The sequence below is a fragment of the Chionomys nivalis genome, chromosome 7, assembly GCF_950005125.1.
Source record: "Chionomys nivalis chromosome 7, mChiNiv1.1, whole genome shotgun sequence".
Classification (NCBI taxonomy): domain Eukaryota; kingdom Metazoa; phylum Chordata; class Mammalia; order Rodentia; family Cricetidae; genus Chionomys; species Chionomys nivalis.
Window position 1 is genome coordinate 60,808,597 of NC_080092.1, and position 60,948 is coordinate 60,869,544.

At 39.6% G+C, this 60,948-nt stretch overlaps 1 protein-coding gene across 2 annotated transcripts; it reads left to right on the plus strand.

The window, feature by feature from the left end:
* Positions 1-12,957: 12,957 nt before the first annotated feature.
* On the plus strand, positions 12,958-55,845 carry Suz12 (SUZ12 polycomb repressive complex 2 subunit). Of its 2 annotated transcripts, XM_057775927.1 has the most exons (16): positions 12,958-13,453; positions 15,415-15,461; positions 15,543-15,607; positions 21,078-21,146; positions 29,166-29,215; positions 32,217-32,302; positions 35,500-35,731; positions 37,639-37,732; positions 42,318-42,423; positions 43,191-43,368; positions 45,323-45,414; positions 45,567-45,710; positions 46,667-46,824; positions 50,261-50,459; positions 50,892-50,971; positions 53,291-55,845. In XM_057775927.1, exons 1-16 carry the CDS (start codon positions 13,180-13,182, stop codon positions 53,634-53,636), a joined length of 2,220 nt encoding a protein of 739 aa, XP_057631910.1. In that variant the 5' UTR covers positions 12,958-13,179; the 3' UTR covers positions 53,637-55,845. The 2 variants fall into 2 exon arrangements, with proteins under 2 accessions (XP_057631910.1, XP_057631911.1); XM_057775928.1 differs by lacking the exon at positions 21,078-21,146.
* The last annotated feature ends 5,103 nt before the right edge of the window (positions 55,846-60,948 follow it).

Genomic DNA, 60,948 nt, shown 5'->3' on the forward strand with positions numbered 1-60,948 from the left:
AGCGAGTTCCAGGACAGGCTCCAAAAAGCTACAGAGAAACCCTGTCTTGAAAAAAACAAAAAACAAAACAAAAAGAAAAAAAAAAAGAAAAATGGCTCCTCATGCTTGGTGATGGTGGTGCACAGCTTTAATCCCAGCAAGCAGGAGGCAGAGGCAAGCAGATCTTCCAAAGATCATGAGTTCAATTCCCGGCAACCACATGGTGACTCACAACCATCTGTAACGAGGTCTGCTGCCCTCTTCTGGTCAGCAAACACACACAGATAGAATATTGTATACATACATACATACATACATACATACATAAATAAATAAATATTTAAAAAAAAGAAAAATGAGGAAGAAGAGGAGGAGGAAGAGGAGCAACAGCAGGGCTAGCTAGGGTAGGGGAGTTGCTCAGTAAAGCACTTCCTGTGCAAGCAGGAGACCTGCTCTTGATCTCCAGCACCCACTTAAAAACCAGACACAGAGGCACGCGCGCACACGCACACACACACACACACACACACACACACGTAATGCCAGCTCTGGGGAGGTGAAGCTAGGAGGATACCTGGGACTTGTTAACCAGTCAGTCTAGCCAAATCAGTGAACTCTATGTCATAAGCGTATTTTTTTCAAATAACGAGTAAGCATTTTATCAAAGAATTGCAAAGGGCCAACAAGATGGCTCTAGCTGTCAAGCCTGATGACTTGAGTTCCACCCTCAGGACCCACAGGGTAGAGGGAGAGAATTGATTCCCAAAAATTATCCTCTAACTTCCACACATGCAAACCTCCAACCCTCCACACTAAATAAATGCACAATAAAAATATGGTCTAGTGAAATGGCTCAGTGGGTAAAGACACTTCCTGCCAGGCCTGATGGCCTGAGTTCAATCACTAGAACCCACATGGCAGAAAGAAGGGGAAAACCAACTCCTGAGTATTTGTCCTTTGACCTTCACATGAATGCTGTGTCAGGTACGTACACACACACACACACACACACACCCCACAATTTACTAAAAGAATGAAGTGGAGAACTATTGGGAAAGATACCTGAGGTTACTCTGGCCTCCATATACCTACACACACACCACACACACACAAATGGATAAGGGGCTGGAGAGATGGCTCTGCAGTTAAGAGCTCTGGCTGCTCTTCCAGAGGACTTAGGTTTGATTTTTATCACTCACACGGCAGCTCACAACTGTCTTTAACTCCAGTTCCAAGGAATCTAAAAACCATTTCTGGACTCTGTGGGCACCAGGCAAAATACTCATACACCATAAAATAATAAATTTTAAAAAATTAATCTGGCAGTAGTGGCACATGCTTTTAATCCCAGTGCTCAGAAGGCAGAGGCAGAAGGAGCTCTGTGAGTTTGAGACTAGCCTAGTCTACAAAGTGAGTTCCAAGAAAGCTAAGGCTACACAGACAAAAAATAAACAAACAAAAAATTCAAGCAATACAATTTGCAGTTTTTTTTTAAAAAGATGGCTATTGATAACAATAATACACTGTCCCTGATTTGAACACTACACAATGCACAGAAATATGGAAACGTAAGACACCTCAGAGCCCTGAAAAAGCTAGCTATCTATGTTGGTGTATGCTCTTGGGAGATGTAATTAGTTGGGAGGTGGAGGCAGGAAAATCAGAAGTTCCCAGTCATCTTTAGCTACATAGCAAGTTCAAAATCAGCCTAGCCATTGTGAGAACTTGTCTCAAAAACAAAACAAACAAGCAAACATGAGGCTGGAGAAACGTCTCCATGGTTAAAACCACATGCTGTTTTTTTCAGAAAACCTGAGCTCCATTCCCAGCATCCAAATCAGGCAGCTTACAGCACCTGTACCTCCATGCTAGAGGAGACGCAACACAGCTGATTTCTGCAGTAACCAGGATTAATGTGCATATAACCCTCAGACACATACACACATTTACACATGCATACATTTTAAAACAAATAAAACCTTGAGATATAGAGAAGTTATATTCCTTAAAATCATATTGAATTGAGGAGAAATTAAAGTCTTGATACACAGTAAAATTAATTCAAAGTTTTTTTTTTTTTTTTTTTGCAAAGTAGAATTTGAGAAAAAGCAATTTTTAAAACAGAAATAGAAAGCTCTTCTGGTAGTATATGCCTGCCATCTCAGCTTTCAAGAACTACGTGAAGCCGGGCGGTGGTGGCGCACGCCTTTAATCCCAGCACTCGGGAGGCAGAGGCAGGCGGATCTCTGTGAGTTCGAGACCAGCCTGGTCTACAGAGCTAGTTCCAGGACAGGCTCCAAAGCCACAGAGAAACCCTGTCTCAAAAAACCAAAAAAAAAAAAAAAAAAAAAAAAAAAAAAGAACTACGTGAGGCAAGGGGCTAACCCAGACTTGTAGACAGCTTGGGTATTTTCATAGAATAAAAGAGCTCTTTTCAATCAGATAAAAATGTCAGGGGGCTGGAGAGATGGCTCAGAGGGTAAGAGCACTGGTTGCTCTTCCAGAGGTCCCGAGTTCAATTCCCAGCAACCACATGGTGGCTCACAACCATCTGTAATGAGATCTGGTGCCTTCCTTGCCAGCAGTACATTGTATGCTTAATAAATAAATCTTTAAAAAAAAAATGTCCTGTGTCGGGTTGGAGAGATGGCTCAGTGGTTAAGAGCACTGTTTGTTCTTCCAGAGGTCCTGAGTTCAATTCCCAGCAACCACATGGTGGCTCCAAATCATCTGTAATGAGATCTGGCGCCCTCCTCAGGGGTGTGGATATACATGGAGGCAGAAAGTTGTATACATAATAAATATATTTAAAAAAAAAAAAGTCCTGTGTCTCTGTTACTTTGATTCTGAACTTCTAGAAGTACAGAAATTTATCCTGACATCAAAACACTACCCAGCAATCATTTATTCTCTTTACAGTGCCTCCCTGACTAAAAATGGCTACAGAATTCTGAATGCTATTGCTGAATGCTTTATAATCTCAAGAACTTTTTGCTGGGCATACAGCATATAAAATAATACAGTAGCAGCACGCAAACCCTATGTTGTTCTTGCAAAAGCAGATGCTAAATCTTTGGTGTTTTCTTTGGGATGCCTCCTTACTCAGTTCAGCTGTGAAGGCAGCTGCTTGCTTGCAGCTGCCGCTGCCCCTCCTCCTCTCCCTCCTCTTATTATTTTTTCAGACAGGGTCTCTCTACATAGCCCTGGCTGTCCTGTATGTAGACCAGGACAGCCTTGAATTCACAGAGATTCATATGTCTCTGCCTCCCAAATGCTGAAATTATGTAATTAAAGGTGTGTACCACAACTTCCAGCCTGGTAGCACTTTTTTCTTTTTCTTTTTTTTTCCCTTTTTGTTTTTTTTTTTGAGACAGGATTGCTCTGTGTAACCGTCCTAGATGTCCTGGAACTCACTTTGTAGACCAGGCTGGCCTCCATCTCACAGAGATCCTCTTGCCTTTACCTCTCTAGTGCTGGGATTAAAGATGTGCACCACCACTGCCTGGCTGACAGCAGTTTTCTTTTTTTTTTTTTTTTTTTTGGTTTTTCGAGTCAGGGTTTCTCTGTAGCTTTGGTGCCTGTCCCGGAACTAGCTCTTGTAGACCAGGCTGGCCTCGAACTCACAGAGATCCGCCTGCCTCTGCCTCCCGAGTGCTGGGATTAAAGGCGTGCGCCACCATCGCCTGGCTTCTTTCTTTCTTTCTTTTTCTTGGTTTTTGGTTTTTCAAGACATGGTTTCTCTGTAGTTTTGGAGCTTGTCTTGGAACTAGCTTTTGTAGACCAGGTTGGCCTCAAACTCACAGAGATCCGCCTGCTGGGATTAAAGGCTTGCACCACCACCACCTGGCTAACAATTTTCTTAAACTGGCCCTGTTAATAAGTTATTACTATTTTCCATAAAGAAAGTTAACTTAGGATGGCAATAGCTGCAGGGAACAAGGAGAGGCAATGCTTTTAAAAGGCTTGTAAAAAGTCCGATGGTAATGGCACACACCTTTAATCCCAGTACTCCAGCACAGAGAAAGGCAGATCTCTGTGAGTTCGAGACCAGCCTGGTCTACAGAGTGAGTTCCAGGACAGCCAGGGCTACAAAGAGAAACCCTATCTCTAAAAACAAAAAGGCTTCCAGACAAGTTTCCAATCACTAGAGGGTTGGGGGGATTCTTTCTACAGTTTAAAGGACAGGAGGTCATGAGTATGAATTCATTCTCTTTCTTCCTCTCTGGGGTGTGTGGGGTATATGGGGTGTGTGTGTTGCTATGTTCTCCAGGTTGGCTTTAGACTCTTGAATTCAAGTGGTCCTCTTGCCTTGGTGTACCAAGTACTAAGTTAAGACTACAAGTATGTGACACCAAGCCAAAAAAAATTCAACTATAAATAATTGTAATACTTTTCAAAGAAGTCATTTTACTGGCGAGTGTGCAAGCAGAAATAAAAAGCCCAAATAGAATAAGGTGAATGAAGATGTTTTATTTATTTGTTTTTTGTCTTGTTGTTTTCAGAGACAGGGTTTCTCTGTGTAGCTTTGGAACCTGTCCTGGAACTCATTTTATTTTGTTATTTATTTTTTTTATGAAAAATTTCCACCTCCTCCCATTTACCTCTCACTCTCCCCACTCCCCCTCTCCTTCCCTCTCCAGTCCTAAGAGCAGTCAGGGTTCCCTGCCCTGTGGGAAGTCCAAGGTCCTCCCCCCCCCAACCATCCAGGTCTAGGAAGGTGAGCATGCAAACAGACTAGGCTCCCACAAAGCCAGTATATGCAGTAGAATCAAAACCCAGTGCCAGTGTCCTTGGCTTCTCAGTCAGCCCTCATTGTCAGCCACATTCAGAGAGTCTGGTTTGATCACATGTTCGTTCAGTCCCAGTCCAGCTGGCCTTGGTGAGCTCCCATTAGGTGGAACTCATTTTGTAGACCAAGCTAGCCTCTAACTCACAGAGATCCACCTGTCTCTGCCTCCCGTGTGCTGGGATTAAACATGTGCACCACCACTGCCCGGCTAGACATGATTTATGAGGGACAATGATTTAGTGTTGTTTAATATATTCCCCAATGTCCATGTTTTACTGGGAGCCTCAGCGATGAGGTGACTAAACCGTGACTGTAGAAGGCACAAAGGTCTTTTGATCACAGATAAGCACTAAGGCACCTGGAATGTTAAGCAAACTGGGCTGTCCTTCCGGAGAAGGAATGTATTATCTGTTATCTGCCCAGAAGGCTGGAGAGGATGTGTCCTACCCTGCTGACCCTTGAACTATATGTGTGGTCAGAGACTCTGAGGCACTGAGCCCTCCCCCAGACCCTTACTTTGCTCCTCATGGAGTCTATGTTTGCTGTGCTCATGGGATTGAGCTAATTATCACCAGAATAGTTTTGTACCACATTGTGCTGTGTCTAAAATGAACCATGCAGAGTCAGAACAAAGTTGAACAAATGCGCTGAGTTGTGTTGTGCCTTCCTGCCTCTTGTCTCCCATGGCTCATCACCCTGCTAGCCCTGGAGGTCTCAAAGACCTCAAACATGAGAACAGGATCCTCATGGCTGGGCCAATGACACTGTTGCAGAAGTGGGTTTATGTTTGACAGTGGGTTTGTTAGAAAACCAAGTTCAATGCTTTCTTGTCCTAACAGGCTTTTTAGTTTGGGTTTGGTTTTTGTGGGATTTTTATTTTGTTTTAAACATGTGAGGCACTTCTTGTGTAACAGTTTCCTCCAAGATAGAAATAGTCCATCTTGTCAGGAAGTTCCTAAAGCAGGAAAGTAAAGAACTCAAATAACTTCCAGAATTTCTTGAAACTGGTCAGATTCACTCCATCCTCTCCCTATCAAAGCAAGCAAGAAAAGCTGAGAATCCCTCTCAGAGGGAGTGAAACAGCTGCAGAGAAGATTCTCAGACAAGAGCTGCCTGGAAAAGATTTAGACCAATGAGGCACCTGAGAAGGACACTCTCCAAACTGCATAGCAGCATGGAGACCCTCACTAGATGTATCCTGGATCTTGAGATTCTTTTTTTCTCTTTTTTTAAAGATTTATTTAATTATGTATACAGCATTCTGCTTGCATGTGTCCCTGCAGACCAGAAGAGGACACCAGATCTCATTACAGATGGCTGTGAGCCACCATGTGGTTGCTGGGAATTGAACTCAGGACCTCTGGAAGAACAGTCAGTGCTCTTAACCTCTGAGCCATCTCTCCAGCCCATCTTGAGATTCTTGAACAACTTCATAAACTGTCAGCCAAATGACCTTCTACAATTTACAAATTGTTCAGTCTGTAGTATTCTTTGTTACAGCAATCAAAATGGGCTAATAAAGTGTTCCTCCCCCATAAAAACTGAAGCAAACATTTATTTTAAAATAAAAGCAAGGCATGGTGGTGCAGTCCTTTAACCCGAGCACTCAGAAGACAGAGGGAAGCAGATCTCTGTGAGTTCCAGGCCAGCCAGAGCAACAGAGTAATAACAGCAAAACGTCGAGGTAATTCTAGCAAGACTAAATTTTTTTCTAGACAGGTATACACAGATACTCTTTTGCTTATAGTATGATTATATCCCCATGAGTCCATTGTAAGTTGAAAATAAAAATGTGTTCACCTGCAACCCTGCTTCAGAGAGCAGGGAGTTGTTACTACTTTTCAATAAAACCTGGCTTGCTTGCCTTTAATATTGCTATATTAGTTCAGCAACACAGTGCATAGAAAAATGTCATTTGTTTCCCATTGTGATCATGTAACATGTCACAGAATGGGATGCTGCAGCTGCCAGTGCCACGACAAAATGTCACATTTCCCATCACTAGCTTATGAATAAAATAACATTGAGGTCTAGGGATACAACATGATTGGTGGAGTGTTTGCTTGGTATGCACAAAGCCCTGGGTTCCGTCCTCAGCTCCATATAAGCCAGGTATATCAGATCAATCCCATAATCCCAGTACTGGGTGGGGGGTAGTGTACGGGAAGGGAGGAGGAAAGACAAGAGAATCAAAAGTTCAGTTTTGATTTCAGCTATAGTTTGAGTTCAAGATTAGTCTGGGGTACACAAGATCCTGTCTCACAAACAAAATCAACCAAAGAACAACAACAAAAACCAACAAATAATAATAAAAACAAAAACAAAAACCCAACAGACTAGAGAGATGAGTCAGTGAGTGAAACAAAATAATCACTGTTGGGTTTGTTTCTAGAGCTCTTGAATTTTGAGGTATATTCCAGAACACACAATTCAGGCTGTTAGTGATTCTCACTAGCAGATTCTAGAAGACAAGTGTAATGTAGTGGTGAAAGAGAGGAACTTAGCAAGGAGAAGCAGTTCCTTCAATGATGCATAAAGAGATAAAAAACTGAGCAGTTTACGGGACTGAAATCTCAAGGTCCAAATCACGAGCAGGAGAGAGAGCACGAGCAAGGAACTCAGGACCGCGAGGGGTGCACCCACACACTGAGACAATGGGGATGTTCTATTGGGAACCCACCAAGGCCAGCTGGACTGGGTCTGAAAAAGCATGGGATAAAACCGGACTCGTTGAACATAAGGGACAATGAGGACTACTGAGAACTCAAGAACAATGGCAATGGGTTTTTGATCCTACTGCACGTACTGGCTTTGTGGGAGCCTAGGCAGTTTGGATGCTCACCTTACTAGACCTGGATGGAGGTGGGTGGTCCTTGGACTTTCCACAGGGCAGGAACCCTGATTGCTCTTAGGGATGAGGAGGGAGGGGGACTTGGTGGGGGAGGGGGAGGGAAATGGGAGGCGGTGGCAGGGAGAAGGCAGAAATCTTTAATAAATAAAGAAAAAAAACTGAGCAGTTTTTACTGAAGATCAGCTGAGCTACAGACCTCACCACAGTGTAGTTTACCTTTCTCCCTGAGAACCTTCCTGAAACTGTGGGGCTTCCCAGACCATAGCCTGGCCTGGATCTGTGCGATTCAGGAAAACATGTGGGCTGTTAAACTCCCTTGGAACTGGGTTATTTGCTTTTATCTTTACTTTTTTCTTTGTTTCTTTTTAGAGAGAGCCTTAAGTAGGCAAGGTTGGCCTTCAGCCTCCTGAATGCAGGCATAGAGACACACTGTTCCCTGTTCCTGGCTCTGTAATTAGACCAGTTCTTCCCTTTATAAACTGCTAGGTGGATTACTTAATATGAAGTTTACGTGTGTGTGTATGTTTGTATGGTGTTTCAAATATAATTTTTTTCTTTCTTTTTTTTTTTTTTTTTGTTTTTCGAGACAGGGTTTCTCTGTGGTTTTGGAGCCTATCCTGGAACTAGCTCTTGTATTCCAGGCTGGTCTTGAACTCACAGAGATCCGCCTGCCTCTGCCTCCCGAGTGTTTTTTTTTTTTCTTTTTTTAAAGATAGGGTTTCTGTGTAGCCCTAGCTGCCCTAGAACTTGTTCTGTAGACCAGGCTGTCTTCAAACCCAGAGATTCACCTGCCTCTGCCTCTGGAGTGCTGGGATTAAAGGCATGCGCCTCCACCACCATCATTACTGTTAATGATTGTTATATGTTTAGGATGTTCAACAAATATCAATCTACCTTACTTTCAAAATTAAACATAAAACAACTTGTGCTAATTCTAAAAAATGAGCATAATAGTGGTTTCCAGGCACAGGGTTCTCAAAATCCAAGGGTAGATAGTTCCAATTTGGCTCAGGTGGTTTATTTTCCCTCTGGTTATTAGTGTCAAGTTCCTTCTTGTCCCTGGGGTTCTCACTATGGCTTGCTACCATCCTTATTATTTCCAGTGTACTCTAGATACACAGAAACACACATCAGTGGGTTATTATGAAAACCTAATAATGCACAGCAAATATCCCATGGTTCTTATGTTTTTCTTTTCCAGACAAAGGAAAGAAAAACGATTTAACATTTGGTCTTAAGCTTCAAATAAGATCAGTGAAACTACTCCTTCACACCACCACCACCACAGGTTGCTGCTATTTTTATCTTGGGGCATTTTTGTTTCTGTTATTTTAAAGTTGGATTATATTTCTCTCAGAATTAACATAAAACATAGCTAGTTTACTCAAAGCATGACAAAACCAACCAGCCAACCAAACAAAACCAGGTTTGAGATCTTGGCTAACTTTAGAAAATGCACAGATACTTATGACTGACTTGGTATCAGGGGTAATGTTTACTACCTTTCTGTGCTTAATAACGACAGACACAGTATCTTCTCTCTGTAAGACTCTGAAATTTTGTCATATGATGCTCACAAGTGAGACTGCTGGGGATAGATTGTCTGGATTAGCATCTCAGCCCCAGGGATGCTGAGATGGCTCAGCAGGTACAGGTGCCTATTGACAAGCCTGAACACCTGAGTTGGATTCTCAGGAGCCACATACTAGAAGACAGAACAAAGCCCTAACCCTGCAAGTTGTCTCTGACACTGCCCACAAATCCATATAAATATATAAGTGTAATTAAAAAAAAATCTCTGCTCCAATACTGACTATGTACAAGTTTCACTATTTTTTCCTTATCAGTGAAGTGGAGATAATAATATCTTAGGTGGCTAATCAGAATATTGAGTGAGAAAGAATATTAAAAACTTACTATATCGCCTGGTACATAGTAAGCAAATATTATAATTTACATTGTGTACCAGTGACTGTCCTTAGTGACTTTCACTGAGTTGACCTTCTGTGATAGACACCAGCCCTATCCAAAGGTTTATTTCAGAACAGAATAAAAAAGATTTGCTAGTTGAATATGGTGGCTCTGTAACTCCAAAACATAGGATGTTGAGACAAGACTGCCATGCATTGCAGGCCAGCCTGAACTACAGAGTAAGAGCCTGTCTCAAAGCAATGAAAGGCTTACTCCTGTGCCTCAGAGGTGTTTGCTTTGTTTCAATGCTGGAGCTTCAACTCAGGGGCCTGTGCTTGTGAAGAACATGCTCTAGCGTGGACCTAGCTAGCTTCCATCCAGTTTGTCATTAAGTTGAATATGATTCAGTTTGTGACTATGAATGGGGAGAAAGGTCTCTATTTACCATATATTTAAGTGAAATTTAGTATTTCCTTCAATTATTAATATGGGGGGATAAATCATAGTAGTGTTAGCCATTTCTGTGGCTTTGTTAACAAGAAAAATAACAGCTCGCTCTTTCTGTTCTCTCCTCCCCCTGAGACAGGATTTCTCTGTTTAGCCTTGGCAGTCCTGGTACTCGCTCTGCGGATCCACCTGCCTCTGCTTTTTAAGTGCTGGGAATAAAGGCGTGCATCACCACTGTCTGGCTAATAACAGCTATTTCTGTACTGCTTTATATAGTTCTCTCAGTATTTCAAAATGCAACTTAATCTTATCACTATTTTGTTTTGATAGTTAGACTGTCCTACAACTAAATCTTCTATCAATCATAGGACTGTATTCATAAAGAAACATTTAAATCATTACAATTGAATCATTTTGCTGTTTTGGTATTAATATTTATAATTTGTTTTCTACATATGTACTTTTATGTGCCTTTATGTCTTCACTAGACTACTAAAGATCCATGGCATAAAAATGTTAAAAGGTCTTATTAATCCCAACACTGGGGAGGAAGAGATAGGAGGATCTCTGTAAGTTCGAGGCCAGCCTGGTCTACAAGCTCGAGTTCCAGGACAGGCTCCAAACTACAGAGAAATCGGGTCTCAAAAAACCAAAAGGAAAAGAAAGAAAAGTACATAGAGAAATGGTACCGAAGTTATAAATTAGAGAGCCACTAAGCAAACAAGTCACTTCACCTCCCTGCGCCTGCTTTGTCTGCTGGAAAATGAAATAATCCCAGGGTCATAGGACCATTATAAAAATGTGAGTTAGTATCCATAAAAGCGTATTGACCACTGCAAGTGTGAAAACACTTGCTATCCTCGCCTTATAGACGTACCTGGTCATGTGCTGGGAAACGTGAAGGAAATGGAGCATGACCTTTGACTTTTAGTAGTTTACATTCAATCACAGATATGGCAGGAAGGAAAAACCAAACATAACATTTAGAAAGCAACCCAAATTCATTGTTTGGAAGGGGAATCAGACATCCGCATCATTGACCGTGAGTTGGTAATCACAAATATCAAAAGCACTTACATCCCAAGTAACAAGAAGGCAGCCACAGTCAAGACCAACCTAGAGACGGTCTGCAAATGCTTTACCCTTCTGATTGAGATGATGTAACTAAAATGACCCCTCAGTTAGTTCCAAGTTTTTTAGCATTCTACATATACTTTAGACAAAGAATATAAAAGTGAGAACCTGGCAACAGTACCTCTCTCAATAACGCCATGACTGGCTTTTTCATGGTCAACGTTGGTTAGCTCAGATGTGTAACATCACATCACTGTCTCATGCTGCCATTTCCTTTAAGAATACCCCAAATCCCTCGGGTCTATTTCTCTTTTCATCAAAGATTCATGATAATCTTTCACTTGGTTATTTGACTGTCTGTTCCCCCATTCTTTCCTCTCCAACAACAGAGCCCTGACAAATGGTGAAGAGGGAGCATTTCAACAGCTATATGTATGCCTAATTAAATTAGCACTCGGTATTTTGGAATTTGCTTAGAGTGATTTAATTATCCAGACTCCGACAGAATTTCCCAACACTACAAAGCGAGAGATGGACAGCTAAAACGTCAGAAATCTCAGTGGGATGGCATTAATCAGAGATGCACTTAGAAATCTAAAGAAATAAAATCTTGTACCTACTTTGCAAGGAAAAGTATTTTTAAATACATAGACTAGTATAAAGATCTGAGAGCATTCTAAAGTTTTGTCTGAGTACAAAATACAGGCTGGGGCTGACTTATGGCTGCACTTGAGAGCAATGGCTGCTTGCTCTTCCAGAAGACCTAGGTTCGATTCTCAGCACCCACCTGGAGGTTCACAACCATCAGTGACTCCAGTTCCAGGGAATCCAACATCCTCTTTGGTCTGCAAGGACAACACACAACCGTGCTATATACTTATATGAAGGCTCACTCATACACATAAAATATTTTTCGATAAAAATATTGGTTGCTAATTTTGCCCAATCTGAAATTCCAATCTTTCAGTCTATTAGCTCAACTGTAAGCCAATTTGTACGAAAAGACTTAGTCGGGCCTGTGCATCTGTCTTTTCAAGCAAGACGCTCAAAACACGGACTCCCTGACAAGCTTTTGACAGCACAATGAATAGTCAGTCTCCAGAAGTGTCTCTACTTCGAATTACCCATTCTTCTTGGAGAAGAAAATTAGTATCTGCGCTGCCTGCATCACGTTGAGGGACCACAATCTTAACCTTAATCGGGAAGGATCCTGACGCCGCACAGCACCTAAAACTACAGGTCTCCTTATTTCTTTTAAGACACGCCCGCCACAAAGTAGACCGCTCCCTTTGGCGGAGAGCGCCCATTCACGTCCGACAACGGCCGCCGAGGCGAGCTTGTGACTGCGCGCGTGGATTTCGGCCGTGGGTGGTTCGGGGCACGTGGCGGCGTGGGGACAGGGGACCCGGTTCCCTCCTCCCGCCTCCGCGGAGAAGAGACTGTGAGCACACCTCCACCCCGGGGCAGGCCACTTCCTAAGACCACACAGCCTCGGGATCCGCGGAGGAACCCCCGCTCCTCTCAAAGGCCCCCTCGCCCTCCGTTTCTCCGACACCCGCCTCTCTTCAGGGGTCCTCCACCCCCTGGGGGCGGCGACGGACGACGCCCCCGAGGCGAGAAACGGCTCTCTAATCCGCTCTCTGGTCCCCCTCTGCCCACAATGCACCGGGACCAGCAGGAAGGCCGCTCCGACCCCTAATTTTCCCGCGAATTCAGTTCAAAGAGGCGGCCGGGCCCGCGGTCGGCAGCGCGCACGGGCCAACCAAGCCGCGCCTCCGCGAGAAGCGCCTCCGCGTGACTGACGGGGCGATCTGCGGACCAACGGGCTGGGCGGCCGGGCGGCGCGCGCTCCCGTCGGCCAATCAGAGCGCCGGGCGGGGAAGTGGGCGGAGCGGGGCCAGGGTAGGGTGAGCGGCCTCCGAAGCGGAGCGGGGCTCGCAGGAGACACTTTTTTTTTCCTCCCTCCTTCCCTCCTCTCCTCCTCCCTTCCCTTCCCCTCTCCTCCCCTCTCTCCTCCTTCCCCCCTCGGTCCGCCGTAGCCTGCTGGGGCGAGCAGTTGGTGTAGCAGGCGCTCACTCTCCGGGGCCGCCCGGCGGGTAGCTGGCGGGGGGAGGAGGCAGGAACCGCGATGGCGCCTCAGAAGCACGGCGGTGGGGGAGGGGGCGGCTCGGGGCCCAGCGCGGGGTCCGGGGGAGGCGGCTTCGGGGGTTCGGCGACGGCGGTGGCGGCGGCGACGGCTTCGGGCGGCAAATCCGGCGGCGGGGGCTGTGGAGGCGGCGGCGGTTACTCGGCCTCCTCCTCCTCGGCGGCCGCGGCGGCGGGGACCGCGGTGTTACCGGTGAAGAAGCCGAAGATGGAGCACGTCCAGGCTGACCACGAGCTTTTCCTCCAGGCCTTTGAGAGTGAGTGTGAGAGGCTCCGGGAGGGCGAATGCCGCTGCTCCGCGCTCGGGGCACGGGGCGCTCCGCCGGGCTTTCGCGGAGTGCACTTGGTTTGGGAGTGGAGGGAGGAATCGGGGGACGTCCCGGCTCCCGGGGTCCGGGCCAGGTCCGTGAGTCCCGGAAGGTTCGCCCCGGGGCCCCCACGTCCCGAGCAGGTCGTAGGTGAGGACCTGACGGTTGAACTGAACGCGGCCGGATCCCGAGACGAGTTCGTGTTTTCTTTTATGCCTTCCCCTTCCCTACTTTACAAGCACCGGGGCTCCAGCTGTAGGTTTCGGGGGGCAAAGATGTGCGGGCGGGAGTGCAGGGAAGCCGAGGAAATTGTCAGTAGGCTGAAATGCCTTCGCACTCACTTGGGCTGCGTGTTAACACGGCACCATTTGAAGACTTAGCCTCTCTGACCTATCCGCCCATTTTATGGATACGTAGACTGAGACAGAATGGGCAGGCGTCTTCTCCGGGAACGACCTCGGAACTGTATCTTAATTCCAGAACGTTTTTCTTATCTCAATGTTTTGTTACAAAAGATGCGTGGAGGACGAAACTATGACTTACTTGGGAAAGGGAACACAGTGTCTGGGAACAAACAATAGAATTTATAAACAACATTATGACTACGAATAAAATTGTTACTTAATAGATATCTTATCCTGATTGTTTTGCTTCGCTTTTGTGTAGATGCTGTAATTTGGGCAGTCTTCTAGCTAAGTATTTTACGGCAACTTGAATAAACTCAGCTTTACCGTCGAATGTCTTTATTTACAATATTACCGTGGCATATGCTGTGGGAATGGTATCAGCTGTGCTTGAAAAAGACGTTTTACATTGTTTAATACTCTTATTCATTCTCATGAGCGCTTCACGAAATTCTAATTGGAATTTAATAAAAATAATTTTGATTTTTATTGACAAATATTGAACCAGCTTTAGAGATCATTATTCTTTTGCTTAATATGCATTTATAAGAATCTGAGAAGCTTTTACGTGAAAATGGAACTGAAGGACAGTCATAAAAATAAACACGTTCGTTTCTACCTCTTCTAAAATATCCCATCTCCGTTTAATTTGAAACTAAAGCTAAACTGGAGATTAAGTGGAAATTTAAAACTTTCTAAATGTTATGAGAAGATAAATCCTCTAGGAAGGCTTTAACTACTTGTTTGCAGATGAGCCCACCTGTGAGAAATTGTCATTAAGGGTTAGAGCTTTTTTTTTCCCCTTCTAATGTTGATTTCAGTTTTGGATGTTTAAGTTCTTAATATAATTATTTAGGTATTCATAATTAGATTAATACTCAAAGAAATGTGATTCTGGTAGCTTACTAATAACACTGGAATGGGGGCATGAAGATATATTTTCAACTTTAACCAAAGTCTTTTATAAAAATGAAATGTTAAGCATTAAGAAGATTGTTCTGGGAACCTATTAATTATGAGTTTACAGTGTAGTGAATTTTATAATGACTTTGAGCATATCTGTATTAGAATGTTTGGGAAGAGTTTAATTTTGGCTAGTTACTACAGGTTTTTGTAATAGCCAGTTAATTGGCTTTAGTAAGTTTTTGTGGAATAGAGTAGTTATCTCTAGGTACTTTTGGGAGGGAAGGGGGTAGTAAGTCATCAAATGAATTTACTGCTTTTTGCAGAAGCACAGTAATGACACTACCTTGGGATTGGTTAGCTTGAAATTGTTGCTTGTATCTAAGGAGAGAGCTGGCAGGGGGAGGGAAGAGGATTTTGTGAATATATGCCTGCCATAGACTGAATAACCTTTGGTGTTTACTAATTTTCTGGATGTAAACACATAGTACACCATTTTTACAAAGGAGAATTGTTTTGTGCTTGTTAGAGTGTGGGTTGCATGGGCTGAGGTGATGGTTCATTAAAAAAGATTATGTTTGAATTTTGTTTCCTGTTTCCCAGAACCAACACAGATCTATAGATTTCTTCGAACACGCAATCTTATAGCAGTAAGTAGTCAACTAAATTTACCAATATTATTTGATTCTTATAACTTCATCTGTAATTTTAATATTTTTAATTTTTTATAGCCAATATTTTTGCACAGAACTCTTACTTACATGTCTCATCGGAACTCCAGAACAAGCATCAAAAGGTACATTTTATGAATCTTCTCTCAAGCCGGTCAAACCACTAGGGTGCTTTGTCTTAGAGTGGATGAGAGAGTCTCAGGAGAGAGTTCTTCAAAGTTTTGTCTTAAAAGTTCTAGTTACATATTTATTAAAGTATCATTCTTGTAATTCTAGTTTATCTCTAGTTTTTTTTCTCTTCAATAGAAATTATCTAGTGAAGTGATTTTACTGACTCAGTTTTACTCTTTGCTGTTCTTTTTGAGTTTGGTTGCTAGGACTTAATGATTTCTAAAGGGCTGGGGTAACTTACCTATTTTTGATATCAGTTTTGAAGTTACTAGAAGAGTCTCTAAAAAGATGTTTTGATCCTCTGCTCTTAGAGCAGAGTCTGGATGTGTTGTACAGGACTTATTTTTATTGTATGAACTATCCCTGTGTGATTTAGTAGTTAATCAAAGGTAATGATGGAAGTCAAGTTCCATGATTTAAGTTCAAGATTTACTTATTGAGCATATCAAAACTTACAACTTTCAGTTGAAAAGAAAGACCTTCCATTAAACTTTTGGTATCAACAATATAGTCTTACTGTCTGTCTGTTGAGTCAAGGTCTCGCTAGGTACAAATGACAGGCCTGAAAACTTACTACATAAGTTAGACTGGCCCCAAACTTGTGACTGTTCTGTCTCAGCCTCTGTCCCAGTACTAGCATTATAGATGTGAGCCACTATGCCTATCTATTTTTATAGTCCTGACTTATAACACAATTAAGCTACTTCAATATGTTAGAAACTAAGCTGGTTTCAAGAAAGAAAGAAAGAAAGAGAAAGAAAGAAAGAAAGAAACTAAACTGCTTGGTTGCATGAATCTTGGTTACTATGAAGACATCACATTTCCAGAGCAAGGTACAGTTTTATAAATGCATTATAGTTTACTATGAAGAATTGAAATGTAAGAGACTATCTTCTAACAATTGAGGGAGCTGGGAGAAAGAAATTAACTGCATTTAATAGGTAAAAGTAAAAGCTGCTAAGCACTCAAATAACTAGGAAGACAAGAATAAATTAGGCAACAGAATTAGATTGTCCCTGCATTATTTGATCTGTGCCAAGAGTCACCAAACTTTTTCTGTTAAAGGAATAGTAAATGTTTTATGAATGAAATTGTATATATAAGGACACAATGTACACTGTTTTGTAGTACAAGCCTATTAGAAACATAAAATCAGCTGGGTGGTGGTGGCACATGCCTTCAATCCCAGCGCTCAGAAGGCAGAGGCAGGCGGATCTTTGAGTTCGAGACCAGCCTGGTCTATAAGAGCTAGTTCAGGACAGGCTCCAAAGCTACAGGGAAACCCTGTCTCAAAAAACCAAAAAAAAAAAAAATAAGAAAAGAAAGAAAGAAACGTAGAATCTTTTTTGGAGAAGAAAGAATAATTTCCTTAATGATAAGGATTCGCAGTCTGTTTCTATCATCAGATCAGCTATTCATCTTTATCTTCAAAGACCATTCTTGGCTTGTGGGCTTATATAAAAACAGTAAGCCAGATTTGGCTTGTGGTCTGTAGTTCAGTTACTTTTGATTCATTCTGTAGAACTTTGTGGATTTAACTTTTTTTAGTTAAAGCTTTTTAATATAGTTAGTTATTCCAGGATATGACCTGATTTTGATTTTAAAAGATAGTTTAGATTTATTTATTATGTAGATAGCATTCCTTCCATGTATGCCCGCACACCAGAAGAAAGCACCAGATCTCGTTATAAATGGCTATGAGCCACCATGTGGTTGCTGGGAATTGAACTCAGGAACTCTGGAAGAGCAGTTAATGCTCTTAACCACTGAGCAATCTCTCCTGCCCAAAAGTGATAGTTTTTAAAAGCTAAATTTGGATTAATTTATAAGTAGATTGAATATACATCATTTTCATAACTTGCTTATTAGCCTGTCTCTTGAGATATATGCTAGTAGATATAGTATAAAAAGTGGGCATGGCATGGTGGCATATGCCTTTAATCCAAACATTGGAATGGCAGAGGCAAGTAGGTCTCTGAGTTCAAGGCAAGCCTGATCTACTTAGCAAGTTCTAGGACAGCCTGAACTACATAACGACACTCTGTCTCAAAAACTAAGCAAAATTTTGGTTTTTCTGGTTAATGACTTTGATTTTTAGAATGGTCTTCGGGGGATTTTAAAGCATATTTACTAGCCTAGAAGCGTTTAAGTTTCATTTAGACTATGTCCTCACAAAATACATAGGGATTGCTTAATTCTTGGCCACCAGTGACTTTGAAGGTTTATGTTACACAGTAAATACCTGTATTTGCACTTATGTATGATAGGTATTATTAGTATAACATTATTTTGGGGGGAAGGGTACTATTGGGAATTGAATCCAGGATTTTAGGCTTGCTGAACAAATGCTTTTACCACTTAGCTATATCCTTAGCCCTCATATTTCTCTTCGAAGTCACACCATCAGTTGTAATATTAATTCTGGTGTATTTGTTAGACTTCAGTCTTACTTCATAGAAGATTTTATTTAAATTTTTGTGCAAATACTATAGGCTTACCCTACTGTGACAAAGTAGGATTAAAGATGAGGTTTGCTTATTTATTTATTCATTTATTTAGGGAAATGATTTCATAGTGTATCCCAAGCTGGGCTGGAAGTTGTAGTCCTTCTGGCTCAGATTCCAAGGTACTATGATTACAGGCATGCAACCATATACCTTACACAAGAAAGGTCTTTTTATTTAGTCTATTTTATTATATATCTTTTAAGGTTTTTTGAACCCTACCCGTGTGTTGTGAGCCCCCCCCCCCCAAGTTCATGTAATTTTAATCATTCTGTTTATTGGTGACCTCACAGTACTATTTCATTTGTTAATCTCAGGTGTGGTATGGTGTTACTTTTCTAAAGAAGTGCTTGTGGTAGGAGAGATGCTGTTTTTCTGTGGTGTCTTCCTTTTTCCCTACAGAAGGCTGGATCATCCTTATGACCTTACTTATTTCAAACTGTTGCTACTGTTCAGTTCTCTTGGTTTCTCCTGTGTGAAACTCAGTATTGGAAGAAATGCTTGGGTTTTAAGTCTTACCTTTCTTTCTTTAGACAAAATTTAAATTTTTTTCTGTCCCAAAAAATTAATATTCTTAAATATTTCCAGTAATTAAAAACCCTTCTTTAATATTTCTACTGAACTTCTTTGTAATTAGCCTAAAAGAATCCTTCAGTTTTCCTCCTTTATTTGTAGATTGAAAATACTTTTTTTTTCTAAATTACTACTAGGCTCTATGATAAAACTTTAAAATTGATTTTTTTTTGGTATTCTAAAGATAGAGATTTTTTTTTAAAAATTTTTATTAGCCGGGCGGTGGTGGCGCACGCCTTTAATCCCAGCACTTGGGAGGCAGAGGCAGGCGGATCTCTGTGAGTTCGAGACCAGCCTGGTCTACAAGAGCTAGTTCCAGGACAGGCTCCAAAACCACAGAGAAACCCTGTCTCGAAAAAGCAAAAAAAAAAAAAAATAAAAAAATAAAAATTTTTATTAATGGAGAATGATTTTGTTCGCTTAAAATATAGACAATACCGTTCTGTCAATATTTTACTGTAATGTTTTCTTATTAGCACTTTCTTACAGTTGAGTATTTGAACCAACACAGTGGCACTTGTTTGTAATACCAGGTATTGAAGGGCAAAGAAGGGAGGATCTCAAGTTTTAGCCTGTTTGAAGGGGGGGAGCTGTTTTTAAAGACTAAGCCTTCATACATATATAGTTTCTATTATTTGCACACAGGTATTAAACTGTTACTGAGGGGCTGGACAAGTGGCTCAGTGGTTAGGACTACTGATAGCTCTTCCAGACCTGAGTTCAGTTCCCCAAATCACATAATAGCTTTTTAACCATTTATAATGGGATCTAATGGCCTCTGCTGTCTTATCCTTTGTCATGCAGGCATACATGCAAATAGAGCTCTCAAATACATAAATTTCTTTTGGTTTTTCAAGAAAGGGTTTCTTTGTTAAACAACCCTTGCGGTACTGGGACTTGCTATGAATACCAGTCTGACCTTGAACTCAAAGAAGTCCTCCTGCTTCTGCCTCCCCACTGCTGGGATTAAAGGCACGCACCACCGTCGCCCAGCTCCATTAAGTTTTTCATGTCCTAATTTTGAAAATACCTCTCTTTATTAAAAGAGAAACATTTGTTTTCTGATTAGCAAATTGCATGAAACTACATTTTCACCCTTCTGTCTCTAGGACATAGCTCACATTGAGAACTAAAATGAAGCATATTTTTTAATCCATTCAACTTTTCATTGCGTTGGAAGATTTTGTTTAAGTTTTTATTTTCTATGTGTGGCAGGGAATTTGTTTTCTCTTAAAGCAGGTTAAGCCAGATGTAGTGGGTATGTCTGTAACCCTCAAGACACTGAGGCTTGTGTTTGAGGCCAGCTTGAGCTTGCATAATGAGTGCTAGGCCAGCTAAAGCTGTATAACAAAGACCCTCTATCAAGAATCAAAAGTGGGGCTGGAGAGATGGCTCAGTGGTTAAGAGCATTGCCTGCTCTTCCAAAGGTCCTGAGTTTAATTCCCAGCAACCACATGGTGGCTCACAACCATCTGTAATGAGATCTGGTGCCCTCTTCTGGATAGCTGTATACATAATAAATAAGTAAATAGATAAATATTTTTAAAAAAAAAAAGAATCAAAAGTGTCAAAGGGGAATACATAATTTTATGATTGAATGGTATGTACCCTAACTTTATTGTTACTGGTTTTTGTTGTTGCTGTTTAACCTTTTTGTGGCATATCATTTAGCTGAAAATTTGCCTGTAACCTTTGAGGATGTTTATGGCTGTCAGTTACAGTTAATAGTCTGGTATAATGGCTCTTACTGTAATTCCATAATTTGAGCAGCTGAGGTAGGAGGGTTGTCCTGAGTTCCAGTCTAGTTTGGGCTACAGAATGAGACACTACTTCAAAAAAAGATATACAAAGAATAACCATGGTGCTGGTATATATTTGTTGGGTTGTTTAATAGATAATGGGTGTTCCAGCAGGCTGTGGTGGCACACACCTTTAGTCCTAGCACTAGAAGGCAGAGACAGACAGATCTCTTGAGTTTAAGGCTAACCTGGTCTACAAATTCTTGAGTTCCAGGATAGCTTGGGCAGAGAGAAGTCCTGCCTTTAAAAGCAAAAGAGAGAGAGAGAGGATGAGAATGGATGTTCCAAAACTGTGATGCCATGGGTAAGAATTACTCATGACTTAGAGATAATTACAGGAGGTTTCATGAAAAATAACAGTTATAATTGAACTTGAATAGGTGTCTACTGTATTATAAGAAATTGTCCAAGAGTGTGTGCATTCTTATGAACTAGCCTTATAGTTTATTTTGAAATAATCAAAATTGAATTCTACTTTGCTTATTATAGTATTATTTTGTATTTTCCCCAGTTGCGAAGTGATTATTATGTTTATCTGTTTCTTCCAGGAAAACTTTTAAAGTTGATGATATGTTATCAAAAGTAGAGAAAATGAAAGGAGAGCAAGAATCTCATAGGTAAGATAATTTGTCAGTTTACATTAAATGATATACTTGAGGAAAGAGGGATAGTTATAGTGACTCTCCCTAGTGATAACCACAAGATTGTTAAAAAAAAAAGCAAAACCTGAGAATCAGTTGTCTCAGGTACCTGTATGAGTCAGGAATTAATTTATGTTTCATTTCTGGCAGAGACTTCTCCAAACCATCTCTAGTGTTGGAAACTGTTTTTTAGCACATAAGTCATCATATATCTCTTAACATTTCCTGATGTTTTTAAATAAAATTCTTTAGTTTAGGCACTTGGTCTTAATCCTACTACCTGACCTGAGGAGAAGTGGCAACTAGAATTTATGGTATAGGTACTTTTACTTCACAGTACTGTATTGCCTCTAGGTCAGTGCTTCTCAACCTTTCTAATGCTTTGGGAACTTTTAAATGCAGTTCCTCAGGCTGTGGTGACCCTCATCCATAAAATTATTTGCGATTTTGCTACTACTAAGATTTTTTATTTTTGGGAGAGCAGGGTTTCTCTTTGTAGTCCTGGCTGTCCTGGAACTCACTCTATAGACTAGGCTGGCATCAAACTGAAGAGATCTGCCTGTCTCTGTTTCCCAGTGCTGGAATCAAAGGTGTGCACTACCACTGTCTGTCTGACCCAGCTATGAATCTTAATGTAAATATCTGTGTTTTCCAATGGTCTTAGGTGACCCCTGTGAAAGGGTCAAAACCCACAGGTTGAGAACTGCTGCTCTAAGTAATTACCCTTAAATATGAGAGAGGGTCCCCTTTTTTCATTCTTACTTAGCTTAGTACAAAATATTCATAATGCCTTTAATCCACAAGTCAGGAGAAACAGGCAGGCAGATCTCTACGAGCTCCAACACAGCCTGGTCTACTAAATGAGGTCCAGAATAGTCAGGGCTGTTACAAACAGAAACCCTGTCTCGAAAAACAAAAAAACAAAAACAAAAACAAAAAAAAAACAAAGAAGGAAGGAAGAAAAAAGCTCATTGTTCCTTTTGCATATTCCAGGAATTAAGGTGTTGCTTATTTATTGACTAGTTTAAACTACTTTTTGAGAGAATGTAGAAACTGGAAATTGTAGATAACTCTCCATCCACCAGACCCTCAGCTGTGTTGGAGTTGAATTCAGGTTTTTGTGAACATTAGGCAAGTGGTCTTGTTAGCTGTACGTTCTGTTCCTTAAAAAAAAAAAAAAAAAAAAAAAAAAAAAACTTGATAGAGAAAAACTGTGGCAGTGTATTTTTCTCAAAGTTTTTGTTGTGGAGAAAGGATCTTGCTTTATAAATTCAGTCTGGCCCCAAACTCACGACCCTCCTGTCTTAGCCTTAGACAGGCATGTGCCATTTAATATCTTTTCCAATCAAGATAGGATATTGTCTTAGTTAGGATTTCCAGTGTTGCGATAAAACACCATGACCCAAAGTATCTTGAGAAGGAAAGGGTTCATTTTAGCTTTGTTCCACATTATAGTCCTTCATTGAAGAAAATCAGAGTAGGAAATCAAGAAGGGAAGGAATCTGAAAGCAGGAAATGAAGCAGAAGCTGTGGAGGAGTGCTGTTTACTGGTTTTCTCCTCAAGGCTTGCTCAGCCTGCTTTCACTCGGGACCAATAGCCCAGGGATGGTACCATGAGCTAGGCCCTCCCACATCAATTAAGAAAATGCCCTATAGGTAAATCTGGTGGGGACATTTATAGATTTAGGCCCACACTTCCTCCCTCCCCTCCCTCCCTCCCTTCATTTACTTACTTATTTGGTTTTTCAAGACAGGGTTTCTCTGTGTAGCCCTGGCTGTCTTGGAATTCATTCTGTAGACCAGGCTGGTCTTGAACTCAGAGACCCTTCTGCCTCTATCTCCAGAATTCTGATTGATGGGACTAATGGTGTGTGTCACCACACCTAGAGGGTTTCCCTCTTCTAAGATGACTGGCTATGTCCAGTTGACATACAACTAGCAAATACTCATACTTAGTTTTCATCTTTCATTTAGTGATTTTTAAATAAAGGTCTTAATTCTCCCCCCACCCTTTTTTTGTAGTTGCTTGTGTTCATTGGGATTTGTTACTTGAATTATGAAACTTCATCTTTATATCCGGTAATCTTGTGTGATTGAAGTGTAGTTTGTATTTCCATTTATGTCTAGGCCAGTTTAAATTTATAAGTTCTAGGGGGCTGGAGAGATGACTCAGAGGTTAAGAGCACTGGCTGCTCTTCCAGAGGTCCTGAGTTCAATTCTCAGCAACCACATGGTGGCTCACAACCATCTGTAAGGAGATCTGGTGCCCTCTTCTGTTTGCAGGGATACATGGAAGGAAGGCTGTTGTACATAATAAATAAATAAATCTTAAAAAAAAATAAATCTATAAGTTCTAGAACAAGATAGAACTGAGAGTTTTCTCAGTGTGCCTGTACGTTTTAGTTTTTTCTTAGATTTTTATTTCAGATGCTTATCTGACCCTTGAGAGAACTTTGGGGTCCCTGAGGGATTTTTAGTAGTACTATGTGGTGGTAGTGCTAACCACATGCCTACATCTCCTGCTTGTGGTAGTGCCTCATAGTCTAGTTAGAACCTGATCTGCTGACCTGACTTTTTTCTTCTGATTCCCTTCATAATTTGCCCTCTAGTCATAACCTTGGGCCAATAAAAAAATTTCATCCCACTGGGCAATGGTAGCACATGTCTTTAATCCCAGTAAGAGGTGGTCAGATTTCTGAGTTCAAGGCCAGCTTGGTCTACAGAGTGAGTTCCAGGACATCCAGGGTTACACAGAGAAAACCTATCTTGAAAAGGAAGAGAAAAAAAAGAAAGAAAATTTGATCCCTTTATCTTCCTTAGCAGAATTTAGTTTCATCACTAATAAACCCTGCTACTTCCTTACTGTGACAGTGACTTTAATAAGTATCACAGCATTTCTCTAAGAATATGTATTGTAAGGAAGGTACATGAACTGGTGGTTAATTCTTTCTGATCAGCTGCCCTCTAATAATTTTCTTCCTTTTACCAGTGGTTTGAACTGGAATTCATAGAAACATCAGCAGATTATATAAATTTTTTTTAATATTTTTATCTTTTTATTCTCTCTTTTCCCTTTGAGATCAATTCTTCAGTGGTTTAAACTACTATAGCTGTATGAATCTTGTTTTGTGTTTTGAGGTGGTCTTACTATGTAACCCTGAGTGACCTAGAATACACCATGTAGATCAGGCTGTTTTTTAACTCATAGTGGTTCACTTGCCTCTGCTTCCTGTGAGCTTGGATTAAAGGCATATGCCACCATGCTGCCTGGCTATATAAAGTTTTGGAAGTCCTTAGATCAGGTCATACATACATCTATACACACTTAAATCATGTACACTCAAAATTATGAACCCTAGCTGGCTAGTGAGCTTCAAAACATTACTCTGAACCCCAATGCTAAAATTAAAGTGTATGCCTGACTTTGTATGAGGGTGCTACAGATCTGGACCCAGGTCCTCATGCCTGCATGTTTGTCAAGCCATCTCCCCAGCCTCTTGCCCATAAATTTGAAAGACAAATTTTATATCTTTAAGATCTAGTTGGGTGGGGAGGAGAGATTGCTCAGTGGTTAAGAGCACTGGCTGCTCTTCCAGAGGTTCAGAGTTCAATTCCCAGCAACCACATGGTGGCTCACAACCATCTGTTATGAGATCTGGTGCCCTCTTCTGGTGTGTGGGCATACATGGAGGCAGAATGTTGTATACTTAATAAATAAATAAATCTTAAAAAAAAATCTAGTTGGGTACAGCAAATTTGTCATTTCAACCTCCCAGGTTTGTATAATATTGTCTCAGTGTTGTTCCCTAAGGTACTAAGATAATTTGAGAAAGTTTTTCAAGTTTCTCCTCAAACTCCACAGTAGTGTTATTTCAGTGTGTTTTCTTTCTCAGATTAACTGTAGTCTTATTGTAGTGTCAATTTATTACACGGGGTTATAGAAAATATCTTAGAAACCAGTATGTAATGCAGGTGCTATGAAACTATATAATCTGTTGTCAAGTTCATTCTTAGAATAATGTAAGCCTTTGTTGTTCCTTGGTATTAATTAAAGTTAAAATCTTAAGTCATATACAAGAGCATCTCTCTTCTATTTATCTTCTGTGCTTTATCAGAGACATGAGAACCTCATTCAGTTTGATCACAACTATGTCTCTTCAACACTAGTAGTCTAAGTGTCTTCTGCAGGAACTCATGTTCTTTCATCACACACTTCCCAGGATTAGACTAGACCATTTTCATGCCTTGTGTATTTCATTTCCCAGAACTAAAGGGAATTAATTCTAGATTCACAAGAATATCAAGAGTACTGCAATATAAAATCTAGTATAAATGCCTAAATTAGTTTTGATATTTTGTTAGTTTGTTTTTGAGACAGAGTTTCTTTGTATAACCGCACTGGCTGTCTTGGAACTTTGAAGATCAGGCTGTCCTCGAACTCACAGAGATCTGCCTGCCTCTGCCTCCCGAGTGCTGGTATTAAAGGAGTGTGTCACCACCACCCATTTTAGTTTTAAGACTTATAGCAAGTAAAAACAGAACCAAAATATTAACTTTCATATCTGTAAAACAAGTTGTTATTCCATGATTTTTTTTATACTTTAGCTCTACAGTTGTCTTACATATTAATTATAGAAACTTGTTAGAAGAAATTATGGAAGAAAAAAGATCATGAGTCATGTCATGGATTTAACTCCCTCCCTCCCTCCAGATACTGTCTGGAAAAAACAAGTTGAAAACCCAATAAAGTTGTGGTGTTAATTCTAGGAATGCTATTAAGTTACTCTTTGTACATATGTATCTTTGTAGTTCTGGAGATGGAGCCTAGGACCTTGTACTTTTTTAAACAGTACTATTACATTAATAGCTTTTCTCTGCCCTCCTATTTTGTAGATAATGTTTAGGCTTCTTTGGTTTAGTGTATATTTTTCTCTAATGTCTTTCCTTTTTAAGCTGTTTGAGTCTGTCTTGTGTTCTTTGAGATAAGATTTCTTGTGGTCCTGGCTGGCTTTGAACTCTCAATGTAGCAGAGGTTGACGTTTAAGATGATCCTCTTGCTTTCTTTCCTGAGTACGGGGATTATAGATGTATGGTACCAAGCCCCTCTTAAGTACTCTACAGTTTTGAAAGATTTGTTTCTGTGTAGTAGACACATGTACCATCTCCCATTCAAAGTCTTCCCATCTGTATGTCTCAAATACTTTATTTTGAGACCTTGGGTCTAGAATAATGGATTCAATAGTGTGTAATCGACAGATTTTTAGCTTGATATGATAAAATGATAAGGAAAATTAAGCCAGTGAGATGACTTAGTTGCTAAAGGCACTTACTTCAAAGCCTAATAACCTGAATTTGTTCTCCAGAACCAGCATGTTTGAAAGAACTGATTCCCAAAAATTGTCCTCTGACCTTGACATATCAATCATGTGTGTACCTGCACAAACAGAATAAGTAAATGAAATGTATAAGAGAGAAGTAGCTTCCCTTGCACAGTGTAGATGCTAGCATATGTACCTATTATTTTGTTTTTTGTTTTGTTTTGTTTCTCTGTGTAACTGTCCTGGAACTCTGTAAACCAGGCTAACCTTGAACTGTACTGTGATCCACCTGCCTCTGCCTCCTGAGTAGGATTAAAGGTGTGTGCCACCACTGTCTAACTTTTCCTATTTTGAAATAATACAATTATAAGACTTTATACATATGTTGTCAGCGATACATACAAATTTAAAGTAGTGATCACAGTCTTTTTAGCATCATAACTTGCTTTCCAGCCCGGTGTAGTGGCTGATGCCTTTAGTCCCAGCACTGGGGAGGCAGAGGCAGGTGAATCTCTGTGAGTTTGAAACCAGCTGGGTCTATAAAACGAGTTCCACGACAGCCACGGCTATTACACAGAGAAAACCTGTCTTGAAAAACGACAGAAATCGACCTTGGTTTCCTTTGTGGAATCCAGTATTCAGATTTGAGGTTCCTATGTGAATTCTGTTTCAGAATGTTAGTCCCTTAAGAATTTGCGCATGCCTTTGGTCCCGCACTCAGTCTACAGAGCTGTTCCAGAACAGATAGGGCTGTTAGAGAAACCTTGTCTCAAAAACCGAAAAAAGAAAAGCAAAAATCTTACTTGCCTCTGTTTTAGGAAGACTTTCCGGGTCAGACAGTCTCTTTGCTTGTTTTCATTTCTAGTCATTACTTCATGTAATGCTTTGCGGCCTGCCTCACTCTCTTTGTAACTCCCATTTCTATACACATACCCAGAGTGTCGCCACCATTTTAAGAAACTACACATGTACTGGATTATATAGCTTCTGCATAGCTGACCAAATACATGAGATAAGGAGATGTTTATTTTGTCTCATGGTTTTTTTTTTTTTTTTTTGGTTTTTCGAGACAGGGTTTCTCTGTGGCTTTGGAGCCTGTCCTGGAACTAGCTCTTGTAGACCAGGCTGGTCTCGAACTCACAGAGATCCGCCTACCTCTGCCTCCCAAGTGCTGGGATTAAAGGCGTGCGCCACCACCGCCCGGCTGTCTCATGGTTTTAGGAACAACGTATAGGTGAGGACCTATACAAGCAGGCCCTGCGTCCTATTTTTCAACATGTCTCAATAATGTCTTCATTATGTTTGTTCATTAGGTTCTAGACTTCATTAGCTGTTCTGGAAATGTCATCCTAGTCACCTTTCAGAGTATGTTTTCCTAATCTCAGGACTCCTAGCCGAGCTTTGTTGCTCTGTTTAACTTTAGCTCTTCTACCTTGTTCTTGTGCTCCATCTTTTCTCTTTAGTCCTCTGTAGTCCTGGTTCTGTGTTACCTCAGAAGCTGCAACATGTGTTTGTTCTGTTTTCCTGTTTAAATATATTACAGAAGCCTGTTGGTGTTTCTAGTAATAATTTTTCTATTAGCTATTTTTTTATACTTGTTTGTTTGGTTTTTATTTTTGTTTTTCCCCGAGATAGGTTTTTTTTTTGTGTGTGTGTGTAGCCTTGGCTGTCCTGAAATTCACTCTTAAGACTAGACTGGCCTCGAACTCAGAGATTCATCATTCTCTGCCTCCTGAGTGCTGGGATTAAAGGTGTGTGCCACCACCTCCTGGCTTGCTTCCTTTTCTTATATGGAGCTTCTAATTCTTACATGAAAATGTCATATTAAAAAAGTAAGTTATGTGGGGCTGGAAAGATGGCTCAGTGGTTAAGAGCAGTGGCTGCTGTTCCAGAGGGCCCTGATTCAGGTCCTAGCACCCATTTGGAAGCTCACAACTGTCTGTAACTCCAGTTCCAGGGAATTTGACACCTTCATACCAATGCATATAAAAGTTAAATTATTTTTTAAAAAAATAAAAGTAAATATACATTTATAGTAACTTTGTGATTGTGTCTTTTACTCTTAATTGTAGAATAAAGTAATGTGTTTGAAGGTTGAGGAGGTCACTCAGAGGTAGCACACTTACCTCACAAGGGAAGTCCTAGCTAGCACCAAGGGGAAAGTATTAAATACTTCTATATTCATTTAGATTCCATTTTCAGATTTTTCCTTTTAACATTGAATGATAGGAAACCTTCCCCTTTATAACAAAGACAATAAAACACTGTGGTAATGGGACACCATTGGTAGTCTGCTCATTTTTGGCCTTACTTGTTTTGTGTTTTTACTTATACTTTTGTCAGTTGTATGTGAGGGGAGTTGATTGTGGTTTTGATTTTGTTTTGGGATAGGGTCTCACTATGTCGTTTAGGTTGTCCATGATCTGGATAGCTAATATCTTTTTCTGCTGAGCACAGATTACAGAGACTGTGCTTACCGCTGTATGTCTCTGTGTGTGTTGTAATGGAAGTAGGCATTGTTTTGTTACAGTTAGGAGAAGCACATTGAGTTCTGAGCCTCAGTGGTTAAGGGTGAGAAAATCAAACATTCATAAACTGTCTTTGCTCTCAGAGTATTTTAAGGTCTGTACGACGTTTATTACAGATTATTAAAGTGATAATATTTTGTTTTATTCAGCTTGTCTGCCCATTTGCAACTTACATTTACCGGTTTCTTCTACAAAAATGGTAAGTATTGTAGTAGATAAGTTGTTCATTCTGAATTCCTTGTGTTCATGCATTTGTTTTGGTAATTTCATTTGTTTGAATTTCTTTTATTTTTTCTATGTGCTGGGTATTACACCCAATGTCCTTCTCAAACAAAGCACTGTGTTACCACTGAGCTGTACCCATGGCCTTCTGATGATGCTTTTTAATTTTAAGTTTAAAATATAATGATAAAAAATTTTTAAATGGTTATCCCAGAAGTAAGAAGCCAAGGATCTTGGTATGAGCCAGTTACATAGATGTTTTGTGTTGATGTTGTCAAGTAGAACAATAAGCAACTGAAATAACCACTACTACTAATGAGACATTATCAGAGTGTCAGTCACTGCCAAGAAAATATGTTATTTTATGATTGTTTCAGTGAACACTAAAAGCATGTTGCAAAACTTGTTTTAAAACAAGATAAGGTTCAAGAGTGGTAAAGGCCAGGCATGGTGGTTCATGCATGTAGGAGGCAGAGACAGATCTCTGTGAGTTCAAAGCCAACCTGTCTTATCTGCATAGTTTCAGGCCTGCCAGGACTACAGTCAGTAACTAAAAAAATGAATATGGAATCATTGAGATGGCTTAGCAGATAAACATGTGACCAAGCCCAATGACCTGAGATTGATCTCCAGAACTCACATGGTAGAGAGAACAGACTCCCATAAGTTGTCCTCTACCTCTGTATTCACATCTGCTTATACACAAACACACACATTCCAAATAAGTCATGATTGTGAAAAGAATAGATACTTCCTGTCAGCTTGTTCATCTTAATATATCATCTTAATCAGTGTAATACAATTTTTACCAGATAAAAAAGGCTAGGTTTTTCTTTGGAATAGTTTAGTTAAGGAACAAAGTTTAAGGGACTGAGGAGTAGAGTGGTGTTGTGATTGCCTATTATTTCTCTTAAATAATTTATAATCTACAATTCCTGTTTTTAATCACGTAAATTTGTTTTCTGTAGTACTCATATTTTAGAAGAACTCATATTTAGAACTCCATAATTTAACTTTTATGGATTCATTTCCAGTTTGCAGGAACTTATTTAAGACATACATATATTAATACTAAAATGATATTTTTTTGGCCACCAGCTGGTTAAAATATTTTTCCTTGTCAAGTTAGTGGCATACAACTTTTGATTGCTGCACTCAGGAGGCAGGGACAGAGGCAGGTGCATCTCTAAGAGTTCCAGACCAGCTGGAGCTACATGGGACTCTGTCTCAAAATACACTGGGAGGCAGAGACAGGCGGATCTCTGTGAGTTCGAGACCAGCCTGGTCTACAAGAGCTAGTTCCAGGACAGGCTCCAAAACCACAGAGAAACCCTGTCTCAAAAAAAAAAAAGGGCTGGAGAGATGGCTCAGAGGTTAAGAGCACTGGTTGCTCTTCCAAAGGTCCTGAGTTCAATTCCCTGCAACCACATGGTGGCTCACAACCATCTGTAATGAGGTCTGGTGCCCTCTTCTGGCCTGCAGACATACACACAGATAGAATATTGTATACATAATAAATAAATAAATAAATATTTTTAAAAAAAAAGAATTTTTTTTTTTTTTTTGAAAAAGATACTTAAACCAGAATAAAGAACCAGCTTCGAAGTTCCTAATACTGCTGGATACTCCAGCCTCTGGGAGGCCTAGACCAAAGGATTGGTAGTTCTGCAAGATCCAGGTCAACTGGCCTTTTTCAGACAGACAAAATGGCTAAAATAGCAGAAATTAATTGATTGTTAGGACTCCATTCTCATGGTAAGCATTGTTTTGACAATCTTTCTGTTTTAGACACTGGGTTATTTTTGCCATCTTAAAATATTTTTATTGTGATTATAATTTTCAGAGGGTCTGATTCAGCTATCTTCTCTCTGTATACTGCATATAAAGATTGAAGTGAATTTGTTACATTTTAGTGCTTTTTCTTACTGCTTTTATTTTGGTTTGGGTGCAAGATATGAAACCTATAGCCTTTAGCATGCTAGGGAAGCAGTCTACCCCTGAGCAGTGCCCATAGTCGAAGAAGATTGATTTTATGTAGGAAAGAAAGTTACCTAAAAATCTAAGGAGGGGAAAAATTGTTTTCAGTATTTGTGTGTGTGTGTGTGTGTATGTATAATGTGTGTGTATATATATTAGTGATCTAGTAATAGTTCTGTATATTATTGAAGTTTAGTATTTAAATATTTAGGTTTGAACTATTAATAACTTCATAATTTAAAATATTAGTAAGTAAGACAGTTCCTTTGGAGCCTTGGCTTGCCAACGTTTTTGTTATTTAATCAGAAAGTATAGACCTGTTACTTAAAGCAACAATTTTTTAAGTTTTGTAAGCCAAAGCATCCCCAAGATGGAATGAACAGCTAGTTTTGCTATTGCCACTTAGACCTAGACCTTTGCTTGCTTGCTCTCGCTCTCTTGTCTCTCTCTGAGACAAGGTCGTCTTATGCATACCACGATGGCCTCAGACTTACAGAGATCCACCTGCCTCTGTCTCCCAGGTGTTGGGAATAAAGTTGTGTACCACCATGTCCACTAAATAAATTTTCTAGTAATAATTTTGGGAGAAGAAGGAACATTGAACTTTTTTGTGTGTAATCCTCTAGAACTGTTTTACTAAGCTTCTTGGCAAGAAGCTTTGCCTGCTTTTGTCACTTTTGAAGAACACTTTCTGCATTATACATGTTAAATTTCCAATGAGAAGTAAATAGATTAAGTGTGAATTAAAACAACTGAGTCATCTTACTCAAATTGGGAGAAAAATCTTACTCTGTAGGCAGATAGATAACATATATGTGTCTTATGAAAGGTTTATTTTTAAAAAGCGTGCTGCAAGTCTGGAACTAAACTGGGAAAGAAAAAGAAAAATAGAGCTTGTGATATGTTTTCATTATAGGAAGTCTTTTGAGATTCCTTAGGAAAATATTTTTTATTCTTTTTTACATTAAAAAGATTTTTAAGACATTGGTTTTTCTATTTAGATAAGCCATCACAAAACTCAGAAAATGAACAAAATTCTGTTACCCTGGAAGTCCTGCTTGTGAAAGTTTGCCACAAAAAAAGAAAGGTAATGTATACAATGCTAGTAGATGAAATAGAATAATCTTATTGAACATGTTTCTGCATAGCTACTATAATTGTGAGCCAGTTTTAAAACCTCAGAAATGAGGACTATGTGAGGCTGGCATGGTAACACACACCTTTACTCCTAGCAATTGGGAGGCAGGGACAAGCCAGGTTTGCATAGTGAGTTCCAGGCCTACCATAGCTACATAGTGAGATGGTGTCTCAGAGGGGGACAGGGAGTCATCTACATTGGTAGCTGACTTACTCTTACTGTTACTATAACCTATTGCCACCCTTCCTAATTTTTCCCCTGATCTGAGCATCTGTACAAAACATTGTCCAGTAGGAATCACAGGAAGAAGTTGTGGTATCTTAGGGCAGATTCAGCTGCTTTTACTAATCTCAGAGGTTGTTCTTTAGCTACTAGTACATTAATACGGATGTAGTCCTTACAGTTTTAAATAAGAGTTTTTTTCCCCAAAAGATATTTCTTAATAAAGGTCATATCCCAAACTAAAAAAAAAAAAAGATATTTCTTATATTTTTGGTTGTAATCGTAGCCTTAATGTCTGAGCAATTTCTCCAGCCCTAAAAGATTTTTTTCTTTTATAGCACAATGATGGGGAAAAAAATTTACTGTCAGCATTACCAGCCATTAACTTAATACATTCCTTCAGTTTGTATTTAGAAGATTAAATCATTTTATCATAGAAATAGCTGTCATAATGGCAACATACATTTCCTGAGCAACCCACCAAAACCAACAGTATGTACTTCTTGTAGACTTAAGTCCTAAGTCTGTCTTGTATTAAAGGCAACAAAATTACTAATGACTACAGAGTAGAAATAGGTATTTCTTTCCAAAGAGGATGTAGTTATGTCCAGCAAGCACAAAAAAAATTTTTTTTTTTTTTTTTTTTTTTTTTTGGTTTTTCGATACAGGGTTTCTCTGTGGTTTTGGTTCCTGTCCTGGAACTAGCTCTTGTAGACCAGGCTGGTCTCGAACTCACAGAGATCTGCCTGCCTCTGCCTCCCGAGTGCTGGGATTAAAGGCGTGCGCCACTAACGCCCGGCTCAAAAAAGAAATTTTTTGTTAATGTTTTTTAGTTAGAGTGTAACCTATGTATCATAACATCTTAAACAGGAATTGAACTATATAGAGCTCCTGCTGGGTGATATTTTTCCATATGGTTTTAAAGTGATGAGGGACTTAAAAACTGCCAGAGTCATAATAGGAATATGCCAGTCATAACTGGATGATAAGAGACACTTATGTAGCATTAAAAAGTATATGTAAAGTTAGAATATACTACTAGTTACTCATACTCCCATAAAATTTATGGTAAGTAAAGTTTTAAAATACGTTATTTATGAGGTAAAATGGTAGTTATGACAGTGTGTCTTGTTTTGTTTCAGAAAAATTAGTAATTGTAAACATCTTCAAGGGACAAACATACCAAACTGTTTATTTTAGTCGTTTGTGAAATGGGAGGCTTAGGGTATGAATGAGGCTTAGATTTCTCACGTAGAATAGGATTTTCTTTTAGTCTGTAAGTACAGTTTTTTTTGTGTGTGTTTTTTTTTTGTTGTTGTTGTTGTTTTGTTTTTTATTTTTCGAGACGGGGTTTCTCTGTGGCTTTGGAGCCTGTCCTGTAACTACTCTGTAGACCAGGCTGGCCTCGAACTCACAGAGATCCGCCTGCCTCTGCCTCCCGAGTGCTGGGATTAAAGGTGTGCGCCACCATCGCCTGGCAAGTACAGATTTATTATGATTATTATTTATGGTTATTTTGCCTGAGTGCATTATCTATGTACCCACCATGTGGATGCCTGATGCCTAAAGAGGTGTCCCTAGAACTTGTGAGCTGCCGTATAGGTGCTGGGAATCAGACTTGGGTCTTCTGGAAGAGCTGCCAATGTTCTTTTCTGCTGAGCCATCTCCAGCCCGTTTTATTTCTTTTAAAGAAGTTACTGAGTTGGTGGTGGAGATTAAGTCAAGAGCATCATAGCTTTGAGGCCAACTCCTGGGTTGTCCTGCTCTGTAGTTGCCACATGAAATGCAGTGTTTTTTTCTACTGTGCTCTCAGTATAATTAGTTATGGAGTGAGTATTTCTCAGATAATTGCTGTTCCTTCTATTAAAATATATATGAAACAGATATGGGTTTAGTGTTTGGTAACAATGGGGTTTATAGGTATCTTCCCCTGCTGATGCCTCCTCGCGCCACCCCCCATCCCCCATTTTTTCTTTGAGACTGTTTCTCTGTGTAACCTTGGCTGTCCTAGAACTCTAGTTTGTAGACCAGGCTGCCCTCCAATTCCAGAGTGCTGGGATCAAAGGTGTGCACCACCCAGCCTTTTTGTTTATTTTGGGCTTTTTGTTTTCATTTTATTTTTTTAAGTCAAAGGATTTCATAGCCCTGGCTGTGGAATTCAGTTTTGTAGACCAGGCTGGCCTTGAACTAAGAGTTCTATCTGTCTCTGTCTACCAGGGACTCACTCATGCGTGCTTTACTACTGACTTTATCACAAGCCCTTTAATTCTGCTTTTTTGTTGTTGTTTTTTGTTTGTTTGTTTGTTTTTTCGAGACAGGGTTTCTCTGTGGTTTTTGGAGCCTGTCCTGGAACTAGCTCTTGTAGACCAGGCTGGTCTTGAACTCATAGAGATCCGCCTGCCTCTGCCTCCTGAGTGCTGGGATTAAAGACGTGTGCCACCACCGCCCGGTTAATTCTGTTTTTTTTTTTTTTTTTCTCCTTATATTTCCAGATAGTTTGTTCATATTTTAGGTATTTATTTTGAGGAAGCTTTAAAGTAGAGCTTGACCTTGTCAGGATCCTGCTCTGTACCACTCACTATGCCTGTTCTTAGAGCGCGAACTCATGGCTTTGTGTGATGCTCCCTTGTACCACCATGCCTGTTCATAGAGTGCACACTCGTGGCTTTGTGCATACAAAGGAAGCTAGATACTAGATATGCTTTTTTCTCTCTCTTCACTATATTGTAGTCATCTTCAATTGCTTTACTATTGGGAATCTAATTGTTCCATTTTTGTTTTTGTTTCACAGTTTTCAGCAGTATGATTATTTAACTTAACTTTTGGTAAATCATGACTTATATCATGTTTCCATGTGATGAGAAGTTTTACTGTAATTTATCATTGCTTATGTATGAATGTAATTATGCATCTCTACTTTGCAGGATGTAAGTTGTCCAATAAGGCAAATTCCTACCGGTAAAAAGCAGGTGCCTTTGAATCCTGACCTCAACCAAATGAAACCAGGAAATTTCCCATCACTGGCAGTTTCCAGTAATGAATTTGAACCTAGTAACAGCCATATGGTGAAGTCTTACTCACTACTATTTAGAGTAACGCGTCCAGGAAGAAGAGAATTTAATGGAATGATTAATGGAGAAACCAATGAAAATATTGGTAATTTTATTTCTGAATTTCACTAGATTTTATTGGATATCAAAGTAGTCAAGTGAAAATATTTGCACTAGCTGGGTGGTGGTGGCGCACGCCTTTAATCCCAGCACTTGGGAGGCAGAGGCAGGCGGATCTCTGTGAGTTCGAGGCCAGCCTGGTCTACAAGAGCTAGTTCCAGCATAGGCTCTGTAGAGAAACCCTGTTTCGAAAAGCCAAAAAAAAAAAAAGAAAGAAAATATTTGCACTAGTATTCATAATATTTAGAATTGTGTATAAAGTGTTGGTTTTTTTTTTTTTTTTTTTTTTTTTCTTGAAATAACCTTCACTTTCTGCTAGGTGTGGTAGTTGTGCCTGTAATCCAGTGCTCAGAGGGCTGAGTCACTACAACATGGGTTTGAGACTTGCCTGGGCTGCAGTGTAGCGAGACCATATCTCAAAAACAAACCATAAAACCCTGTTTCTTTCCAGAGTTGGAGAGACTATTGTTCTATTTTGCTATGCTGGAAATTGACCTAGGGCCTTCCTTATGCTGGGTGTTTGTCTGCTCATTACTTAGGTTAAACCTGAGTTTTCCATTTTTGTCTTCCTGTCTGTGAATTTACCAGCATTTTTCCCTTCCCTTCCTTCTTTCCTTCCCTGCTACTTTTCCTTTCTTCCCTCCCTCTTTCCCTCTCCTTATCCTTTTCTCTCTTCTTACTTTCTTGCTTTTTTCCATTCTCTATTGATACATGGTCTCACCATTGCCTCAACTAGTCTTAAGACTCGACCCATCCTTCTAGCTTAGCTTTCAGAGTGCTGGGACTATAGGTGCATGCCATTGTACTATCTTGAACATGAGCAATATAATATATATTGCATTGATCCTGTACCCATTCCTTTCTTCCAGCAGATCTGAATTTATCTCTGAGATAATCATACAGTTGTTGTATAGCTGCCTACAATCAATACAAAGATAAACATTCTCAGAAGCCTTACAACCCAGTTTAGGGAGAGAGATATGAAATAAATAATTGCATTGAAATGAACAGTGGTATAACGGGTATATGTGAAGTGCTGTTTAAAAGTTATTATGAGGAGGTGGAGAGCTCCCTTTAAACACTCTTAAGAGGCTTGCTGCTCTTCAGAGGATCCACATTTGGTTCTCATCACCCACGTGGCAGTTAACTGCTGTCTATAACTCCAGATCTAAAGGATCTGACACTTTGTTCTGGCCTTCATGGGCACTATGTGCAAATGGAACACAAACAAATGAAGCAAAACCACTCATAAAATAAAAAAAATCTCTTTTTGGATTCTTTTTTTGTTTTTTTTTTTTTTTCGAGACAGGGTTTCTCTGTGGTTTTGGAGCCTGTCCTGGAACTAGCTCTTGTAGACCAGGCTGGTCTCGAACTCACAGAGATCCGCCTGCCTCTGCCTCCCGAGTGCTGGGAATAAAGGCGTGCGCCACCACCGCCCGGCTCTTTTTGGATTCTTATAGTGGAACTCTGCGTAATGTAATGAGGAGCTTACCTAGCATGAGTCATTCCAAACAAGTTAGCATTTGCAAGGATGAATTTTGATGGTCAGTGTTGTCAGGAAATAAGGGCAGACCCAGCTAAGTTGTACAGACCTATTGTCCCAGCACCCAGAAGACCAATTGAGTTGAAAGCCAGCCAATGCATAGCCATTTCCAAACCAGCCTGTGCTATATTATAAGCTCATGTTGTAGAAAAATAAAGATGGACATAATACTTGTTAAAAATCCAAAGTTAAAACAAATGAATGTGAATATTGAAACATTGTAATTTGTATCTCATTTGGATAAAGTAGCACATTTTACCTTGCATCATTAAAAGGGACCATATATTGCAGATGGCACACTTTATTTTTAAGTAATTGTTTTACAAAAAAAAATTTTTTATTTAATTCAGATGTCAGTGAAGAAGTTCCAGCCAGAAGAAAACGAAATCGTGACGATGGGGAAAAGACATTTGTTGCACAAATGACAGTGTTTGACAAAAACAGGTAATATTGATGGTATTATTATTAATATTGCTTCCGTATTCTGCAAATGTTTTTATTTTGAAGGAGAATAATTGTGGTATTGCTTATGTTTGTCTAATAAATGGAAAAGCAAATTTGCAAATACTGAGTTTTTCTCTATCATATAGAGAGCAGTAAGCAGAGCTAAGGAACTATGAGTGACTCAGTTCAAATTGTTGATTCAACAAGTGTTTTCTGAGTGCCTGCTCTTTTTTGTTTTGTTTTATTTTTTTGTTGTTTTCCGAGACAGGGTTTCTCTGTAGCTGTGGTGTCTGTCCTGGAACTAGCTCTGTAGATCAGGCTGGCCTCTAACTCACAGAGATCCACCTGCCTCTGCCTCCTGAGTGCTGAGATTCAAGGTGTGTGTCACCATCACCTGGCTTGAGTGTCTGCTTTTTGACAAACACTTCTAACTGGTGAGGAGGCACAAAATCCCTGTCTTTTTGTAGCTTAACATCTAATGTAGACTGTAGATAACTCCACAAAATTATCAGTAAGTTCTGTGAAGAACTATTAGCAGATATGTGATTATTTTTAGAAGTAATATTTGAAAAAGAGGTCTAATGAAATGGGTTCTAGATAAATCTCAAGATAGCAACTAAAGCAGACGGATCTCTGTGAGTTCGAAACCAGCCTGGTCTACAAGAGCTAGTTCCAGGAGAGGCTCCAAAACCACAGAGAAACCCTGTCTCGAAAAACCAAAAAAAAAAAAAAAAGATAGCAACTAAAGCTAAGAAAGTCTAAGTTATATATAATCCTGTGTGACTGACTATATATGTACGTCTGGTGCAGGGTATTGGGTGAAACATCTTTGCACAAGTAAAAGAAGATGTAAGAAATAAATACAGCATTTTTTTTTTACATAAAGTTGGAGAATGGTGCCTGAGATATCATGATTTTTTGTACTAGGCTGATTGCTGGTGCTTAGCAATAAAACTCAAGATAGTATATCAAAGTTTCCAGTTGTAAACAACTAGAGGACTGGCTGTAGCTCAGCTATAGCATGTGCTAACTTCACATGCACGTGACCTGAGGTTTGATTCCCTAATGTGGAGCCTATGAGAAAGAGGAAGCACAAAAGTAAAAACACTGGAAAGCAGTGGAGTCTCATGTTGAAGCAGTATAATTTACCTGTACTAGGCTTGGCTGATCCTGAGATTGTGTTCTGTGCCACCAGGGGCATAGTATTTTCTTTTTTCTTTCTTCTTTGTATTTCATATATATGCTAATATATTCTTTTTTTCTTTTTTTTAAAGATTTATTCATTAGGTATGCAGTGGTCTGTCTGCATGCATGCCTGCAGGCTAGAAGAGGGCACCAGATCTCATTACAGGTGGTTGTGAACCACCATGTGGTTGCTGGGAATTGAACTCAGGACCTTTGGAAGAGCAGGCAGTGCTTTTAACCACTGAGCCATCTCTCTAGCCCTAATATATTCTTTTTTTTTTTAAATATTTTTTTAAATATTTATTATGTATACAATATTCTGTCTGTGTGTATGCCTGAAGGCCAGAAGAGGGCGCCAGACCTCTTTACAGATGGTTGTGAGCCACCATATGGTTGCTGGGAATTGAACTCAGGAGTTTTGGAAGAGCAGGCAGTGCTCTTAACCACTGAGCCATCTCTCCAGCCCTAATATATTCTTTATATGCAATAGACTTCTGTGTGTTAATTAAAAATGCTAGGAAACTAGATGAATTTTTCCTCATGGTTTAATTTTGAAAATGTATAGACATAAGTTTAAGAAATATTTGTGTAACGTCCACATAGCCTTTACGATTATTTGTAGCATTTTACCTCATTTGTTTTCTTTGTGTTTAATTTTTTTTAATATTTATTTATTATGTATACAATATTCTGTCTGTGTGTATGCCTGCAGGCCAGAAGAGGGCACCAGACCTCATTACAGATGGTTGTGAGCCACCATGTGGTTGCTGGGAATTGAACTCAGGACGTTTGGAAGAGCAGGCAATGCTCTTAACCACTGAGCCATCTCTCCAGACCCTTTTGTGTTTAATTTTTGTGCTGAACCGGTTGAATATATACTTTATCTCTACCTTGCTATGCTTGAACATGTATCTCCAAGTAACAAAGGCATTTTCTGATAACTTCCCCACACACAGCATGTCTAACAGTGGCTTCCCATTGACCTTGTAATGTCTTTAATTTTGTTTGGGACGGTCTTACTATTTATTTGGCCCAGGCTACTTTCAAACTGTTGATCCTCCTGCCTCAGTGTTTAGAATGCTGGGAATACAAGCTGCCAAGTATCATTATGTTCAGCTCTTTTTGTTATTTTTATTTCAAGTGATACTGGGTATTGAACAAAACCTTGTGCATGCTTCCCCCCCACCCATCATTTCTCCATGATATTCATTGGCACTTTTCTGTGAAGAGGATTACTTCCCTCATATTTTTAGGTGTTTTGTTTTTTAACCAATGTGAATTACGTTAGAGTATATTTTTAGTGAGTTTGTTTTTATCTGTTCATGTCGTTTTAATGCTCAGATTATAAATTTGTTTAAAAGGAGCCCTTTCAAGCAGATTCCAGTATCTGCTTGAATATATATATATATATATATATATTTAGGTTTTCCTTATTCAAGACATGAAATCTCCTTTTCCTAACACTTCTGAGATTGTCTTTTCTTTCAGAAGTCCTGGTATTGCTTTTAGTAAAGAATTATATTTATGAATCAGTCTTGAGACTAGATATATTAAAAAATTTTTCTTGTAATTCTACATTGAAGTCTTTGAAAGAAGAACCCAAATGTAAAAAACATGTAGAGGAAGTTTCAAATACTGAGCACCAAAGAAAAACCTAAGGCTTTCAGAGATCAAAGGCCACCTAACAGAGTGAGACTGTCTATGATAGACAGAAGTGGTGTCTCATGCCTATAATCCCAACTACTGCAGAGCCAAAACAATAGGCTTTTTTCACCTAAGATAATTAAGGTCGGTCTCCAAAAATGTGACAGATGGGGAAGTTACTTTGAAATCATATGTTCAGAGTTCTTATTTCTATGTTATAAAACTATTGTGCAGCTCTGAAGGGCTGCAGCCTCAGGAAAGTGAAGTTCTTGGTACCTTTCATTGTCTAATGGGACTAAAAAGACTAAAGAGAAGCCGTGTTCCTATGTGAAATCAGTTGTTACCATGATAAAGGAAAGTTTTTAGAATAGTAGTGAATGCCATTGTTTAAGAATGGAAGTAATGCCGGGCAGTGGTGGCGCACGCCTTTAATCCCAGCACTCGGGAGGCAGAGACAGGCGGATCTCTGTGAGTTCGAGACCAGCCTGGTCTACAAGAGCTAGTTCCAGGACAGGCTCCAAAACCACAGAGAAACCCTGTCTCAAAAGACCAAAAAAAAAAAAAAAAAAAAAAAAGAATGGAAGTAATAGGGCTGAAAAGATGGCTCAAAGGTTAAGAGCACTGGTTGCTCTTCTAGAGGTCCTGAGTTCAATTCTCAGCAACCATCTAGCTGTTCACAACCATCTGGTAATGACATGGTGCCTTCTTCTGGCATGCAAGCATACCTGCAGGCAGAACACTGTATACTTAATAAGTAAATAAAAAGCTTAAAAAAAGCCGGGCGGTGGTGGCGCACGCCTTTAATCCCAGCACTCGGGAGGCAGAGGCAGGCGGATCTCTGTGAGTTCGAGACCAGCCTGGTCTACAAGAGCTAGTTCCAGGACAGGCTCCACAACCACAGAGAAACCCTGTCTCGAAAAACAAACAAAAAAAAAAAACAAAAAAAAAAAAACAAAAAAAAAAAAAAAAAAAAGCTTAAAAAAAAAAAAAAGAATGGGGCCGGGCGGTGGTGGCGCACGCCTTTAATCCCAGCACTTGGGAGGCAGAGGCAGGTGGATCTCTGTGAGTTCAAGACCAGCCTGGTCTACAGAGCTAGTTCCACGACAGGCTCCAAAACCACAGAGAAACCCTGTGTCTCGAAAAACCAAAAAAAAAAAAAAAAAAAGAATGGAAGTAATATATAAATCATACAACACATGTTAGAACTATGTACATATCCACACATGTTAGAACCATGGCGTATAATTTTCTTGACTGATTGATTCCTTCATTCCTGAAATATTTACTGAGCTCCTTTATGTGCCAGGTTTCCGTGGGTACCCGTAGTTCACAGGTTTGTTGAATCCCTAGTTTCCTGAGCAAATGTGAAGGTACCAGTTCAGACACCGATGTGCATACTTTGTAATAATTCCCTAAGGAATTTTCCACACTGCTGTTGTGCTGATTTCAAAAGTATAAAACTTACATGGCCAATTTATACTTAATATATAAAATTAACTAGGTTTTGAGACTCTAGGAATATTATAGTTTATATTTTTAAAGTTATGTCTAGCTACGGTAATACAATTCTCTATAATTATAATTGCTTTTTAATTAATATTGTTTTTCTCAGAACTGGAGTGTAAATAATTTAAAATCCTGCTGTGTATGTAAGGTAGTATACAAATTTAATGCTTTTTAATGTAAATCTGGAGTGTAGACTTTGTCCTTATAATAATACACTGTTTACTTTATAAAGTATATGTTTCTCTAACAGGCGTTTACAGCTTTTAGATGGGGAATATGAAGTAGCCATGCAGGAAATGGAAGAGTGTCCAATAAGCAAGAAAAGAGCAACATGGGAGACTATTCTTGATGGGAAGGTATGAGTGACTTAGAAGATTGAACACACTTTAGTTGTCAACTCTTATTTTGATTGATGTTTTCTTCCCCAAATGCAAATTGTATTAGAAATAAGGAGTCTGTGTTTCTTGTTTGTACATTAAGCAATTATTTTGTTTGTGAGATAAGGTATTAACTATACATCTCTGACTTTCCTGGAACTCTATAAACCATTATGGTCTCAAAGGCACAAAGATTTCCCTGCCTCCCACCAAATGATGCATCAAAGACATTGCACCTCCACATTTTTACACTTGTTCTTCAAAATTGGTTTCTTTTTTTTTTTTTTTTTTTTTTTTTTTTTTTTTGGTTTTTCGAGACAGGGTTTTTCTGTGGTTTTGGTTCCTGTCCTGGAACTAGCTCATGTACACCAGGCTGGTCTCGAACTCACAGGGATCCGCCTGCCTCTGCCTCCCGATTGCTGGGATTAAAGGCATGCGCCACCACCGCCCGGCTGGTAGAAACCAATTTTGGGCAGTCCAATACCAATGTTGGGCACTGGACTCCAACACCAGGGTGTCTTTGGCTTTATTTGGCACTGCACTGAAGCTTGAATCTGTGCCCATTATTTAATTTAAAAATTTGTATTGGTTTTAAATAAATTTACATTGACATATTACACTTGATCTTAGCCAAAAGGCTGAGCAGCGATCATGTTGACATATTACAATGAATATTTTTCATTTCTGCAATGTTTTTGATGTTGTCATAACTCTTCTCATATGTTTCTGTTTGTTTCTTGGTTCAGCGGTTGCCTCCATTTGAAACATTTTCTCAGGGACCTACATTGCAATTCACTCTTCGTTGGACAGGAGAAAGCAACGATAAGTCTACAGCTCCTGTTGCCAAGCCTCTTGCCACTAGAAATTCAGAGAGCCTCCATCAGGAAAATAAGCCTGGTTCTGTTAAAGCTGCTCAAACTATTGGTAAAAACATCGTTGCTACCAAAATATTATATTTTTGTTACATGTAATTAATCAGGAAATGCTATTTCACTTATTAAGTAATCATATTGTTAACTGTGATCAATTAGAATTTGCCTATACTCAGTGTAAAGTTCTAGGTTAAAGGACTAATTAATCCCTTTTCTAGAACCATTTGTGGTGGATGTTTCTGGTAATCTCACTTTTCTTTAATATGTATTTTTATTTAATATATATGTAGTATGTTTACCATATATAACACCTTCAGGTGGGTCTGTAAATATCCTTGTGTCAAATTAGAACAAAATTTTTCACTAATTTGTCTCATATAGGAAATAATGGTTTTCAATGCATTATTAAAATGTAAAAGAGTTGGGCTGTGTAGAGTATTTGCCTGACATACACATGGCCCTGGGTTCAATCTCCGATACTACCACTAAAGAACATGTACAAGCAGAGCTCTGCTGTGTTCATTCCTGACTTCTTATTTTAGATCTGTCTAATAAAAACACTACCTTGGATGGTAGAGCATTCATGTATTTTTTTCTGAAGAGTAAAGACTTTTCTTTGACTCTAAAATGATCATGTGCAGGTGACTGGAAAGGATGAGAGACAGAAGTGACTTGTTATAAATGTCTTTAATCCCAGGCCTGGGAGAGCAGAGGCAGGTTGAGGCCTCAAAGGTATTCATAGAGCTCCTATCTGCTTGCTGTGCAAGCCTGTCAGCCTGAACTAATTCTCAAATCCCATATGGTGAAAAGAAGAAAATTACTTCGGAAAGTTTCCTCTGGCTTCCACACATGTACCTGAGTCTTAAACTCACTATGCACAAAGATAATAAAGAAATGATCTGTGCTGTGGGAAATACTTCCTGAGAAATTTGTGGTTTAGGCACTTTTCAAGATACTCTTTAAGCTAGTGAAATGGGCAAAAAATCACAGGGAACCTAAAAGCTTTATGACAGAATTGTATTTGTGGGATCATTAGTTTTGTCACACAACACACTAAACTAAGTAATTTTCCATTAAGTATGAAGAAATATACTAAAATCATCTTTAAGGTTTATTATTTTGGTGTTTGAAGTATACATAAAAGAATCTGTTTTCACTTTCTGATAAGCTAGCTCTTAGAGGATGACTGCTTGCTATTGTGCACAAATAACCACTCAAAACCACCGTCAGGGCTAGGCTTGTAGCTCAGTGACAGCGGGTGAATGTATGTGTGAGGGCCTGAGTTCAACCACAGCACCACACAAAACAAAACAAAACACCCGTGACTTTGAAGTATTTCAAAACTTTGTGGTAACTACATAGAGTTTCTTTGGTATTATCTTTCTTTCTTTATTTATTTGGTATTATTTTTGCATTTAGAAGGCAAAGGCAGACAGGTCTCCTGAGTTCAAGGCCAGCCTGGTCTACAGAGGGAGTTCCAAGAGAACACTCCAAAGCTACAGAGAAATTCTTTCTCAAAAAAACAAAAGACCAACAACAACAACAAAAAAAAACCAGAAAAATAAAAACAAAAATATATTGAGGAAGTTCTTTGAGTGTTTTGTGCGTTTTTTAGGAATCCTCGATATAAACTCATACCTGATTACTAATCAAATATTAAATAATATTTTCCTAGTGTATCTTTAATTATTTGTTGAAGGAAGAGCAGAAATACCAAATACCACAGTTATAAATCTTTTTTTTTAATATTTATTTATTTATTATGTATACAATATTTTGTCAGTGTGCATACCTGCAGGCCAGAAGAGGGTACCAGACCCCATTACAGATGGTTGTGAGCCACCCTGTGGTTGCTGGGAATTGAACTCAGGACCTTTGGAAGAGCAGGCAATGCTCTTAACCTCTGAGCCATCTCTCCAGCCCCCACAGTTATAAATCTTTAATAATTTTGGCAAGATACTTTATAGATGAGTCTTTCCATCAAATAAACATGTTTATATTTTCAGCTGTTAAAGAGACACTGACTGCAGAGCTGCAAACAAGGAAAGAAAAGGATATTTCAAATGAAAATCGCCAGAAATTAAGAATATTTTATCAGGTAAGCACAACTGGCTGGTTCATTTTACGTAATTGTGAAATAGAATTTTGTATTTTGTATTTGAATATTTTTTGCATTAAACTTTTTAGAGAAGATAATGAAACAGTGCTTAGAAATGTGCAAGTTGTGAGCTTGACACTTTTTGTTTTTAGTTCCTTTATAACAATAATACAAGACAACAGACGGAAGCCAGAGATGACCTGCACTGCCCTTGGTGCACTCTCAACTGCCGTAAGCTGTATAGTTTACTCAAGCATCTGAAACTCTGCCATAGCAGATTTATCTTCAATTATGTAGTAAGTAGTTTTTCTTGCTTGCATACCAATAGTACACATCATGTATAGAATAACCGTAGAGAAATTGCACTTTGCAGGTAAATAGTAGGATTTCTGTCTAGATTACAGTGCGTGATTGAGTTTATTGTATTTATGTTGAATAATAATAAATATTTGTATATGGCATATATTCATTGAATATCATTGAGGGAAATTTCTTTCTTGAGAAAGAGATACTTTGTGCAAAGTCACCAAATCAATAAATAAGATCGATAGATTTTAATTTTGGGGGGATTTGTTTTTTTAAAACTAAGTCTTATTTGTACCTAGGTTCCCGTCTTCTGTCTCTGCTTCCTAGGAATGGAGATTAGATTAGAGGTGTAGTCACCATGCCTGCTCTCTCTCCTTCCTTCCTTTTTTTTTTTTTCTTTAGTCTTCTGGTGTGCTTTTCTATCAAGTTGATGTTTCTCTTTAGTTTTCAAAACATTAAGAACTTAGAGCTAGGGCTGGAGAGATGGCTCAGAGGTTAAGAGCACTGACTGACTGCTCCTCCAGAGGTTCTGAGTTCAATTCCCAGCAACCACATGGTGGCTTACAGCCATCTATAATGAGATCTAGGCCGGGCATTGGTGGCGCACGCCTTTAATCCCAGCACTCGGGAGGCAGAGGCAGGCGGATCTCTGTGAGTTCGAGGCCAGCCTGGTCTATAAAGGGAGTTCCAGGACAGGCTCCAAAGCTACAGAGAAACCCTGTCTCAAAAAAGAAAAAAAAAAAAAAACCAAAAAAGTATAATGAGATCTAGTACCCTCTTCTGGCATACATGGAAGGAATGTTGTATACATAATAAATAAATCTTAAAAAAAAAAAGAATAACTTATAGCTATATTTTATTTAAAAGAATGTTTGTAGAGTATAGGCTTATTGATATTTTCTTTCCTAAACATCCTGTTTCTGTTTTTGTTTTTTATTTGTTACAGTATCATCCAAAAGGTGCTAGGATAGATGTCTCTATCAATGAGTGTTATGATGGTTCCTATGCAGGAAATCCTCAGGATATTCATCGCCAACCTGGATTTGCTTTTAGTCGAAATGGACCAGTAAAGAGAACACCTATAACACACATTCTTGTGTGCAGGTAAGCATGTGCATGAGTGTGTGTCAATTTGTAGAAGTTGATTCTGTGCTCTCATCATGTGGGTCCGAGGGATTATATTTAGTCAGGCTTGGAAGCATATAACCTACTTTTGTTGATCTTCCTAGACCCTGTCTCTATTGGGTTTTTCCTCTTTAACTTTGAACCTTCCAAATTTTATTGTTGGTGTGCTACTGAGGATTAAACCCAGGGCTGTATGAATGCTAGAGAAAACACTATTGATGTAGCCCTTTCTTCAAGTATTTTTGCATTTAATCAGTCCTATCTAGATAGATTTTTTTTCTGTTGGTGTTTTTGTTGTTGTTCTTTCAAGACAGGGTTTCTCTGTGTAGCCCTGGTTATCCTGGAACTCACTCTGTAGATCAGGTTGGCCTCGAACTCACAGAGATCCACTTACCTCTGCCTCCCAGGCGCCAGGGTTAAGGATGGCCTGCAGGCAATTATTTACTATTGTTGCTACTCCTTCATTGATTTGTGGACTTAGCAAATTCTTTTTTTTTTTTAATATTTATTTATTTATTTATTTATTTATTTATTTATTATGTATACAATACCTGCAGGCCAGAAGAGGGCACCAGACCTCCTTACAGATGGTTGTGAGCCACCATGTGGTTGCTGGGAATTGAACTCAGGACCTTTGGAAGAGCAGGCAATGCTCTTAACCTCTGAGCCATCTCTCCAGCCCAGCAAATTCTTTACATTGGGGCTAGAGAAATGGCTTGATGGTTAAAATCACTTGCTCTTGCAGAGGACCCAGGTCTGTGTATATACATACATAGGAATCTGCAGAGAAGGAATATACTTTACTTGGGTAATAGGAAATGCAAATGATTCTATCTCTGTCACCCAAGGTGCCATCTGATGCTATCTCAAGAGAGCTGACATTATGTCTCCTTTCATTGAACTTTATAAACATACAATAGGAGTGAGTTTGAAGGAGATTGTACTACTAAGTTTTTTTTTTGTTTTTTTTGTTTTTGTTTTTTTTTTTTGAGACAGGGTTTCTCTGTGGTTTTGGAGCCTGTCCTGGAACTAGCTCTTGTAGACCAGGCTGGTCTCGAACTGACAGAGATCGGCCTGCCTCTGCCTCCCAAGTGCTGGGATTCTGAGATAAGTTTTATCTTCCTAAAACATAAAAAACAAGCAGGAGCTGGTGGCCCACTCCTTTAATGTTAATGTTAGCACTTGGGAAGCAGAGGCAGGTGAGTTCAGGGCCAGTCTGGTCTACAAAGTGAGTTCCAGGACAGCCAAGGCAGTTACACTGAAAAACCCTGCCTTGCAGGCGGATCTCTGTGAGTTTGAGACCAGCCTGGTCTACAAGAGCTAGTTCCAGGACAGGCTCCAAAGCCACAGAGAAACCCTGTCTTGAAAAACAAACAAACAAAAAAACAAAACAAAACAAAAAAAAAAACCCTGCCTTAAGAAACTTGAAAATGAAAAAAGAAAGAAAAGAAAAAGAAACCTAAAAAGCAGAATTTTTACTTAGACATGTATCTGCAACTATTTTTTTTTTTTTGTTTTGAACTTTTGTAAATTAATATACATGTGTTAGTATACTTATAATAAAACAAATACTGGGCTGGAGGGGTGACTCAGCCATCACAGACTAAGCTCACAACCAAAATAATCTAATTATACTAAACAGATCTGATATATAAAATTAGTAATTTTTGTGACAGTTTTGCTATATGATACACTGGAATTTATGTGTAAGTAAATGCCATGTGCATGTGGATGCCCAAGAAGGCAGAAGATGGTGTCAAATCCCCTGGAACTGGAAATAGGCTCTTGTGATCTACCTCATGTGGACATTGGCAACTGATCTTGGATCTTCTGCGAGCACACATTTTTGTTATTGTTTTGGTTTTTTTTGTTTTGTTTTGTTTCGGTTTTGTTTTTCAAGACAGGATTTCTCTGTAGCTTTGGAGCCTGTCCTGGAACTTGCTCTTGTAGATCAGGCTGGCCTCGAACTCACAAAGATCCGCCTGCCTCTGCCTCCCAAGTGCTGGGATTAAAGGCATGCACCACCATCGCCCAGCTTCTGAAAGCACATTTAACCACTGAACCATTTCGGCATCTCACCTCAAATGTTTCTTTTTTTGTTGTGGCTGTTTTGTTATTTGGGTTTTGTTTTTTTTGTGTGTGTGTGTGGGGGGGGTTAGGTTTTGTTTTTTAGTGATGGGGTTTCTCTATGTAGTCATAGCTGTCCTGTAATTCACTGTCCAGATCATGCTGGACCTCAAAGTTCTCACAGAAATCTACCTGTCTCTGCTTCCCAAGTGCTGGGAGTAAAGAAAGGTGTGAGCTGCCACTATCTGGTCTTTGTATACATTTTTAACTTTTTTCTATTTTTTTTTTTTTTCTATTTTTTTTTTTTTTTTTTTTTGGTTTTTCGAGACAGGGTTTCTCTGTGGCTGTGGAGCCTGTCCTGGAACTAGCTCTGTAGACCAGGCTGGTCTCGAACTCACAGAGATCCGCCTGCCTCTGCCTCCCAAGTACTGGGATTAAAGGCGTGCGCCACCACCTCCCGGCTCTATTTTTTTTTTTTAAGTTTATTTTTCACACCCAGAAAGACACTTTTGACCTTGAAACTTTGATGTACTATAGTTCAGGCATTGATCTCTAATTCTTGGGGGGGAAATTGTCTTGTGTCCACTTTTTATGATATATCGAAAGAAAACAGCGGACTGGAGAGATGGCTCAGTGGTTAAGAGCATTGCCTGCTCTTCCAAAGGTCCTGAGTTCAATACTCAGCAACCACATGGTGCCTCATAACCATCTGTAATGAGGTCTGGTGTCCTGTTCTGGCCTGCAGACATAAACACAGACAGAATATTGTATACATAATAAATAAATAAATAATTAAAAAAAAAAAAAAAAACGGTCTGGAGAGATGGCTCAGTGGTTAAGAGAATTGACTGCCCTTCCAGAGAAGCCAGGTTTGATTCTAACCACCCACATGGCAGTTCTCAACTCTCTGTGACGCCAGTTCCAGGAAAGCCAACACTGTCACACAGGTACATGAGGGCAAAAATGCTAATGCGTATAAAATAAAGGGTTTTTTAAAAAAGATATTTATTTATTTACTTATTATGTATACAATATTCTGTTTGTGTGTATGCCTATAGGCCAGAAGAGGGCACCAGACCTCATTACAGATGGTTGTGAGCCACCATGTGGTTGCTGGGAATTGAACTCAGGACCTTTTGGAAGAGCAGGCAATGCTCTTAACCACTGAGCTGTCTCTCCAGCCCCCAAAATAAAGTTTTAAAAGAAAAGAAAGCAGTATTAAGGGGATGCTGCCTCAAGTATTACTATGATTTTTGTTTTACAGAATAACTAACAGATCTTGGCTCGTGTTCAGTATTGTATAAGGTATAGAAGTTGTCTTGTGTCAGCATTGATTTCTTTTTATTAGGCCAAAACGAACAAAAGCAAGCATGTCGGAGTTTCTTGAATCTGAAGATGGAGAAGTAGAACAGCAAAGAACATACAGCAGTGGCCACAATCGCCTCTATTTCCACAGTGATACCTGCTTACCTCTCCGGCCACAAGAAATGGAAGTAGATAGTGAAGATGAAAAAGATCCAGAATGGCTGAGAGAAAAAACCATTACTGTAATTACCACTGTTTTCCCTCTCCTCAGCAGTGCTCATGCAAGTTTTGTACTATGTCATTTTAAAAGTTATTTAAGTATGGAAAATATTATTTTCCTTGTGTGACTTTGTATTGGGTACTTTGATTTCTTTTTTTATTGCTATTTTGTAACTTGGGATTTCCTTTCTAAGATAACTGTTTAAGCAAAAGTTGGTGTTAAGAATGCTGCCAGGGCCAGGTGGTGGTGTTGCATGCATGCCTTTAGTCCCAGCACTTGGGAGGCAGTGCTGTGAGTTCGAGAACAGCCAGGGCTACACAGAGAAACCCTGCCTAGAAAGAAAAAAGAAATACTGTTTCTTTGCTATTTTTCAATTACAAAACATGACAGTCTGTTTTTCTTAGAAATATTACTTATGTTACATATGTAATAGGTGTTTTTCTTTTTCTTTCAGCAAATTGAAGAATTTTCTGATGTGAATGAAGGAGAGAAAGAAGTAATGAAACTGTGGAATCTCCATGTCATGAAGCATGGGTAGAGTGTTTCTGTTCCATTACTTCGCTCTTTTTGCTGCTTCTCATTCTTGAGTCTGTGCAATTTTTTTTAGTTAGTTAATATTTTATGTGTATGAATGTTTTGCCTGTATGTGTGTGTCTGTGTGCCTGTGCCTCCAGGGGTCAAAACAGGGAGTCTGGTCCTTGGAACCGGAGTTAGATGTTTGTAAACTGCATTGTGGGTACTGGGAATCGAACCCAGCTTCTCAGTGCTCTTTAACAACTGAGATATCTGTCTCTTCAGTACCCTCCTCCCTTTTGTTTTGAGGCAGTGCCTCATGAAGCTTAGGCTTTGAACTCCCTATAAAGCTAAGATGACCTTTAATCCTTATATTCCAGCCTCTGTGCTAAGATTATAGGCTTGCAATGTCGTGTGTGGCTCATCTTTTTTATTATTATTACATGTGGATGTTGGCACACATAAGATGCTCTGTTCACGTGTGAAGATCCTTTGGCATCAGTTGTCTCCTTCTCGTTGATTCAAAGAGCATGGTACAAGTGCTTTTCCACTGAGCCATCTTGTACCGCTTTTCTGAGTAGACAAGAAGATAAATTTTTTTGCTTTTGTTTTCTTTTTGAGACAGGGTTTCTCTCTACATACCCCTGGCTGTCCTGGAACTCACTTAGTAAATCAGGCTATCCTTAAACTCACAAAGATTTGCCTGCCTCAGTTTTCCAACTGCTGAGATTAAATTAGGCATGCAACACTACACTATCAAAGATCATTTTTATGTTGTGCCCTGCAAAGATTGCAGGTAGTGTAGTAATGATAGGTAAATCACCTGTCATAACCCTCAACTTACTTTAGATATGTGTTCTAATATTACCCTCATCCAAAAGTATATTAAGTGTATGAATTAATGAACTAATGATACTTTGAGAATGGACTGCAGTAAGGGCCTTGATATTCTCAAGTATTTATATATGTGCATTTTCCATCAGTTACTACTAGTTGAGTCAAACACTAACATTCTGTGACTTTCCGTGCAGGCATAATAATTCCAAAAACTTAACACAGTGTGTCGTTATTTTGTTTAGTTTTTTGAGATTGGGTCTCACATACCAGAAGCTGGACCTGAACTCACATTGCTTCTGTATTCTGGGATCATGAGTGTATATCACCTTGCTCGACTTTTTTACATTTTTTTCAGACACACACACACACAAAGCATCTTAGTATTTTTAAGAGTGATCTTAAACTTGTGAGTTCAGCCCATTCTCTTACTTTTTTCTTTTTTCCCTTTTTTGGGGGGGTAGGATTTATGGATGTGTGTGCTTGGGCATGTTTGGGGTAGTGGGGTAGGGAGTGTTTACCTTTGAAGGCCAAAAGATCAGATCCCTGGAGAACGAGTTACCTGTGGTGGTAGTTGTGATCCACTTCACATGGTTGCTGGGAACAAACACAGGTCTTTTGTAGGAGCAACAAATGCTCTCAACCACTTAGCCATCACCTCAGCCCCTCATCCCATCCCCTTGACTCAGCATCCCAAATAACTAAAACTGTGGACACCTGCTACCTTCCTTGATTCCTTTTTTTTCCTTTTTACTGCCAGTTAATACAAAAATAATGTGTACTTAAAAATGATGAAACTTAGATGTTGTGGGGTGCTTGCCCCACAAGAATTCTAACCTGAGATGAAACCCTTGAATGAATAGAAGTGTGAAAGGAAAGAACCAACTCCACAAAGATGTCCGACCCACATATGGAGCTAGAAATCTTTTTTTTTTTAAATGATGAGGGACTGGAGAAAGACTCAGTGGCTAAGAGGAGAGCATCCACGTTCCATTCCCATCACCCACATGGTGGCTCAGAGCTGTCTCTAATCCCCGGCACATATGGGGTACACAGGTGCACATGCAGACAAAACATCCATATACATTTTAAAAGATAGTAATTGGATTAAATGTGTTTTTATTTTTTCCTTATACACTTATTTCAAGATGCAGTTTTAGATTGGGAAATGTAGGCCATGGTCTTAAATAGACGGCTTGCCTAATGTACAAGGATCATCCTCACACCACTGCAGTCATGGTTTTAGTCAGATTCCTCTCAATTATGTTTCAATTCTCTGATCTAAAGTATTATAGCTACTGAGGCTCCTGGTTAATTCCTATGCCTACTTAGATCATGTTTCTAAAATACCTGGCTCAATTGTGGTTGAAATGTCATGTCTTGCTGGTGACTTTGTGTTAAGTCATATGTTAAGTTTGGGTGTGTTTGTCATGTTACACATTGCTTATCTCTGTTGTTTTCACAAAGGATTTGTATCACTATTAATGCTTTGTTTTTCTTGAATAGATTTATTGCTGACAATCAAATGAATCATGCCTGTATGCTGTTTGTAGAAAATTATGGACAGAAAATAATTAAGAAGAATTTATGTCGAAACTTCATGCTTCATCTAGTCAGCATGCATGACTTTAATCTTATTAGCATAATGTCAATAGATAAAGCTGTTACCAAGCTCCGGGAAATGCAGCAAAAACTAGAAAAAGGAGAATCTGCAACCCCTGCAAACGAAGAAATGACTGAGGAACAAAATGGGACAGCAAATGGATTCAGTGAAACTAACTCAAAAGAGAAAGCTTTGGAATCAGATGGTGTCTCAGGGGTTCAAAAACAGAACAAGAAACAAAAACTCTGAGTTCTGACCCCGTGTTGTGGACACTGAAATTGCTTCTAGGGAATTCAGCCTCTAAGAAGAGTTGTGATTTTAGGTTGTTTGGTTTTTAATCATGGATTCGGAACAGGCAGTGTTAGATGAAGTCAGTGATTCCAGCGTGGAGGTTCTGTGGGTCTGCGTCCCTTCTTGTGCTTATCAGCTTTAGTGATGTCATCACCATTTGGTTTAGGCCTGAGAAGCAGTATTTCAAGGAATTGTTTTTAACTGCAACAACAGTCATCTTATGAAATATATTGGGTTAATATAGAAATTTTACACCTAAATTATAATACTTTTTGGATCTGTGACTGGCTGTTTTTCTGCTTTGTAATTGTGAGATTTTTGTCTGGGGAGGGAATGTTGGGCTGTCATTCCCCCTTAGAAATGGAGGGTTTTGTGAAATTGTTACATTACCACTTTTTCCCAAACGTTGACCCTTAATTCTGACATTAGTTCTACATTTGGATTGGAAAAATGCAAGTTCTGCCCCAGTTCTTGTTCAGTTTTAAAGTAGCACCCATTCACCTGCCTGTTGGAGACGACACTAGGCCTCCAGGTGCAGTGTGCAGTGATGAAATTACCATCTGTTTCTCAAGTGGATAATTTTAGTGCTTGCTTACCCAATATATGTATATTTTTTTACTTGAACACGTTTTTAGTTTTTCTCTTTAATTAGGTAATCCCATGGAAAATTCTTCTGTGCACATCTTTGCATTAGGACTAAAGCAAGAAAACAGTTGGAGACTTTATAAGATGCCACTTTGGGGGTGGGGGAGAGGGTTGTCCCTGAGAATGAACCAGATGTTACACATTGTTTCCTTGTGATGTACTTTTTGATTAGAATATTCAATGCTGATAAGCTGACTTGAATTGTTTTGAGCAATTTTCCCTGTGTTGTGTGTTTTACACACATTTTTACGGTTGGATTTTCTCCAACAGAAAGCGGTTTCACTACTGGCGTATTAATAAGCACCAATAGGTTTTTATTCCAACTCCAAGCACTGTGGTTGAATAACATCACCTCAATTTTTTATTATCCTTTAAAGATATTGCATTTTCATATTTTATTTATAAAGGATCAATGCTGCTGTAAATACTGGTATTTTTTAATGTTGTAATTTCATTCCACCACCATCAGATGCAGTTCCCTATTTTATTTAGTGAAGGGACACAAGCTTTCTCGTGGTGTCTTCAGAGATTTATAAATGTAAATACTGATTTGGCTGGTCTTTACGATGTGTTTAACTGTGACGCTATTTAAATAGTGTGGATGTGATTTGTCATCCAGTATTAAGTTTTTAGTTTCTGGTTTTTGTGTTTAAAATATAGGGAAGAGGGAGCTGCAGTGTTGGCTGCTGGTGCCCTGGCTGGGAAGCTCTCCTCCTGATTTCACTGAGCTCTCGGTTGGCCACTGGGTGTGGGTTCTGAGCATTTCTCTTGGGCTTTAATTTGCTAAAGCTGTGCACATATGTAAAAAAAAAAAAAAATAGATTATTTTAGGGAAGATGTAGATGTAGAATTATTGCTTATGTCATTTCTTAAGCAGTTATGCTCTTAATGCTTAAAAGAAGGCTAGCATTGTTTGCACAAAAAAATTGGTGATTTCCCTCCCCTGAATAGTAATGAAATTACTTCTGTTGAATAAACTTTTTAATGTCATCTTATAATAAAAGCTGAAAAATCCCTTTGTTTCTATTTATAAAAAAAAAAGCTTTTCTATATGTACCCTTGAAAACAGATTTTGAAGAAATCATGTAAGATGATAAAACATTTGAATGGTACAATAGATGTAAAAAAAATTCAGTTTAAAAAGAAACGTTTGTTTTTACATTAAATGTTTATTTGAAATCAAATGATTTTGTACATAAAGTTCAATAATATAAAGCTGTATTCTATTTTTCTTAATTCATGGTTTTTATATGTACATTTAGAATTTTGCTTAGATGGCTTAGGGAAGGATACAGAGAAGTACACTAGTTACGGAAGATGTAATAGGGAGGGAGTCAAGGGGTCAAAAAAGCAATGCTCAGCATTCCCAGGTATATATGCTGTGTGTGGTGTTGAACTGGAGCCTTGCCATCCTAGGCAGTGGCTCCGCTCTAATTTCTCTATTGAGATAAATTCTATGCTTGAATTCACATGAAAAATTATTGGCCCCAAATAGTTTCCTAAGTATGTAGTTCAAAGCAAAACGAGTAAATCACACAGATATCTTTAGTTGTAGATTTTGTGTGTGTGTTTTGTTTATTTTTTTTTGTTTTATTTTTATTTATTGGTTTTTCAAGACAGGGTTTCTTCGTGTATCCCTGGCTGTCTTGGAACTAGCTCTATAGACCTATAGACCCAGAGGGCTGGGATCAAAGGTATGCAGTACTATTCCTGGCAACTTTTTTCAGTATTTCTAATAAAAATGAATGTGTCTTCAAAAAGTTTAGAGAGTAGTGATTCAGGTAAATATATAATCAAATGATTGGTTTACAGTGGCTCCATTTTATAATGGTGTAAAATTGATAGGCTGAATAATGTAGATGAGAGTGACTTGGGGCTCTTATCTTTTCCTGGGCTAATTATAGATGGCACTAACCCACCATGCAGCCACTTGTTCGTGGTGGTAATTGCCAGTTTGTAGGACACCCTTCCTAATACTGATTGGCTGTGGTAAATGGTTTTCTTTTTTTCTTTTTTTTTTTTTTTGGTTTTTCGAGACAGGGTTTCTCTGTGGCTTTGGAGCCTGTCCTGGAACTCGCTCTTTAGACCAGGCTGGTCTCAAACTCACAGAAGATCCGCCTGCCTCTGCCTCCCGAGTGCTGGGATTAAAGGCATGCGCCACCATCGCCCGGCAATGTTTTTCTTTTGAGATGTTTTTAGCTTAGGAAGATTTAAGTTCGGTTCCTGGCACCCACATCAACTTTTTGGTTTTTCGAGACAGGGTTTCTCTGTGGTTTTGGAGCCTGTCCTGGAACTAGCTCTTGTAGACCAGGCTGGTCTCGAACTCACAGAGATCCGCCTGCCTCTGCCCCCCAAGTGCTGGGATCAAAGGCGTGCGCCACCACTGCCCGGCTACACATAAAACTTTTTAAGAGCTAGTTCCAGGATAGGCTCCAAAGCCACAGAGAAACTCTGTCCCGAAAAACAAAAAAAAAAAAAAAAAAAAAAAAAAAACCTTTTAAGAGAGTAGAGAACTACAGTACATACTCAGGTGGGATAATACAACCTTTAGAGAAAGCTATCTATTAAAATCACAATGCAATTGTTTTCTTGTCACAAATGAACCCTGCAGAGAAGGCTTGGGTGCATTCAAAATTCATCTTTTCCAGTAATACCCCAACTACCCTCTCCCTGCCACCTTTGGCCATTTGATCTGTAAAGTGTATTAATACTACTTTACAAGATACATTGATTACCAGCCTCACCCAAAGATAGCCTAGCCCGTGGAGTTCAAGAAGCTGTCAGTCTAAGACTGCTGCAGCAAGTATGCTTACCTGATGAGCCATGATGACCCTATGTATAGAATTTTAAATATATACTATTTTAGGGCTGTAGAGATGGCTCAGTGTTTAAGATCACCACCTGCTCTTCCAAAGATCCTGAGTTCAATTCCCAGCAACCACATGGTGGCTCACAACCATCTGTAATGAGATCTGTGCCCTCTTCTGGCCTGCAAGCAGAGTACTGAGAATACTGTATACATAATAAATAAATCACCAAAGCTACAGATTATTTTATAAAAGAACACTACAAAAAAGCAGGATAATAAAGCATTTCTTTTAAATATAGTAAAAAGATTTACAATAAAAATTCCCTATGGAAATGTATTTGCTTTAGAACAAGTTACTCCTAATTAACCCTCACAATAGAATCAACTAGTTTTTCTTTCTTTCTTTCTTTATTTATTTATTTATTTATTTATTTATTATGTATACAATATTCTGTCTGTGTGTATGCCTGCAGGCCAGAAGAGGGCACCAGATCTCATTACAGATGGTTGTGAGCCACCATGTGGTTGCTGGGAATTGAACTCAGGACCTTTGGAAGAGCAGGCAATGCTCTTAACCACTGAGCCATCTCTCCAGCCCCCTCAACTAGTTTTTAAAAAGGGAAAAAGTTTGGAAAGGGTTGGTACATCCCCAGGAGAGCAATTAAAGGGAGTTCCTGCTAGCTTTAAGAGCTCTCCAGATGACTGAAGTGCAGCCAGGGTGAGAACAATTTCCTTAAGAGCACCTTCTCAGAGCCCTGGCATTCCGTGCTTCACACGGGTACCACAAACAAATCCAGAAAGGCAGCAGGTAAGGGAGTTGCCCAGCTGACAGTATACCAGCTTACCAATGATGAGAACAAAAATTCACAATAAGGACTTACAATAAGAGAGAGAGAAAAAAAAACAGGCAAGGAGGCAGAGGCAGGTAGATCTCTGGGTTTGAGGCCAGCCTGGTCTACAGAGCTAGTTCCAGGACATCCAGGGCTATCTCCAAACAGACAAAACCAGAAAAGAAAGAAATTTGCAGTCAGGTTACCCTACCTTTCCCTAGTGGAGAAAGTTTTCCCTGGAAACAAGCCCGTGGGAGCCCAGTGCTTGCCTGGCGAGTATTCAGGTAAGTGGGTGATTTTCATTGTGGAAGAACGATACATAAAACAAGCACAGGGGCCGGGCAATGGTGGCGCACGCCTTTAATCCCAGCATTCGGGAGGCAAAGGCAGGTGGATCTCTGTGAGTTCGAGACCAGCCTGGTCTACAGAGCTAGTTCCAGGACAGGCTCCAAAGCCACAGAGAAACCCTGTCTCGAAAAACAAAACAAACAATAAAAAAAAACAAAACAAAACAAAACAAAAAAAAAGCACAGGGAAAGAGTGCTGGCAACGAGATGCAGAGCAAAGAATATGTTCTGGCACTGATAACTCACATTGGTGTTTATTGGAAGACAGATCTGAAATGAGTGTGTAGCTGACAATCACAGTTCTTCACCTGCTGTCATTAACAGGAAACCTCTTTCTTGGACCTAGCCATTCACATTTAATAGGAATGCTTATCTATTCCATACTGTTAGGATTCAGGCATTATGCTATCCTGCCCTGTCATCTGGCAAGATGTACCCAGGAGGTACCCTGGCCAGCCCAGGGTCCTAGTTTGTACGCAGGTGCAAAGGTTCATTTAAGAAACAAGCCCCGGGGCTGGAGAGATGGCTCAGTGGTTAAGAGCATTGCCTGCTCTTCCAAAGGTCCTGAGTTCAATTCCCAGCAACCACATGGTGGCTCACAACCATCTGAAATGAGATCTGATGCCTTCTTCTGGCCTTCAGGCAGACACACAAGACAGAGTATTGTATACATAATAAATATTTAAAAAAAGAAAAGAAACAAGCCCCGCCCACTCCCTTCTCCTGTCCTTTCTGACATTTTCTCTGAGAAGGCAGCCTTCTGTCTCTCTCCCTCTCTCTCCCAGTCTCTCTTCTTCCCTACCCATTCCCTTTATCTATTCCTATGGCATATTGTCTGTCCCTCACCAGGCACTGTTCCTTAGTTACCCACTAGGGGACGCCACAAAAAATCTCTTTTGGGGCATTTCATAACACATACCACATAGCAAAACCTCTTGGGACCTGTATTTTCATTTTGTCTCCACATTATTGTTAAGTTTTACATTAAAATCAGTGGTGGGATGGATGGCTCAGCAGTTACAAACACTTGCTGCTCTTGCAGAGGGCTGGAGTTTGGTTCCTAACCCACAGCCGGCTCAAAACAACCTTACTTCTACTCCAGGAGATCTGATGCCTTCTGGACTCTGTCGGCACTACAACTCACATACTTACATTCATACACAAATCACATTTAAAATGCCTTGTTTTTTTCCTTTTCAAGAAAGCTCATCGCTGGGCGGTGGTGGCGCACGCCTTTAATCCCAGCACTCGGGAGGCAGAGTCAGGCGGATCTCTGTGAGTTCGAGACCAGCCTGGTCTACAAGAGCTAGTTCCAGGACAGGCTCCACAACCACAGAGAAACCCTGTCTCGAAAAACCAAAAAAAAAAAAAAAAAAAAAAAAAAAAAAAAAAAAAAAAAAAAAAAAAAAAAGAAAGCTCATTGAGCCGGGCGGTGGTGGCGCATGCCTTTAATCCCAGCACTTGGGAGGCAGAGGCAGGCGGATCTCTGTGAGTTCGAGACCAGCCTGGTCTACAGAGCTAGTTCCAGGACAGGCTCCAAAAAAACCACAGAGAAACCCTGTCTCGAAAAAACAAAAACAAAAAAACAAAAAAAACAAACAAAAAAAAGAAAGCTCATTGAGCCAGGTGGTACATGTCTTTAATCCCAGCACTCAGGAAGCAGAGGCAGGCAGATCTCTGTGAGGCCACACTGTACAAAGCGAGTTATAGAACAGCAAGGGTTCTGTTACAGAGAAAAACCTTAAACCTTATTTTGTAGGGTGGGGGGGAGAAAGGAGGATGAGGAAGAAGGAAAGAAAAGAAAGAAAGAAAGAAAGAAAGAAAGAAAGAAAGAAAGAAAGAAAGAAAGAAAGAAAGAAAGAAAGAAAGAAGAAAGAAAGAAAGAAAGGAAGGAAGGAGGAGGAGGAAGAAAAGTGTGAAGTGTGATCAGAGACTACACATTAGTTTCCCAGACGCTTTGACCTGAATATTCACACAGAAACTATATTAATTACAATACTGTTGGGCCGGCGCACGCCTTTAATCCCAGCACTCGGGAGGCAGAGGCAGGTGGATCTCTGGGAGTTCGAGGCCAGCCTGGTCTACAAGAGCTAGTTCCAGGACAGGCACCAAAGCTACAGAGAAACCCTGTCTCGAAAAACCAAAAAATAAATAAATAAATTAATTAATTAATTAACCCATTTCTATTAATCTGTGTATCGCCACAAGGCTGTGGTTTACCAGTAAGGTTCTGGAATCTTTCTCCTTACTTTGGTAGCTACATGGTGTCTCCCTGCATTCAGTTTAGTTTTCCTGCCTAGCTCTATCCTGCCCTGCCATAGGCCTAAGCAGCTTCTTTATTAGCCAATGATAATAAAACATATTCACAGCATACAGAGGAGAAACCCACATCAAAGAAGACATCTACATGGTCAAAACCAAATAGTGATAAAACTTTGGGAAATGGTTTTGAAATGCAAACAAGGAGTAAAAAAAAGTAAAAAGGTGTTTGAGATGTAGGCATTCTGGTTCATCTGGGCGGTTCCTCCAGGGGCCCACAGAAGTGGGCCAACTCCACTTTGACTTAAGGTCAAAGAGCTTAGGCCTAGTCTTGGTCCTTCAAGATTACTGACCAGAGCTTTGACTTAAGGTGTGGCTAC

Bases quoted from the DNA above. Each gene is read 5' to 3' on its own strand.
- Suz12 (XM_057775927.1), top strand. From the start codon at position 13,180: ATGGCGCCTCAGAAGCACGGCGGTGGGGGAGGGGGCGGCTCGGGGCCC. The intron at 15,462-15,542 runs GTAAGTAGTCAA...AATTTTTTATAG, and splicing joins GAACACGCAATCTTATAGCA to CCAATATTTTTGCACAGAAC. The intron at 45,415-45,566 runs GTAAGCACAACT...TTTTGTTTTTAG, and splicing joins AATTAAGAATATTTTATCAG to TTCCTTTATAACAATAATAC.